Source organism: Aristolochia californica, unplaced genomic scaffold (genome assembly GCF_029961685.1).
Source record: "Aristolochia californica isolate CCGP_79_NKW_82.1479 unplaced genomic scaffold, dmAriCali1.0.hap1 SCAF_7, whole genome shotgun sequence".
NCBI lineage: Eukaryota > Viridiplantae > Streptophyta > Magnoliopsida > Piperales > Aristolochiaceae > Aristolochia > Aristolochia californica.
The window spans coordinates 2,699,081-2,767,216 of record NW_027182268.1 but is presented as its reverse complement, the minus strand read 5'-3'; the positions used below and the strand labels follow the sequence as shown (position 1 = coordinate 2,767,216).

General features: G+C 40.2%; 10 protein-coding genes across 13 annotated transcripts; 2 read left to right on the top strand and 8 right to left on the bottom strand.

Annotated features, from left to right (window-relative positions):
- Positions 1–722: 722 nt before the first annotated feature.
- LOC137937020 (protein PAL OF QUIRKY-like) lies at positions 723–3,244 on the bottom strand. Its single transcript, XM_068782034.1, has 2 exons — positions 2,122–3,244; positions 723–1,724 (listed from the first exon to the last, which is right to left on the bottom strand). The coding sequence occupies exons 1-2, from the start codon at positions 3,168–3,170 to the stop codon at positions 995–997; spliced, it is 1,779 nt and encodes a 592-aa protein (XP_068638135.1). The 5' UTR covers positions 3,171–3,244; the 3' UTR covers positions 723–994.
- Positions 3,245–3,824: 580 nt separating this feature from the next.
- Positions 3,825–8,007, bottom strand: LOC137935990 (lipid phosphate phosphatase 2-like). Of its 3 annotated transcripts, none has more exons than XM_068780459.1 (8): positions 7,694–8,007; positions 5,823–6,044; positions 5,640–5,727; positions 5,430–5,512; positions 5,239–5,332; positions 4,560–4,748; positions 4,412–4,471; positions 3,825–4,263 (listed from the first exon to the last, which is right to left on the bottom strand). In XM_068780459.1, the coding sequence occupies exons 2-8, from the start codon at positions 6,036–6,038 to the stop codon at positions 4,055–4,057; spliced, it is 939 nt and encodes a 312-aa protein (XP_068636560.1). In that variant the 5' UTR covers positions 6,039–6,044; positions 7,694–8,007; the 3' UTR covers positions 3,825–4,054. The 3 variants fall into 3 exon arrangements, with proteins under 3 accessions (XP_068636560.1, XP_068636558.1, XP_068636559.1); XM_068780457.1 differs by having other exon boundaries at positions 5,430–5,539; positions 7,694–8,006; XM_068780458.1 differs by lacking the exon at positions 7,694–8,007 and adding an exon at positions 7,253–7,644 and having other exon boundaries at positions 5,430–5,539.
- Positions 8,008–8,803: 796 nt separating this feature from the next.
- Positions 8,804–15,253, bottom strand: LOC137936441 (uncharacterized). Its single transcript, XM_068781111.1, has 5 exons — positions 15,051–15,253; positions 14,103–14,942; positions 13,762–13,870; positions 11,870–12,005; positions 8,804–9,077 (listed from the first exon to the last, which is right to left on the bottom strand). Exons 1-5 carry the CDS (start codon positions 15,131–15,133, stop codon positions 8,959–8,961), a joined length of 1,287 nt encoding a protein of 428 aa, XP_068637212.1. The 5' UTR covers positions 15,134–15,253; the 3' UTR covers positions 8,804–8,958.
- A 1,617-nt stretch (positions 15,254–16,870) lies between these two features.
- On the bottom strand, positions 16,871–18,188 carry LOC137936205 (uncharacterized). The gene is made up of 4 exons (XM_068780773.1): positions 17,987–18,188; positions 17,490–17,768; positions 17,116–17,357; positions 16,871–16,981 (listed from the first exon to the last, which is right to left on the bottom strand). The coding sequence occupies exons 1-4, from the start codon at positions 18,186–18,188 to the stop codon at positions 16,871–16,873; spliced, it is 834 nt and encodes a 277-aa protein (XP_068636874.1).
- A 5,398-nt stretch (positions 18,189–23,586) lies between these two features.
- On the bottom strand, positions 23,587–24,870 carry LOC137936725 (AP2/ERF and B3 domain-containing transcription factor RAV1-like). The gene has a single exon (XM_068781578.1). The coding sequence runs from the start codon at positions 24,767–24,769 to the stop codon at positions 23,723–23,725; it is 1,047 nt and encodes a 348-aa protein (XP_068637679.1). The 5' UTR covers positions 24,770–24,870; the 3' UTR covers positions 23,587–23,722.
- Positions 24,871–30,046: 5,176 nt separating this feature from the next.
- LOC137936521 (large ribosomal subunit protein uL24y-like) lies at positions 30,047–30,734 on the bottom strand. The gene has a single exon (XM_068781245.1). The coding sequence runs from the start codon at positions 30,668–30,670 to the stop codon at positions 30,218–30,220; it is 453 nt and encodes a 150-aa protein (XP_068637346.1). The 5' UTR covers positions 30,671–30,734; the 3' UTR covers positions 30,047–30,217.
- Positions 30,735–38,417: 7,683 nt separating this feature from the next.
- LOC137936962 (transcription factor AS1-like) lies at positions 38,418–40,749 on the bottom strand. Its single transcript, XM_068781948.1, has one exon. It carries the CDS (start codon positions 39,714–39,716, stop codon positions 38,616–38,618), a length of 1,101 nt encoding a protein of 366 aa, XP_068638049.1. The 5' UTR covers positions 39,717–40,749; the 3' UTR covers positions 38,418–38,615.
- Positions 40,750–41,754: 1,005 nt separating this feature from the next.
- LOC137936706 (DNA topoisomerase 6 subunit B) lies at positions 41,755–47,812 on the top strand. Its single transcript, XM_068781543.1, has 19 exons — positions 41,755–42,008; positions 42,122–42,174; positions 42,379–42,476; positions 42,587–42,692; positions 43,001–43,135; positions 43,277–43,328; positions 43,567–43,631; positions 44,931–45,037; positions 45,117–45,219; positions 45,391–45,476; positions 45,565–45,761; positions 45,924–46,039; positions 46,124–46,209; positions 46,355–46,427; positions 46,664–46,755; positions 46,834–46,972; positions 47,071–47,165; positions 47,279–47,453; positions 47,561–47,812. Exons 1-19 carry the CDS (start codon positions 41,909–41,911, stop codon positions 47,705–47,707), a joined length of 2,025 nt encoding a protein of 674 aa, XP_068637644.1. The 5' UTR covers positions 41,755–41,908; the 3' UTR covers positions 47,708–47,812.
- Positions 47,813–48,066: 254 nt separating this feature from the next.
- On the bottom strand, positions 48,067–59,172 carry LOC137937702 (uncharacterized). The gene is made up of 9 exons (XM_068782824.1): positions 58,605–59,172; positions 57,999–58,139; positions 57,369–57,746; positions 52,263–52,367; positions 51,549–51,689; positions 51,208–51,411; positions 50,994–51,086; positions 50,314–50,425; positions 48,067–48,632 (listed from the first exon to the last, which is right to left on the bottom strand). The coding sequence occupies exons 1-9, from the start codon at positions 59,079–59,081 to the stop codon at positions 48,589–48,591; spliced, it is 1,695 nt and encodes a 564-aa protein (XP_068638925.1). The 5' UTR covers positions 59,082–59,172; the 3' UTR covers positions 48,067–48,588.
- A 3,003-nt stretch (positions 59,173–62,175) lies between these two features.
- On the top strand, positions 62,176–66,073 carry LOC137937701 (FT-interacting protein 3-like). 2 transcript variants are annotated; one of them, XM_068782822.1, is made up of 2 exons: positions 62,176–62,390; positions 62,813–66,073. In XM_068782822.1, exon 2 carries the CDS (start codon positions 63,477–63,479, stop codon positions 65,796–65,798), a length of 2,322 nt encoding a protein of 773 aa, XP_068638923.1. In that variant the 5' UTR covers positions 62,176–62,390; positions 62,813–63,476; the 3' UTR covers positions 65,799–66,073. The 2 variants fall into 2 exon arrangements, with proteins under 2 accessions (XP_068638923.1, XP_068638924.1); XM_068782823.1 differs by lacking the exon at positions 62,176–62,390 and adding an exon at positions 62,435–62,531.
- The last annotated feature ends 2,063 nt before the right edge of the window (positions 66,074–68,136 follow it).

The window sequence follows — 68,136 nt, the reverse complement described above, 5'->3', positions numbered from 1 at the left end:
GTATTTTTCTATTTCAAGCAAAAAGCAGAGTCGATAAGAGTTACCCTCAACGCAAAAGTCCGCGTTTTCCACCATCCCCACTTCCCACTTCCTCCGCACTGTCTGGCATCGTAAATGGGACAGTCCGATGAAAAAAAAAAAAAAAACAAAGCCGAGACTCACCAGAACATTGTCCGCACATTGGATGCCAACGTCGCCATATTCGTATCCAAATTCTAGCCATTAGCCGACCCCCCTAGATAATAACAAAATCTTAAACAATTGAGACGCATTCTCCCCGAGCCTCAAACAGTAATGTCTATTCTGAAAAAGACATCCAGGTTAATATCCATTCACCCATTCACCAACGTCGGGACGACGACGATGAGTTTCTAATGCATTCTAATGGAGGATGCACACGATACGCGACGCACTAATTGGTTCATTCATCAGGAGAAAACTTAATGGTATTGATTTCTCAACTATCAATCCAACGCTGCAACTCTTCTGAAAATTGTGGGAAAATGGAGCTTCCCAGCCATCATTCAGAGTCCTGACGATATCAACAAACAGGAAGCACGCTTGAAGTCCTGGAAAGCATTTATATAAAGAGAACTTTCACATCAGAATTGCTTCATGTACAATAGGAGGAACCCCTTGTGGTCATGAATAGGCAAAATAACACAACAGAGACATTTGACTAGAATTTACAAAACAGAAACAGATAAGAACAACACAGACAATTTTTACACAAACAAGGTAATTTTTCCTGTATGGTTGTTATTCATTATATCAATAGATATCACACGACATATTATCATCACAGATAGAACTATAAAATGTAAGCAGCCAACCATCCTCCCCCACTGAGAAGATAGATGACTATGACAAGAACATGAAGAAGAAACAAACCAATACCAAAAACGAAGACAACAACTGAACTTCCATGTAACACTAATTATCCAATCCCAAAATTTTTGCACTTGCAGAGACGGCACCCGCTCAAAGTAGTTATTTAAGTTCTGGTCTGCTTGGCATCTGTTGCAGGGGGCATTGGAGCCTCGGTCACAGTTTGGTACTGAGACGCCATGGCTGTGCCCGTCGGTTGAGTATAGTAGATCTGGTTGTGGACAGGGTCCACATATTCATAGGTGAAATTGGCCGAAGATTGATGGTAGCCCATATACTGATGCTGTGGGTCTGGCATATGGATGAGTTGAGGTTGTGCTGGAGCTGCCGTTCTGTACATTTCGTGTTTCTGAGGAGGGGCAGCCCTTCCTGGATAGATAGGCTGCGATGGATCTTTGTAAGTTTGGGGAATAAGTGGTTGATTAGGAGATGGGGCTGGCTTGGGAGGTGGGACTGAAGGAGGATTTTGCCGCATGGGGACGAAGTACATTGGATACTGGGTATCAGATTGCTGATGCTGTTGTGGATGTTGGACTGCATGCATTTGGTAGTATGAAGACAGAGGAACTGGATTGGGAGCAGCATGATGGACATAGTGGCCGCCCATATGGACCAATTGAGGCTGCTGGTGGTCCATTGGCATTGAAAAAATCATACCTGAGTCTTGAACTTGAACAGGGATCCGGTAATTTGGATCCGTCAACTCCCGATTGGGATCAGGAACAGGAGCCATAGTTGCAGGAGACGAACTCCGTTCACGAACAGGAACGGGTGGTACCTGGTCTTGATAAACCACGGTTCTTTGACCTCGAGAGACGGCATTGCCAAGATTGTCTCTGCTACCAAAGAAAAAACTAATGTTCAGCATAGAAGAAGCAAACAATCAGGGATTACAATGCCATAAAGCTCGCCGTGAAATCAGCCCATAATAAGTGACGAGGTTTCTGCATATGAAAAAATTTGCACATAGCAGTGATAGAAATCAAGTTCTGTGAACTATCCAGTAACGAAATAGAGAATCAGAAATTCGGCAAGGAAGAATCACCTTTCCAGCAGTGTGAAAAAAAATCAAAACTTAAATCGAAATTGAACATGTAAACAACAGCACAAAGAAAGAAAAAAAAAATGTACTTAACGCGAAGTCGAGCGGAAGAGGCAAATATATCCAGAAAATACCAAAGTAATTTGTCGCAAGAAATAGAAAAAGAGGGCCGCATCGTATATTTGGTTCACCTGATAATGGCATCGGGCGGCGCCGAGTCCAGACTAGTGGCTTTTTGTGGTAGAGGAACTTGAGGTGGTTTGCGAACCCCTCCCGGATCGGATCTCTCATCTTCTGATAAAACCCTGTTAGGGTTTTCACCAACACCAGGGGGCGACATCACTCCAGCTGCCCCGACCGCCGTTGTCATAATTGTCGCAGGGTTGGGCGGATTCCCGACGAGACCCCCTTCTTTGAAACCCTCTTCTATCTTCATATGCGAGAACTGCTCCTCCAAGCCACCAACTCGACTGTCTGCGTGCACCCTGATCGGCGGCAGATTCGACAGACTTGGGGCTGATGACGTCGAGCCAAACGAGGAAGCAGTCTCTAACATGGGGGAATCAGGCACCGATTGTATGTCCTGCTTCAGGGGCTTGTGGGACGAAGAATCGTTATTGGGTTCGTTCTCCGTACCTGGAACAGGACCCAAATCATCGAGACCGAGGAGACAGTTTACCGAATTGGAATCGGCAGAGAGGCCGGAAGGTAAGATATTCGCTCCGTTTAGTGCGTCGACGAACCAGGTCTCCGATTTGGAATCGTCGAGCAGCGAGCCGATGGAGGAGGCAGACTCATGCTTGGTGGGAAAGAGAAAGAGGCGGACCCGGGAGGGTTTAATGGAGGTGGAGGTGCGGTCGTACTCTTCTATCATGTTGTCGAGATCCTCGTCGGTGGTGACGGAAATCAGAGAGTCGAGATCTTCGTTTGGGAGCTGGTACTTGAGGGTGAAAGATCGGCCATCGAGGAGTGTACGAGAGAGTTTGGCGGACAGGTCAGCGAGGGAGGAGTGGCGATCGACGACGACAATTCGAGTGTCACCGCCGAGGTAGCAGAGTGACTTATCATGAGGCCGGGGGACGATGTGACCGCCATAGCTGCACATCAGTCGCAGCTTGGCGGAGCCTCCGCCACCCAAGAGAGGCAGCGGTTCGTCCCATGAATCGGTGTTGCGTGAGCGAGGAGATGAATCGACCGAGTCGGGGTACCCGTGATGGGACCCTGGAGGAGTGGGTTCCATCGCCGGAACCAGCGACGCCTGGACGACTCGACGATGGAGGGTGAGGGAGGAGAAGAAAAACGAAAGGGCTTGAAGACGGCTGCGCTGCCTCGCTTATGTACTTGTCCTCAACTGCAACGCTGCATTTTTCACATTTTTCCGTGTTTTCTCCGACTTGCCTTAAATGCTAGGAGATTTTTTTTAAACGAGAAGGATGTGAGACGAATTCAATTTTCACCTACCCTCAACTCTATAGCAGCTTCTAATGTCCCTCTCATATTATAGAAATCCTTCAGATAGTTTGCGCCAAACGCCACGTTGCTTGAGAAGCGGAGGATTGTAAGAGAAACGAGAGTGAGGAAATCTGCAGACAAATTGCTGTCAATGGTTAGGTTTTGCAAAATGATCTACTCGCGATTTTATTGGCCAGCTCAGTGGGACCCAATTCTCTACCCAACTTGGTATTAAATATTTGCATAGGTTGAGCTCTCTCCTTCACTTTATATTATAATATATGATGAATAATGAAGAAATTACAAGTTATGCCATCACAGAGTAATTCATCTTTCATCAGAGATTCCAAACTCGGTAAAGATATCTACTAGCTAATTTTTGGATCAAATGTATACATAGATATGACACTAGCTTGTAACTCTTTTTCGAACAAAATAGCAATCACTTTCAATATGACACTAGCTTGTCTAGGGATGTTATAATCCATATCAACCCAGTAGAGTTTTTCACGGTTTTAAAAGACAAATGAATTGTAAATCAAAATACAGATCAATCCTTTTGAACAAGAGCTGCATAAGTGGCTCGTCTCTAGCAAATCATGACAGAAACTGTGCATATTTACAGGTAGGAGCAAGTGGTACAGTGAAGGGATGTTTGCTGTTGAGAAATATTTATCGCCTCCCAGGTTCTAAATCACCCAATGCTAATGCTAAGGAAGCACCATGTGATGCTGATGCCCCAATATGATTGCTTTCTTCGTCTTCTTGGTATGTTGATTCCACCTCTGTTTCTGACACATTGAGTGGATTTGTGAAGTTACTTGGCTGTGCATTGGATCTTCCCTCTTCCAAAACCTGGAAATATGCATAGGGTCCCCAACCTTTTGCAAAAGCCGAAGAAAATAATAGAAAATTAATAAACTCTTTCAAGAAGATGATTTTGGAGGTGAGATCAGAATCCCACAAAGAAAAGGTACCAAAACATTGAAAAACAAAACCAAAAAAAAACACAATAGATGACCAGCTTACAATTAGTATGATAAGGGGCTGGAAAGAATTGAAGATAACAAAAGCAAGCCACCACAGTGCCTGCAAGCGTTATAATGTAAAAGGTAAAATAAAGATGCAATAAATCCTCAAAAGGCATATCCACAAATGAGACCATAAAGTCACAAACCTAAAAGACCTCCAGCAAAAACATCCTGCCAGTGATGCCAATAATCATCTACTCGAGATACCCCTACAAGAGATGCAATAAGCAGTGGAAGAAAGACAATGCATAGTTTTGCGACATGCCCACGGCGATCAAAGGCCCTTATCTTGCCTGATAAATACAATGCAAGAAAAGCAAGACCAGCAAAGCACCCTGCGTAATAAAGAACATTCCTCAGACATTTAGTTTACATTATCAGAGGAAAAGAAAATACTATTCTTCTAAGCAAGTGTCAAAACTGATGTGGCTTTGTAGGGGAGAGGCACTGCATCTTCCCCTGACCTTGTTTAGGGAAGGAAGGGAAGAGGCGGACCCTCCCTTCACCTTGTTTCCAGTCAAGTCCTAAGGGAATGAATGGATCAGATGACTAGAGGGTACATGGACTGGTCCAATTGATATGGCTGGTTTGTTCATTCCCGTGGTTGAATCAAACAAGCCAGCCGAGTCATCCAGTTTTTGAGCATTCAAAACCAGAGAATGGTCCTTTACTGACCTGTCCAGTTCTGACAACATTGATTCCCTGTTCTAGAATCCACTTACACAACACTCTGCACATTTGTCTGCGCAGCTTATAGAAACTAGGTCCCACCAACCAAAAGTTTAAGACTACAGATAGATGATTATTAAGTATAATGCTTCTTACATGAAGTATGTCCACTGGGAAAACTCTTGTGCCCTTCTTTTATGACACTCTCATCTCCATGACAGATGACATTGCCTGTGACATTATGATACACCTACGCAGAACAAAAAAAATTATAATTAGGAAAGCATGAGATAACACTTCACAATTAAAAGGGAGAAACTGGAGAACATGGTTCATAAAGAACATACAGCCTTTCCATCTGGAAAACAACGCCAAAAGAAATCCGGTCGAGGACGACCAACTGCATCCTTGATTGAATCCGTTATAACTCCTGTTATCAGTGTTGAAAACAAAAGGCCTGCTCATACAGTCAGATCAGCTAGGCAAGCAGAGAAAAAATTGCAAATAACAGTATAGCCACTTCTTTTAGTTTCAAGATAGATATGAATGAATATTACCAAGTATGGCATGGTGAAGGTCATATACATCACTTCTATAGACATAGAAAGCTATGAAAACAGCAAATGGCAACAGTAGTGCGATCATCTGGTCAAAAGAAAAACAAGCCAGAAGAGGTGACATGTTTTAGCAATACATAAAGAGGTGCTCATAGCTTCATATATAGTTCATAAGGAACTTACAGGCACAGCCCAAAATGGCACAGTGTTGCCTTTAAGAGGGTACTTAAGATCAGGCATCATATCCACCCCAACAAAACGATAAAATGGGTGGATAACATTCAAAATGACTATTATCACTCCAAGCAACAAAAGAATGATCCAGTCATGCATGTGGGTCTTTGCCACCTTAACTCCATGTGATCTTATAGTATGAGCACCCAGTTGAACCTCCCTCATATTGCCCTGCGATCAAACAAATTCTATCACGAAATAACATATAGAACATGTATCTGACACATCAGCAACCAATAACAAAAGGTGTAGTGCATCAAAGGGGCAGAGAATGTGAATCATCTTATGCATGGGGCATGAAAAGTTTGGTAATTGAACACCAAACTATGAATACGACATTTCTTTAAAAGACAAACATCCTACATAAAACCAAGATATTTCTCTTAGCCAAGTTTGGATCTGGCAAGTAGATTGCAAAGTCAATCTCCCTTTTTCTTTACTATCACAAGATTTGAGACTCGTCTTCTATGAAAGTAGCAGCAACTCCATGAAAGGACCTCTTGTGAAAAACTGATTAATTTGAACCAAAACTTCGATTTGTTTGATTTGCTCTACTGAATATGAGTGAGAGAGGCTCAACTAGATCCTTGAGTGAAAAACTGATTAATTTGAACCAAAACTACAATTTGTTTGACTTGCTGCTAACTGCATATGAGTGAGAGAGGCTCAACTGTCACTGCTTGTATTACTGCATTAACTTAATAAAGAGCCAGACTCCAAAAGGTACACTAGCTCAAAAAAGCAAAACAGCAATGAACAGACAACTGAAGCTTCGTAGTATTCAAATGAACACTATTTCAAATTGGTGTAGTAATTATTCACACACAGATGACATATATCTACACTCAAGAAGCACCTGCCCACAGTCAGCAAGAAGAAATTTGACATTTCAAAAATATTTTTTCCCATAAATAAAATAAAATGAGTAAATAAATAAAACTGTCCTGACACTAGTCAGCCATATTTGAGATAAGTGCAGCATAAAATCAAAGATAAATACAAAGTTCCTTACATATAGCCATTAAAAAGTACCAGCAAAAGAAATTACACGTACTAACATGAACCAAGAAGAAAAGAACCTCCTCTGTATTTAATTCACAGTTAAAAAATGGAAAGCATATGTCAGAAATCTTTTCAAAGAATAATCTATCATATTGAACCAGACAAGAACTTGTTCAAGATCAGAAAAGATTGGGACCCTCTTTGGGAACTGGAAACTGGAAACTCTACCTCGACAATTTAGTTACACATGCGAAGTCACTAATCCGCATTCAATCAACAACGGCCGACTTGTCAAGTAATTTTTTTAACAATAAGGAAATTTTCTTCCCCACGCAACATCGATTCAGTGCAGATAACTAAGAGAGATAAGACATTACATCCTTTCAGCGTTTAAGGTCCTGGCTATATGAGGCAAAATTCTCCAAACGTCACGAATAAAAGAAGAAATCGTCAAACAGAAATTGCCAAACCACACCCTCTCTATAGCAGCGACGCCATACTCTTTCAAGACCTCCCTGGTTCATTACCGTGGATACGAACGATTACCAAAACAAGTAATCCCCTAAAAGAACCGATTTTAAGTTCTCTACAAACATAGTCAAGCTACAAACAAAGTGACTACTCCAGAAGAGATTCCCTAAATTGGCAAGTAAAGAATAGAAGCAAAGTCGAGGGAATTTTGGTCAAGGAAAAAGTAATAGTAGAATAAGAAGGTACATCTGAAGACTTCCAAAACAAGGGGGGAGAAAGCCATAGTAAATTAGGATAAGAAATGGTAGAAAGAAAGAGAAAAGCGAAAGTGAGTATGAGAGCTCAACCTGTTACGCTGACGGCGGTGGGAATCTAGCGAAGAAAGTGAAAAAGCACGAAAGGAGAGCCGGAACCCTCTTCTTCTCCTGGTAAGAGAAATAGAGAACCCAACCTTGAAATGATTAGCGCCGGGCGGTCGTTGCAGTAACCGCTGAAATGGCGGGATTTCAGTGCCCAGTATCGGATTGGCGAGAAAACAGGACAGGAAAGTAAGTCGGAAACTGCTTGGGTAAAGATAAAATCGAGCTGGATTCGCAATTGAAATCAGTAATGGAATCAGTAATGGAGTCACATCCTTTGTCCTTTATCTTTGAAGTTTGAAGTTTGAAGTTTGAACTATGCCAGCACAGGACCAGTCCGAAGCTTTTCTTCCCTTAAATTCCATTTACATACACTGACAAATGAAACTAATCGTTTTCAAAATAACGTAACCACGGGCCCCAATTCCAGAAAGAAGCCTTCCGCTTTCCTTCCTTGGCCCGCGCTGCCGCGATTTACAGACGACGGACGGGACGGCCGTCACCGTTAGAATCAGATCCGATGATGCCATCAATGGCATGGGCTGGGCGGGAGGTCAAATGATGTTAATGCCTGCCAATCCTTGCTAAATGAAGCAATCAATGCATCAATTATATATTATAGTTATCGAATTCCCGAAGGCTGATTTGATTTTTTTCACAGAATTGTGTGAAAACAAAACCAGTTCCTAAAAAAAACAGTCCAAATAAATGAGGGGGAGACAGCGTTATCCGTCAACCCACTATCAGCCTCATAGTTATTTAATCCATACCTTCTCTCTCTGTCTTTTCACCATCCTCCAATCTACGCCGTTTTTTTCTATCCTCTTTTCTCGTTTGGAATTCTACATTTGCTTTTGCAATAATAGTCTGACAGCAGGACTGCATTTATTGTCGTCTCTTTTAGTGTCGATGACTTCAAAGCGTGGGCCAAAATTTTAAATGGCACAATCGACGCATCCGAAAGCTGTTTTACCATTTAATTTTAGTTCCCACTTTTTGGACCGTGGGGCGTTTCAGTTTTCGCTTAATGACCGGTTTCAGATTCAAGATAATCCACGAATCTGATGGAGCAACAGCAGCAGCGAAGCAGAGACAAAGAACAACAAAAGGAGAATATAACAAATTGTCTTCCACAGTTACTACATCATGTCATATGAGCTCTCCATAGTTTATAAGTTTCCTTCTCTACCCTATCTATGATCCTACAAGCCCCGGTGATCAATTTAAGGCTTAAAGTGAAGTGCACAGTACCTCTAAGGCTTTTCCTTTGTCTGGACAAGAGAAAGAATACTACGCGCAATATGTGATGCTGCATCAGGCCGTGCAGCCTTCAGAGCTCTCTCACTCAGCTCGCCCATACGACCCTCTTCACCTGGAAAACAAGAAAAACAGCGAAATAAACTGATCAACTTTCTTTTGCTCGCTTTTATATTCCACATTGAGAAATAATTCTGATGGTCAGCTTTTAACTGTCTGACCCAGTGTTTTGTTTGGTCAGACTTGTCCTAAGCATGCTGAATCAAATAAGTTTCTGGTGGTGATTATAGTGTTCAATTTGAAATCTTGAGATGACTATGTAGAAACCAATACTTAATTTTTTAGGGAGATGGAACTAAGGAAACCACTTGAATGAGTAAAAGCAGGGCAGGTATTATGTTTTCACTTATTCAAGTGATTTCCTTGTTTCTTCTCCCTAAATAACAAAGAATTGGTTTCTGCATAGTCATCCCAAGATTTCAAGCTGAACACTATAATCACCACAGCCCACACCAGAAACTACAGTTCTAGAACATAACCTCTTCCTACTCATCAAGGCAATGAATAAAACCTGAAATCCCTTCCATTTGAGAAACAGAGGCATTGTTCATGACAAGCTACTTCTCGATAAAGTCTCATGGGCATGTTCAAGACGAACAAACAAAAGAAAGCAGAGTGCATGTTGTGTTTGTCTCAACCATCCAGAAGTACTAATAACAACCAATTGTGTTAAAAAAATCACACACACACACACACTAATAACAACTAATACACATGCACTACAGCCTTAAAAAATGCTTGAATAGGACAAACATTTGCCACCTATCTGATCTTCCAAATATTTTGAGATATCATATAAGGATTACTATGCGGTAAAAGCATAATTCTGCTCTTAAATTTTAATACGTGTGCAAAAAATACATATTTATCACATATTTGAATTTGTAAGTGTTGGACAACAAGTATGGAAGAGTTTCACATGACTCTCACAACAAGAAGTCTTACATAACCAGAATTATTATGGAATGAGGTCTCATAGAAGAGTTTCAGTTTATAGGTGTTTTAATTATGTTAGTCTTCTATTTATGTTCAATTGTTCAATTGTTCTAGGACTTATCTTTCAATATTTAACTTTGGGTGTAACTAGGTTAAGGATAGTTTAATTGTAATTGGATTCTACTTGTTTCTTCTATTATAAATAGAACTCATGCACTCAAATTACAATAAGTTAGTGCTCTTTCACATAAATTCAACACAGTATCAAAACGAATTTTGTGAGTTGACTCGGTCAACCTACAAAAGATAATGTGATCATTTTCTGACCTATCATTTCAAATAGTTTAAGTTCATATTCTATCTTTTTTATTTCTGTTCTATCCCAGTACTCATTGTTTTCTTGCCAATCGCATCCGAGTTTTTTAGCTAAATTTGTTTTCTAATCAGAGAGTTTTGGTCGACTTAATCACTCCATGATGTACTTATTCAAGATATGTAATATCTTGCATCAATGTTGTTTTCAAGTTTTGTGTTTTTGTTACTTGGTTGTATATCTTTCGCATAGCTAACTCCAAAAAATTGTAGTCACCTCAAAAAAAATTACTTGGTCAAATTCATTCAATTATTTAATTACCGCCGTTACAATCTCCTTCTTATTAAGATGGTGGTTATTTTCTTTTCCTTTAATTCCCCATTAAATTTTTACTTGGCAGCATTTCTCCTACCATCATTTTTTTTACTTTCGTTTACTCCCCTTTTTGACCTACTCTTTGATGTGTTGCTTTGTATATATATATAGTGTGTGTTTTTGAGTCTAGTGAGATTTTTTTATTGCTACCCTTGGGTTTTTATCACCGTTTAATGAGTGATAAGCATTACCCACTTTAGTGATTATTATCACTATTTTTGTTCAAAATTCTTTGAGGTTAGTTTTGACTTATGTTTTTATCACCCATTTTTTCTTTTTGAGAATTTGTGTCCGGTTTCATACTTATCCTTAAGAAACCTTGATGGAGGAGGTCACTGCAACTATTTTATTTGTTTCAAGTTGGGATCATTGCCATTACCTCCCAAGTTGAGGGAGAGAATAGAAGGAGAAGTATGGGGATGCGATAGGAAGTTGAGTGCTGCAATGGTTGTGCCTCCTTCCGAAATCCACTTTTGAGAAGTAGTATAATCTACGATAAAAAATTCTATATGTTGTGGTAATTTTTATGTGACCAAAATATTCGAGAAATAGGGAACACAAAGATAAAGTTTTGCATCTATGAATAATTGTATTTATGAAATTTGTTTTTTCACTAAAAGAAAATTGAAGACCTAAAATCTTTTTCATTACAAGCTGAAGTTATAAACTTGAGCTTGAGAGGGAGTGTAAAAGAGCAGGTATGGAAGTTTCACATGACTCTCACAACAAAAAATCTTACAAAGTCAGAATTATTATGGAAGGAGGTCTCATACAAGAGTTTCAATTTAGAGGTGTTTTAGTTATGTTAATCTTTTATTTATGTTCAATTGTTCAATTGTTCTAAGACTTATCTTTCAGTATTTAATTTTGGGTGTAACTTGGATAAAGGTAATTTAATTGTAATGGGATTTTACTTGTTTCTTCTATTATAAATAGAGGCTCATGTACTCAAATTACAATAAGTTAGTGAAGTTTTTTCTCTTTTTTAGAAATTCAACAGCAAGATTGGTATTTCGTATTAGCAGAATAATATCTTTAGCTAGGGCAAACAACACCAACAATGAATTTTTTATTCCAATATTTTTCTTTATCTAGCATAGTTCAGACATCAGCAATGAGCACTAATTTTTCCAGACTTACACAAAAGTTTCATTTTAATAAATCTGCCATGTCATAGTCTTAAAAAGCCAAAAAATTATAAAAAAAAGGAAGATTATGCATACCCAAGATCTCATCTATAGCCTCTCCAAGAGTTGTTGAATCAAGTTCATCTTCAGGTAATACTTTTGAACCTGCTAAGCTGGCCATTGCAAAGGCATTCTTTGTTTGATGATCTTCTGCAACGTTAGAAGATGGTACCTGTGTCATGATTCACAAAGTGGCCTTTACACATCAGCTATTCGAAATGTGAAGATGAGAATAACATCTTGATGAAAGTATTAATTTTAAATGGAGATATCTCTAAAATTAACCATACTTTCTCCATTCAAGAGGATACCAAAATAGGAAATTAATTCAATCTCATTCTGCAACAAGGTCCTCACTAAGTCAAGAAAATTGTGTTTTTCGAAATCCCAAAAACCAACGTGGATGGGTGCTCTTACCCAGGCAACTTTACATGCAATTCATCACATATTAATGAACCATTTATTTGATCCAATACTAAATCTACTACACAATCTCCCACCAGCTATGGAAAATTATAATTGTGATGGCTTAGTGAAAAAGTGTCTCAACATGCTCCTGGAAGATCACCATTTTAATGAAATTTTTAATTGGTTCCTCCTCTACAGTGATTTGAAATCACTCCATACCAGCTCAAAATCTCAATCTGAAGTACATGAGGAAAGCTGGAGGCAATGAGGTAAATTAAGGCCTACAACTCAACCCTAAGGACGAGTTGAGTAAAACCCAGTAACTTAAATCAATAGAGAAAATAATATTGGATACACCTAACTATGCTGGACTTATTGTGCAAATTCCTTTTCCCAAATATATGCTTATATGTATAGATCTGTATGTAAGTCCATGGTCAATTCAATGGGTAGAAAGAAGTTGCTCATCAGTTGTATAAAGTATTGTACTAAGAGTTGCTGCTCCCTTGGCATTTCTCTAAAACCTCTTCATTTTTTTTCTCATCAATGGTTTTTAATTTGTAAATACTAGTTTTCTTTTCTCATCAATGGTTTTTAATTTGTAAATACTGGGTTTTTTTTTCTCATCAATGGTTTTAAATTTGTAAATACTGGGTTTACCTATAACCCCAGTAACTAAGTTATGAGACTAACATTCCTCCAGTAACACACTTCTCTGCATTTTCTACTGAATAGTAATGATCCAAAGATCAAAGCATATAAGAAAATGTCATCAAAGAAGTGAACGCTCATTTCATTAAAACATCATGTCAAACAATTACAATTCTCCACATTGCTTCTGCTGAGAATTTAGTCTTTCACTGAAGCCTATAGTGTCAAGTTCTGGGAAAAAGGGTCCTTACTGCTGCTCTACCAGTCCATAAGGCAAGATATAGCTACTTAAGAATATCAGGTGTCACTGCAAAGCATATTCAGAACTATGGTTGGGCTAGTACATAGAAAAAATGGATTGGCAAGATACACAAAAAGTAAAAGTTAATTCTGTGATGATTGATTTACTCTGAAGAATGTGTTATCTTATATTGGCGCAACTTTATGACATATACAGAGTCAATTAATCTTTTATTTAAATCTAAGTCTGCGATTGAGAATGATAGCAAGCCCCCTTTGTTTCATTCAAACTTCCTCAAAATAAAGTGAATTTGCTTTTGCTGAGTATGATGGTACCCTTACGCTAAGTAGCTGACTTTACCCATTAAAGCTTACAGAGAGAAAGCAAGAATTTTCCAGGTGCAGCAAATTCCCCTCTAACTACCATGAGGATTGCATTTTTTAACCAAATCCTAGAGAACGTGAATTCCCAAACAACTTTCCTATGCACCCGTGGGCCCATGGTGACATACTTGAGAACTTTTTTCTCTAAGAAGAAGCTTCACCATCTACTCAGATTAGGGAAAACCAAATAAAATATGAAGCAATTTAAAATGCTCAAGACATAATATCCCGAATACAGAGGCTACCAAAATTGAAGGTTTCCCAGTGGCCAGAATCTCCGAGCATGTTGATGCACCTGCGCTGGACACAACAATGTCTGCAGCAGCATATGCCAAGTCCATTGAATTCAAGTACCTTTGAAATTTCAGGAGAAAAAGTTAGTACGATGTAGGAGAACATGATGTCACCAGTAAGACGCAGAAATAACTAGTAAAACGAGGAGTTGCAAGGTGCCATTAACAACTAGAGGTATGAGATATTAGATGATTGGTTGCGACCTATGCATTGAAACCTACAATCCACTTCACCAATATCCAATGTGGCAACACATTAGAGCACAAAGGAAAAATCTGAAGAAGAAACCTACGGAGTCAAAAGCATCCGCAGATGATTCTTTACAAGGCTCTCCATCTCATTATACCCTTCGGCTCCCGTTTGCCATATAATAAACCTGTTCTTATGCTTCATCAACATGTGATAATACATATTTAAAAGAGTAATATTAATCGTATTTGATCCCAGCGACCCTCCGAGAACAAGTACCACTTGGGCTCCAGAGGCCGAATCCCCACCAATCCTTGGAAAATAATGCAGTCTAGCAGCTGCCTTTGAAATGTACTGTCGCAGCGAAGCCCTAACAGGATTTCCACTAAGCACACACTTTCCTCCTGGAAAATAGTCCAAACAAGACTCAAACGCCACGAAAACCGCATCAGAGAACTTCCCGAGAATCTTATTGGCAATTCCAGGTACAGAGTTTTGTTCCTGAATCACAATTTTGCCGCCACGTAGAACTTGCGCTAGGCAGATCGGTAAGGAGACGTACCCCCCAGTTCCTACCACAACTTGAGGATTGAATTTTCGCAGCTGATCCAAGCTTTGAGCAACCGATTGAAGGACAAAGAACGGAAGGAGTAAATTTCGCGGTGAGAGCCACGGCCGTGCCAATGGCATGGCAGGAACCAAAGAGAAGTCAAATCCAGCGGACGGGACAATGGTGCGTTCAAATCCTCTGTCAGAGCCGATGAAGAGGACTTTAACATTAGGATCCATACTCTTGACCTCATCAGCAATTGCAATGGCTGGATAGATGTGACCTCCGGTCCCGCCAGCGGCGAAGACGATGCGCAAATCATTGATGACAGCGGTAGGGGGGAGATTCTCGTGGGTGCGATCAATGGCCAAACAGGAGGAGACTTTTAAATGGCTGCAACGACAAAGTGGAAAGACATGGACTCAGAATCGGGAGAAAATGAAAACATATTAAGCGGTTTAAGCTAAGATATGCAGTACAGAAGAGAGAGAAAATACCTGCCTTGGCTTGGTGCAGACGTTGAAATTACGGGAAACCGATTTCCAGAAAGGATAGGGCGGATGATGGAGAGTAGAAAATGCCATTGAAGAAGGTAGCGATGTCGAGGAAATGCATTTGAAGTGGGAGTTGGGCAGCCGCCCTTCGTACCGAGTGCAGAGTCGGCAGACTCTGCAGTGAGAACGAGACGGTCGAAGAGGGACAATTAGTGTTCTTATTTATGGATAGGACAACTATTTTTGGCTTCTCCGTGGGTTAAACGCCTCGTATAAATACTTGGTCACAACAATGCTTCAGATTACTCAAACACTTGGAAATTCATTTTAAGACATGGTGAACAAATCTTTTGCCAATTTCACCCAATCTAGAAATAATACTTTCAGTCAATTCCACAACAAGAAGTAACCATCATCCACTGCCTCATCAAATGGGATTTGGTGTCAAATTTGTCATAAACCCAATTACATTATTAATACATGCTAGCATTAGTTCAATCAAAACTACCAAGTTGAAAATATTCCAAGTACTTTAGCAGTTCTCACCATCTCCTATCCGAAAGAAGATTCACACTAGTCTCTTGATACTAGTGCTACAAAACATATAACAAACAATTCAAGTATGTTCTTAAACCTATCTCCTTATGAAGGATAAAAAAAAAGTACAAGTCGGAGATAGTAATGTTCTTTGTATTGAAGGAAAAAAGACAAGTTCAACTACCATCCTTTATTGATTCCTTTTACCTTAATAATGTCCTTTTAGTTCCACAAATAATAAAAAAATCTCATTTCAGTTTCATATGTTTATAAACGAATAATTTTTTTATGGAGTTTCATCCAAATTGTTTTCATGTGAAGGACAAATAGAATAGAATAATTCAGGTCAGTGGGACAATGTCTCATGGTCTATACCTTTTTCCTTAAAAAAAAAAAAAATTGCAGTCACAAAATAATCACGATCTATGTTGTGACATAAAAGACTTGGTCATCCATCTTGTACTTTGATTTCATCCTTAGTTAGACAAAAACTACTCCCTAATTTAAGTTCTTTTTTAGACACTTGTGTTAGTTGTCGAATGAAAAAACAAACTAAATTGACTTTTGATCATATTGAACACAAAGCTACTAAGCCACTTTAAGTGGTTCAATCTGATTTGTGGGGACCTTCACCATTAATTTCTAAATTTGATTCAAATATTATATTATTTTTATTGAAGATTACAATAGATTTGTGTGGATGTATCCTCTAAAGACTAAGAATGAAGTCTTTTGAATATTTGTTAAACTTCAAAATATGGTGGAAAATCAATTTTCTTGCAAGATCAAGGTATTTCATTCAGATGGAGAAGTTGATTACATAAACTCTTTTTTTTAGAGATGTTTTGATTCAATATGGAATTCTTCATCATCTCTCTTATCATTATACTGCAGAACAAAATGGAATAGCTGGAAAAAATAACATAGATACATAGTTGAAAGGGGATTAACATTGTTATATGAAAGTAATGTTTCAAACTATTTTTTGGGTGAAGCTTTTCAAAGTGCAATATATTTGATTAATCGACTTCTTATTGCTCCCTTACAAGGTAAAGCTCCTTGGTATGATGGTATGCAAGATGAGTGCAATGCTCTTCAACGAAACAATACATGGGAAGGTCTAGGCACATTTGCTTTAAAATTTTAACCTGCAAATTTGTTCAACAAACTGACGAGGCTCTGAAAACGGCAATCTCTCCTTCTAGTTCGTCACTTATTTGTATCATTTTTCATGTTTCAGAAGGAAAAAACAGTCGTGGGTTTAATTTCTCAGTCACTTCCGTTTCGATTTTAGCGACGAACTCCAGAAGAGACAACCCAGAACCTGCACTTACCGGTGTCCACGTCCTTGTCCTCCTTCTCATCCTTCCGCGCTTTCTCTTCTTTTACTTTCTCCTGAACCTAGAAGGAAATAAAGAATCACATTACCCGTTCAAATTGCCAATCGCTGGCTACTGTGGATGACTTCAGACTAGAGAGTTTCCATTTTCTTATTCCACTGTTAGAATACGAAGTAAAATGCGAAGAGGACTCACCTCAGTTCCCTTCCCTATGCGTTTCTGATCATTAAAGTTGCGCGAACCCACTGAATCGCAGCTTGGTATCCAGCTCTCCTTGATGGGAGTTGTCGTGTCTGGACTGCTATCGCTACTGCTCGAACTACGTTCTGACAGAGTGCTCTGAATGCCCACATGTCGAGTTGACATTCCTTTTCCCCTTGTCTCTGCTTCCTCTTTCTCTGCAATCAAAGAGGAAAACGCTCGCCATAAAAGATAGGCTTCATGTCAGAATTAATGTTAACAGTTAGCAGTTGTTAGAAGATCGAACAGTAGGGAATTTGGTTGGAACTACTTGGGGCAGTGAACTGAAGAAGTTTTAATTTATTTGTAAAAATTGAAGCGTTGTGGACCTGATGTAGGAGAAAGTTCGCCCAAGTTAGGCCTCATCTGTACTAGGCGAGCATTAGAGAAAACAACATGGCCAGAATTTGTAATCTTGCTTGGAGCAGTGTATGAGCTGCCACTGAGTGTTTTAGCGAACAAGCACTCCACTGGAACCTCTCCTGCAAGTGGATTACAGATATACTTCTCTGCTTCATTCCATTTGGGGTTCAAAGCGCTCCCGTCAGAACCCAGACTTCTGCAAGAGTATAGATAATCCCATCCTTTCCCGGACCTTGCCTGCAGAGCTATTGAATCAAACTCAAACATCAAACAGTTCCTTGGTTAATTGTTTCAAAACACTTTCCGAGACATGAAAACGCTCATTCTCACTTACTTCTGAGAGCTGCAGTGAAGACGTACACATCGAGTGCTTGTTAACGTAAAATATCAGAATCTGACTCAAAAAACCCATTTGATAGATTTCCTAATTTCATGCGTTGGGTGAACAAAAAGGTGTACGTACCTCTTGGGGTGTAACCTGGAGAAGAAGCCGTGCTGGAGATGTTAGCCGAAAATCTAAAAGATCTTGTTTCTTCTCTATAGCTGTCTAGATTAGAAGCTGAGAATCTTCTGGATCTGCCAATACATGCATTGGGGTTTCCCTCGCGCAAGCTGAAACCTGTGTCCTCTCGCCGCCGTGGCTGTATGCTGGGAAGAGAAGACATTAGAAGCGCAGATTTGAGAAGAGGTATCGAGTACTTTCAGTTTTTAAAAGTTTTTGTTAACAGATGGAGTCAGGTGGTATCTCTCAGTTCTTACCGTCTGATCTTGGGTTGTCTTTTACTTTAATTTATTATCTGTTAGACATGATGGGTATCCAGGTCGATGATCCAGTTGGGCACCTAGGGTTGTTTTCAATCCTTGGCAGAAGCCGAAAAGAAAGGACAAGATGAACGAAGGAGCTCTCTCACTTTTCTGAGGATTAAGAACGAAAAAGTGAACCTTGGCTCTTGCTTCGGAGAGATAAAGATGGGGTGGGGGGGACCTTACAGTCGTGACTGTCGTTTTTGCATGGTCTTTCCAGGCATCTGTGATTTTTTAGCTCCCGGGTAATCCCACATGACATACTTTTTAGTGCGGATTCTGTCTTTCATATCTGAGGTTAGAGGAGAAAAAGAGAGAAAATAGACGAGATGAACAAAGAAAAAGAAAAAAAGGTTGGATTTTCTGGAACTAAAATGGGACCTCTTGGCTTTAGTCACAAACTTTAATAGCATTCATGTTGAAAATAGGAGGTAAAATGTGTTGGTTTTCTATCATTTAAGGGTGGCAAATGTGAAAACTTCTACTACCCTCTTCCAAGATGCATATCTACTATTTCATAAGTCATACAAATGTAAAAAGTCATTTCTCTCAATCAAGATCCTTCAAAAGATAAAGAAATACCACAAGATCCTCTCAATCAAGATCATTAGTTTTGAGAAAGACAAGTATAACTTGGACTTTTGAAGTATTTTTAAGTTTACAAATATCAATCCAAGTACAGCCTGAAATTTTTTTATCAGGTGATCCAAAGTCTATGGTCTGTAAATTGAAGAAATCCATCTATGGTCTCAATCAGGCTTCTCGTCAATGGATGTTAAAACTGCGTTTCTCAATGGAGACATTGATGAGACAATTTATATGGTACAACCTAAAAAAACTCTTAAGGATATGGTAAGGAGTATGATCAGTCATTCCTCTTTGCCAGAGTCACTTTGGAGAGAAGCTTTAAAGACCGCCTTATACATCCTTAATAGGGTACCGAGCAAAGCAGTTGCCAAAACCCCCTATGAGTTTTGGACATGCAAGAAGCCTAGCATTAGGCACTTGCACATTTGGGGTTGTCCATCTGAGGCGTGGCCTTATAGGCTACATGAAAGAAAACTGGACTCAAGGACGGTTAGCTGTTATTTCGTTGGTTACGCTGAACGCTCTCGGGGTTATAAGTTTTATGATCCCACATCAAGATTCTTCTTTAAAACCTGAAATGCGAGATTCCTTGAGGATATTGAGTTTGAAGGGGAAGAAAACATAAGGAATGTTGTCTTTGAAGAAGAATCTGTTATTGACAATGATCAGGTCTCCATACCTATTGTTGTTCAGGCACTAGAGGACAATGTTTAGGCTCCTATTTCTGACTTTGTTCCAGATCAAGACAACAATAAGATTTTTCCTCTTGCACCACCTTTAGAACAAACTCAACAACCTCAAGAAATGTCATTAAGGAGATCCACTAGGGAGAGGAGAAATACGATTCTAGATGATTATATCATATTTCTCCAAGAACATGAGGATGGTGCTGGATTGATAGAAGATGACCCGATTAACTTATGTCAAGCCTTACGCAGTTCTAACTCTCAAAAGTGGATTGATGCCATGAAGGATGAGATGAAGTCTATGAATGATAATGACGTTTGGGATCTCATCGAGATGCCTAAAGGTGCAAAGCCCATTGGTTGTAAATAGATATTTAAAACCAAGAAGGATACAAAGGGTAATGCCGAGAGAAATAAGGCATGTCTAGTCGCTAAAGGCTTTACTCAAAGGGAAGGTATAGACTATAAAGAGACTATCTCTCCGGTATCTTTGAAAGACTCTTTTAGAACAATAAAGGCACTAGTGGCTCATTTAGATCTAGAGCTACATCAGATAGATGTTAAAACTGTGTTTCTCAATGGAGACATTGATGAGACACATTATGGTTATGATCCCCAATACACTAAATCACACACAATTTCCTTTCTCCCCATCCGGAAGAGAGATAAAGGTCTCATTGAGGAATAAGGCGATTTAGTTGAGGAAGACCACAACACCAATCATCCGTTCATATCGTTCGTCTTTCTGTTGCGGAATCACTATGACGAACGATATGAACGGATGATTGGTGTTGTGGTCTTTTTTAACCGAATCGCCTTATTCCTCAATGGGACCTTCGTCTCTCTTCCGAATGGGGAGAAAGAAACTGTGTGATTTAGTATCTTGGGGACCATAACTATAATATGTCTCCTTATATAGGGTTCCCATAATTTCCTATGGTATCTACCCAATTAGCTCATATTCATGGTCCATATCCATGACCCATATTCCTTAATGAGCTTAACAAAATTAGACCACTTAATTTCAGCCTATTCCATTAAATAGAAAATATAATTGAATAATAAATATGCTACCCAAATTAGAATAGAAAATATGAATTTTCTAACAAATCTTTGTTGACAAAAGTCAAATTTCTTATAATGAGATTAACTATGCAAGAGGTTTAAATCATAATGCTTGATCTTTAAAAAATGGATCTAAAGCTGCTTCACTATTCTTTGCAAACGAAAAGAATTTTTAATTGATACCGTTCGGAGATCTCTCATCCATCCGCCTCAATTCAGGTACTAGTCGCAGGAAGCCGCGAGTCAGTCCACCTTTGACCATCAGTGGAGATGCCGAAACCACGTCTCTCCTCCCGATTTTTCACTACCTGTATCTTCCCCTCTTCTTCTTTCTTCAATTCTTCTCCACTTCAACCAAGTTGCCCTTACAGTGGGTTCCACGCGTTCCATAATCACCTCATATTTCCACAAGTTGACTCAGGAGGGGTTGCGATCACCTGGGTCCCTCATCTACTGCTGGAATTCATCGTTTTTCATGCTAGTAACCTTTGACCAGAGCAAAAAGTCGGAAGCTGCTCTATCGCAGTAGCTTCCACACCCGTAACTCTGCAGTCTGCAGTAGAGGGAGGCTTGCAGTCAGCCATTATGAAACTGGAGCTTCGTCAAAGAGTTGAGTTTAATAGGAGAGAGATTAGAAAAGTAAAAGAAGTAAAGAACCATCTGTAGAGTGTCATAAGTCTTGGCCTTGAAAACTCCAACTCGAAGATACTGTTGAGATCTGATTGGCATCTTTAAAGCTTCTGTCCATCCACAAGAGCTGGTCGCCGGTGACTATGACTTGAATCATGCCTTGAAGTTGAATAAACTCCATGTTTGATCCAACTTTGGGTAATTTATCCTAAGAATCTCTCTTCTTTTTCTTCCTTTGTGTTTTTTTTCATTACTTTGACTGCATGGAATTGTCGTAAGAACTCAAGAAGGGGGAGTGAATTGCGGGTTGCTTGGTCAATGAACCGGCTGCCATCTAGAAGACAGGTTATCAGCAGGCTGTCAATTTATGGACTTTCAGGCCTTGGAAGGTTAGTGGAAGGTAAGTCCAGTTAGCATTGAATGGTGATTGCAATTCCGAGCAATATAGAATTGCTTCGTATAAAACACTTTCTGGACTTTCGGGGCTTGCTCAGAAGTTAGTGGAAACTAAGTCCAGTTAGCACAAGAACGACTTCTTCTTCTTCTTCCTCTTCCTAAGCCCAAAAATAGCATATTTAATATTAACGAGTTTTAAAACCAGTGAAAACTCTTTTCCACTTTGTACCAGAAATCATAAATAGATCATGTTTTAAAAAACCAAAACCAAAACAGAAACCCAGCGCTGACCCGCATTTGCTAGTGGTGGAACTGGTTTGGTTTCTCAGTCGCTGTTTCTGGATTCTATTTCCTTCATTACAGATGGACTAAGGTTGGTCCTAAGTCGGTATGTTAGCTCTCCTGTGCTCTATTTTTTGACGCAAAACAGCACTTAAGAGGATAAGCTAAAATGTCCAAGGTTTATCGACATGATGATTGATGAAGGACTAAAGCAGAGACTTTTGAGGGTAGGTTTTCTGTGTTCTAGAAAGAGGAAGAAACCGAAAAGTCGGCCTCACCACTGTATCGACTGATTACATACTTTTCTTCCACTTTTCTTCCACAGCAACCCCCAATGGCTTTTTATAGCCAAAGCATAATTTTCTTCCTGTTTTCTTTGAATCCTCAATAGCAAGAAAAATCTCTGAAGCCTGGACATATCCCAGAATGTTTGAATTCTTTCTCCCTGACTTTTCTTACTGTCGGAAGTAGATATCAAAGCTTAAAGGAGAACCAAACCAAACCAAACCAAACCCCCAACTCTGAAGCCTGGACATATCCCAGAATGTTTGAATTCTTTCTCCCTGACTTTTCTTACTGTCGGAAGTAGATATCAAAGCTTAAAGGAGAACCAAACCAAACCAAACCAAACCCCCAACTTCTCGCTGTTTTCTCACTTCGTCACCGTCTCTACTACCAAACTAGGAAGTTAGACAACACAGGAGATATCCATAGCCTCTCCTTGTTGCAGAATCACGGCAAAATGGTTCGCCGGAAGATAAGAAAATTATATGCCACAGTGATAACTTTCCCCATGTGCTCCGTACGGCTCCATTTCTATAACCCCTTTGTTCTCGTCATTTTCACTCACTTCCCACCATTTTATGATTAAACAAACAAAAAGATGAGATCTCTACCGGATAAGCACAATCATTGGACAAACAAAATGGGTCTCTGATCATCTATGTGGATGTATTCTTTTGCATATACAAGATATTCGTACGTTAAATTGCAAAATTAAAAATTGGATTCCATCGATCACAGCAGTAGTTGCAGAGGACGGACGAATCCATAGTTTGAAAAATATGCCAGCTGTGGCGCCGACGTCTGAAATGCTGCTGAGGTCCCACTTAATCGCCCCAAGAGATGTAGGCGGCTCTTCCATGTTGGATCATACTTATCTCCGTTTTTTTGGCTTAAGATGACCATGAAAGCAGTGACCAGAACGAAGAGCTGGAAAAAAATAAAAAATCCGAAAGATATTTATTTATGGCTTCCGGAGATCATGATGAGAGAATTTGAAACAAATAATGAATATGAGAGAAGGACGGCAGAGCACAGGAGAAGTTTCCAAGAAACTTTCTTTGAGCAAGAGGTAGCCGAGCAGAAGCAGTTTTTAAAGTTTCTCACCAGTCTGCAGTCATGGTGGAATGAAAATGCAACCACCATTGCCATTTCGAGCAAAGTAACTGTTTAGTTTCAGGGAATTGAAGGGCAGTGAACGTTACAAAAGGAAAGCAAAGAAAGAGAAGCAGCGGCAAAATAAAAAATAAAAAAATGGTGGGGAGAGGATAACTGAAGCAGGCAAAAAGATTGCAAATTGATGATATTTTTGCTAAAGTGATTTCCTTTCTTCCGCTTAGTTTCAACCCTTTGGGCTGTCATATCTTTATAATATACACAGCATCTTCGCAAGTTGACTTACTCTATTTCATTTTCTCCTATTTTTACAAAGAAAACAAAGGGAAAAAAAAAATGGGGAAGAACTGTTACAAGGCTCTTACACATTGCTTCTTACAGTGTGGAAGGAACTCCATCTCTATCGGCCTCTTGACATTATAGGCACTAGGTTCAACAGCATTTACAGCTGGGATTTTAAAGATATTAACACCAAAGAGGCGAAACACCTGGACAGGCGGCTGTTGGACCACGTAGGATGCCTGGTTCCTGGGCTTCCAGTCGATGTAAAGTTGCTTATCTGCGCCGATCGATCGGGAAAACATGACAACATCTCCGGCCATGAGATTCTTTTCTTTGACGAATCGGCTCCAACCCTTTGTGAGGACATAGCTTTGGCTGCTATTCCAGTAAGAGTAGCGGAATCTCCAGACCTTGCCGCTTCCGTCTTCGAAATTCAAGAGTACGCCTTTGCACGCGTTCCCGATTTGAAGGGGGAAGTGTTTCTCGGCGTGTTGCTTGGGAATGACGAGGCGGTTGAGTTTGCCGACATCGCTGGGTGTGACCGCCTTATCAAAGAGTGGCTCACGCTGTCTCCCTCCATTGGCGCCGGAATCAGAAGCGCCTCCACCCGAGTGGTTCTTTTTCCCCATGTGACCCATGCTCCGACGGCTCTGCTGGAGCTCATCGAGATACGTGTGTTTTCGGAGCATGTCCACAATTTCAGCTTTGGAGTGAGAGTTCAAGAAATGAGTTTCGACCTCGTCTTCCGTTTCCGACAAGGGCTTGAAGTTGGTGACCGCGTCCCGACCGCGGAATCTCTGAGCAGCGACGTCGTAGGCCCGGGCGGCCTCTGCCTCTTCGTTGAAGGTTCCGAGCCACACGCGCTGGTGCTTCTCGTAGATTTGAGCGCCCCATCGACCGTTAGGCTGCGGGACAACCCCCTTGTATTGAGACGACGGTAACTTCCTCGACTCGGCCTCCACACCTCCCTCCGAATCGAGCACCACGCTGGCTCCGCTCCCCACCCGTTGGAGCCCATCGAAAGATTTCTTCTCCCGCAAACTCACCGTCGGTGACACAGCTGGAGACACAGTAGACGAGTTACTGCAACTCTCCTCGATAAAACTACTATCCATTTGACGGCCCTCGTAAGGAAGTCCCGGATGAAACGAAACAGGAAATTAAAAAAGAGTGTTCAGGGAAGAGAATCGCAGAGAGAGAGAGAGAGGAGAGACGGGTTGGGTTCTCTTTAGGAATCGGTGGATAGGAGAGGTGGGTGGGAATATATAGAGGGAGCTCCATTAATTTGGAAATTTGGCGTAATTGTTCGAGTCAAACTCTATTATGTGATGGTAGGAAGATTCATGGGTAATGTGATTATGCGTGTATGGGGGTGGGGCCCAGTAAGGGCAAGTTGATGGAATTCCCATGACAATAGACCGTGGCTGTGTAAGTTCATCCCCCCCCCCCCCCCCCCCCCCTCTAGCTTTGTAGCTATGGCCCCCTCTTATTATTATGATCCCGATAAACTTGAAGAGTGATCCATTGGCGGGCCCACCTTGTAAGTTACCATTGGCGATAATAAAAAGAATGGATAGGGTCGGACATGCTCATCCAACGTGATATTCCGTGGGTTGCTCACGTGTCCTCTCCTCATTCGCCCCTCCTCTTTTTTTGTCTTATTAGTGGCTTTTGGGTTGGTTTCCCGTCTTTCCTTTCGTGCAACTCGGTCGACGTGACCCCTTTTTTTTTACTATTTCTTACATAATCTTTATGTGGGGCCATGAGTGGTACGAAATGCGGGACCCACATTAAATTGTGCGACGTGACACAATGGCATCCATAAGATGTTATTAATTAACTAATACTTTTACAAGATCTCGCAATCGTCCTCCCCGCTAGTAACATGATTATTTAAGGCCTAAAAAGGGGGATAAAGCCCGCGTGCCTCGTTGGATTAGACTGGGTTAATTTTTGGACGAGTTATCTCCTCATCACTCGAGTTGGGAGTGACTTGGGGATGCCATCCCTCTTTTAACTTTTCATCATCCTGATAGATCCAACCATCTCTGGTGGGTCTGACATCACACGAATTAAATTACGCCAGGGCATGGACTCACACACTCGCTGGACATGGTCCGGTGGTAGAGACCATAATTTCTAGGTGTTGCCTTGTTCAGATTTGAGACTTGGGTGTAACATCTGTGTCACCACGATCATATCCAATCTTTAAGGGTTGCTCCAGATATGACAGTGGGTTCCGTAACGCATATTTTTTAATTAACACATTTTTTGGGGTAAAGTGGGGAGAGGACAAAAGGAATGGTCCAAAATGCAACATCAGGACAATCCTTTGGAGTAAACTCTGTTCAACCAATATCTTAAAAATAATAATTTTATTATTTTAGAGTTATTATTTGAGACAATTTTGAATAAGATTTATGAACCAGATTTAAAAACCCACTTGGCTTGTATTTCGGGTCAAACCACGTGATTGTATTTTTATTATCGGGATCTTAAAAGGTGATTGAAATAGAGATAAACTCAAATTATAGGGGTGAAGTGGTCCCAAGGGGGGAGGGGGTTGCCGACATGGACGGAGACGACAAGTGGTGGATGATTTCCAAGTTGTACTACGAGGAGTGAGGACAACATCCATCCGTTTTCTGCCCTCATGACATCATCTTTATTTCTTTTGTTGCCGATAAGCTCTCGTCCGCCTAACTTTCTAATTTTGTCACGCACTTGCTTTAAAGAGAAAACGGACCATCACCTGAGATCATCCGCTTCGCCTCCGCCGCCCACCCTCCTTGCTTCATTAATAATTCCTCCCCCTCCGGTGGACTTGTAACAAGTTTTTCGAGGTCAACCAAGTCAATAATGTCTAATCATTTCATCATCCAGCCACCCATATTCTTCATTCTTCGTTTCATCGCAGTGAAAGTCTACCAGGGAATAAAGATTAAAGCCTTTCCACCGGAGTTTCATGTGGCCAGCGGCGTTGCTTCGCCTCCACAATTCCGGTCAAAACAACATAGAACAAGTTGGAGGTGGGTGACAAGTATAATCAATCAAAGGGTCCTTGTCTGGTTTTGTTTGAAAATAGAAGATAATGGCCTGGGGTTGACAGAGACTGTTCACATTGGTGGCTTCCTTCCATAATTGAAGAGATTCTTCTTCTTCGAGGAGTCTTGCTCGCTCCTGATTAGACTCTGGCGAGGCAAGTGGGTCCTTAATGAGTTGGCCTGATCCTGTGGTAGAGTTCATGGTTTCGCAACCATACCTGGTTTTGCTTCCTTACCTACTACTGGAACGAAATAATTGACTCGACTTGGTTCATGCATTGATATGGACTCTCCTAGCCATTTTGTAGTTTCTGTGATGTGAGCCTGGCATGAATCGCGTAGAGCAGATAATGCTGGTTTCCTCAAATCACAAATTCGCAAGTATTTATCTGTGGACATCTCATACCAGGTCATCGTCACTACAGTCATTCACTACCACAACCTGTGCGATGGAATTCCTCCTTCACTGCCATGGGGACCAGAGAGAGGATTGAGTCTCCGTGTCTGTATCATTTCTGCTGCTCATCACGCACCAATTTGGACTTTTTTTAAATAATCAAAAACAGTTGGTACAAGAGACAACACCCGGTTCCCGTGAGAAGTTTCGGTTAGTTGATCCAGCATCATCGTTTGTTAAAGAAAGACGCTGTATGGATGGATTCATCTCAGGACGCACTCTTCTTCTTTTCTTTGTAAAAATTTTTCACATTCTCTCCTTCATTTATTGCAGAAACTGTAATACAGTACTCCCACTAGGAAGTCATATTCGAGATGATCTTGACAATCAGAGGTGTTTGTGTTATCATTTATCAAACGCTTCAAGTACAATACTTGCCTTTCCAGAAAAAAAATTTAACAAAAAAGGGAAAAAGAGTTCCAGATTCGCCTGTAAAGGGAATTCATTTGAGCTCCGGGTGATGGGAATGTGAAAGGAATTCATCATTCACCCCGTTAAGTTACTTTTTTCAATGAGAAGAAGCTTTCTGGAATTCAAGCACGATATTGTGGGTAGAGATGAGAAGGGATAAGCAATCATGGAAAAAGTTATCCGTCAAAACGAAGTGGATAGTGATATCCACCAGAAGAGAAAGAGACAGTCAAGCAAAGACACTTCTTAGAGGTTTTCGATTCCATGACTGGTTTACATCCACTCAGATGTGCTCCCACACTATACTTTTTCCTTTCTCTTTAGTCTCTGTACTACTACAGTAAAGCTTTGGCTGTGTGAACGAAGAAGCAAGCGCAGTAGCTAGTATTAGAGTTGTAAGATCGCAGAGCAACTGCAGCTTAAGAACAAATTCCAAGATACTGTGGCTTTTTAAGATGTTTGAAAAGGATAGAGGATTAGGAAGATAAGAGGCTGGACCTTTAGACTGCGAATTACAGCGACGGACGAGGCATCTGATCCATTCTGTACAAGTTTGGTAACCTCTGGATAGATCCGATTTTGACAAAGCTATGATCGGAGAATTTCTACATCTAAATTCCAATGAAGCCCCATTCACACCTTCTGCTTTGGATATGATTTTGCTCTAATCGATCAAATGTGTGGATCTTGGATAAATACTGGGATCATTGCTCCTGTGCAGTCACTTCAGTGAGCTCATGGTGAGAGCAGGTATCCTTCCTTATCTCTCTATCATGATCTGTTTCTACCCTTTACAGACTCTGCTTTGGTTGATTCCATTAGGGTCTTGAGTATTTGAGATTGCGACTCAAAGTTGAGGGTTTATAAGACTTGGATGGAGGTGAAACTTGGTAATAGAGACTAGAGGGGATTAAAAGGGTTTAGGGAGACTAACAGAGTAATAATTTAGATAAGGTAGTGACTAGGAAATGAGATTGTCAATCTCCTAGCTTAACCTTAATTATTCTATTCTATAACTCATGGAAGACACATTGTGATTGAGGTAGACTAGACCAGACTCGATGGAAGGCTTTAGGTTTATTTTAATACACTTATAAGAGTTGGATATCGTGTAGATTGTTAAGCAAGCTTCTTCCTCTGGATGCTTTTAGACTCTTTGGACAGATCTGCGCTTCTATTGAGTTGGCACCACCTTTTAGATCCTTCTTGGACATTTGTGTCCTTACTTGATTGGCATCTTCTTCGATTATTTTGTCCCTGAACAAGCTGGTTCTTTTGCACCTCGAGATCTATTCCACTTTTATGGGCCAGTTCCTAATAATTCAAATGACTCGATTTCCTTAGACAGAGAGAGAGGAACTCTATACTATTATCATTCACTGAGGAGTTCAATCTAGACTAGTTATTTATAGGAAATGGAAAGTTAATCTCGATTGAGAAGCCGCAAGACCATAGATTTGAGGAATGAAAACAAAAGAAGACTTTGGGCTTGACTTGATCACCCAACTTTTGTGCCTGATTGAACCATATCATTTCAGTGGGATGGGAGTCTGACTCTGTTGTTTGGAAATGGACATCCTGTGGGCATTTTTCAGTGGTCTCTTGCTATGCTAGGCTTACCAATAGGGACTCTCCCCAATATTCATAACGCTGCTCTTGAGCTGAAGACACCTGCTCCCCTTAAAAGTTCTTTTTCCCAGGTGCAGCAGTCTTCGTCCTCTGCCCCAATTGGCCATACCAGCCCCTCACCCTGGCCCCAACTTCTAGATGGATTGGTTCCTTGCTTCCTGTACATGGTACAACATAAAGCAGAGAGAGTAGCACCTGGATGCCAATTAGAAAGGTACCTAGAAACACAGTAATAAGTCGAAGAAAGATGACCTGATAAACACATGCAAACCTTTCCACTTCATTAACAGAATTCACATTTCTCCATATCTGAAGTTCAGGTCCTATATTAATTTGTGTTGATGAAAACTAACAATTATAACTAAGAATTCACAAGATTTACTAAGGTGAAGGAATGGTATCCTCAACAAACATTGGATATACTGACGCAGAAACCATTTTGATCTAAAATTCCCACCACAGCTATATCAACCCTGCACATTCAATTGATTCTTCACAATATGACTTGCTTTCAGAAGAGAAATAGCGAGAAGAAGTAATCAAATCAGATTCATAACAAGAAATCTCTAGACATAATTCCAACTCGTGTTCCATTCTTCAACTCAAAAGACCCACGGCGAAAGTTAAGAACAGTGACAAGAACAATTAAGAGTTGGGTTTCTTTTTAGATGCTTCAAACATCTAGTGAACAAATCCAATAAAGAAACTTTAAAATACAGGTACAATTTTTACCTACCTTAAAGCAAGTGCATTTCAAGGCTCTCTAGTAAAGAAGACCACTGCTCACAACAGAAGCTAAGGACCATGAACGCATCATTGTAAGAAGTATAAGACAATTCGACATTGCCACATTTAGTAACCTAATTTGCCCGTGAAATTATACTATTCCTCACCGTCAGGAGGATCACATAAATAACAGAAACCGCATTTAAACAGAACCACAGTTTGTAATCAACTCTGTAATTCAAAATAATAGTAAAAAAGGGGGGAAACCCAACATTTCCTACTGATTAATGTTTTCTCTAATCAATCTCCTGCAGGGAGGGTGCAGCAGCAGCAACTTCCTCCGCTGAGAACTTGCCCTTGCCTTTGTCAGAAGCCCGACCCTTGGCCTTCCGCTCAATAAGCGCCTTCCGATCCTTGTCAAGCTTGAGCTTGGTTATTATGACATTCGAAGGGTGCACGCCGACGTTGACGGTAGAACCATTTACTTTCTCGCGGGTTATCCTCTCGACGTGGATGACCCACCTCTTACGGTAAACCTGGACAACCTTTCCTTCACGCCCTTTGAAGGTTCCGCGCACCACCTGGACTTCGTCGTCCTTGCGCACGGGCATAGATCTGACGTTGTACTTGTTGCGGAGGTCAGCAGAGAGGGGTGCGCTCATCAGGATCCGGCGGACGCTGGACGGGGCCGTGAAGTGAGCCTTCCGGCACTTACGGCGGGAGCTGGTGACCCTCGGGTTCTTCTTCATGGCTGCTGCTCTTCTACCTTCTTTTCTCACGAGCGAGCTCCAGGTTAGGGTTTTGAAGAGGCTGCAATTTTATGTGTGGTTCGACGGAGAAGAAGTTAGGAATCAGAGTCGATTGACCAAATTACCCTTAGGAGCTTCGATTAACCAAATTACTGCTTACTGAGGATAGAAAAAGCCCTTGCTTCTATCTCTTGTATCTTATTTGTTTTGCAAAGACTCCCATAAAATTCTTAGCAGTCTGAATATCAGTAACTTAGAAAGAATGTCAAAAGAGAGGGTAGCTCTTAAGCACAAAGACATCACACCAAGAGTGATGGAGATGCACCAGGTGGAGATATGTAACAAACAAGATAGACCTGCACTACACTAGGTGTGACAATAAACCAACCATTTCATTATCTAGAAACCCAATATCTGTTAGGGCCTAGTAAGATGATCCACATGAAATAGCTAGCGGCCGCTCAGGAACCGACGCCGATGTTCACGTCCAATCTCCCTCCCGTAAATGCGGGTGAGGGGATCCGAACGCCGAACCAGACGCTCAGCTTTAATACCATTTGTTAGGGTTTTTTGAGTTTTGGAGAGACGACAACCGGAGAGAAAAACCAAAGAAACAGAGCAGGAGTTCAAATTTTTTATTATTCTACAGTAACCCTAGGTTACAGGAAGTTAAATACTTCAAACATAAAATTACAGAAAAAGTTTAAACAAGACCAGTATTTATAATCCTGTCCCAAATGAAATCGGAACCCAACAAAACTCATCCTCCCGATTCATGAGGTAGAACCCTCAACCAAACCTGCTTTGTCACGACAAGTGTCAAGCTTCAAAGGAGGTAAGGACTTTGTCAACATGTCGGAGTCATTCTCACTCGTGTAAACTTTCTCCAACATCAATTCTTTCTTTTCAAACACATCACGTATCCAATGATGACGTAGATCAATGTGCTTTGATCTCGAATGAAATGTGGGATTCTTGCTCAAATGGATTGCACTTTGACTATCACAAAGTAACACATACCTCTCTTGTCGAATATCCAATTCTTGAAAGAACTTCTTCATCCACAATAGTTCTTTATATGCTTCGATGATTGTAATGTATTCAGCTTCGGTTGTGGAGAGTGCAACGTATTTATGTAGTTTCGATTGCCATGAGACAACACCATTCGCAAAACAAACCAAATAATCGGATGTTGACTTCCTCGAGTCAACATCTCCAGCCTAATTGGCATCCATATATGCCTCCAGAACTAGTTTGCTAGCCCCATAACAGAAACAATAACCCGTAGTACCATGAATGTACCCAAGAATCCATTTCACAGTATCCCAATGAGCTTTTCCAGGGTTGGAGAGATAACGACTTACCACTCCAACAACATGAGCAATATCCTGCCTTGAACACACCATTGCATACATCAATGAACCGACCACAGATGCATACGGCACCTTCTTCATTTCTTCTTTCTCCTTTTCATCATTTGGACAATCATCAAGTGTCAACTTGAGATGACTACCAAGTGGAGAAGAACCTAGTTTACATTTGCTCATATTGAATCGTTCAAACACCTTTCCCAAATACCTTTCTTGTGACAACCAAAGTTTGCACCTTTCCCGATCTCTAGTGATTCTCATACCAAGAATTTGCTTTGCAGGACCTAAATCCTTCATTGCAAACTCATTCCCAAGCTTTCCTTCAAAGCTCATATCTCCTTTGTATCATTACTGACAATCAACATGTCATCGACATAGAATAAAAGAATAATGAAATTACCACTAGAGTACCTTTTCATGTAGACGCAATTGTCGGAAGTGGTTTTGTTGAAATTGTTGTCACACATAAAGGATTCAAGTCTTTTATACCAGTTTCGCGGTGCTTGTTTCAAGCCATAAAGGTTCCTCCTCAATCTGCACACAATCCTCTTTGCCTTTTTTAGCAAATCCCTCGGGTTGCTCCATATAGAGCTCCTCCTCCAAATCACCATGGAGAAAAACGGTTTTCACATCAAGCTGCTCAATCTCCAGATTCAAACTAGAGGCCAAACTGAGTATAACGCGAATATAGGACATCTTGACCATGGGCGAGAATATCTCCTCAAAATCAACCCTCTTTTTTTTATCAAATTCCTTTACAACTAACCGAGCCTTATACCTCGGCTTTGAATCTGTGCCATCTGATTTCAAACGAAACACCCACTTGTTCCTAAGTACCTTCTTACCCTTAGGCAATTCAACTAACTCAAAGGTACAATTTTTATGCAAGGAATTCATCTCATCTTGCATAGCTTCAAACCACTCACCCTTTTGCTAATGACACATAGCTTCTTCAAAGCTTTCAGGTTCACCACCGTCAGTGAGCAAAACATACTCATGTGGAGAGTATTTTGAAGTAGGCCTTCGTTCACGATTTGATCTTCTCAACTCTTGTAAAGGTGGAACTTGATTTTGTGATTGTTCACCTTGATCTTTAGTTTCGGTATTCTGGTTGCTTTCAACTTCTTGGTTACTAGAGATGGGTGTAAGTCCAACAAGTGACTAGAAGAGGTTTTCACATTTTCAGGATTTCCCAAATTCTCAACAGTTTCTTCTTCAAAGAAAACTATATCCCGACTCCTTAACACCTTCTTCTCAATCGGATCTCACAGTCTATAACCAAATTCACCGGTTTTGTAACCCAAGAAAATACACTCCTTTGTCATGCTATCAAGCTTAGCTCTTTCATCTTTAGGAATGTGCACAAATACTCAACAACCAAATACCCACAAATGTCCATAAGACACATCTTTGCCGGTCCAAACCCGCCCGGGAACATCACCATCTAGTGCATGAGAAGGTGAAAGATTAATCAAATGGACAACGGTATTCATCGCTTCACCCCAAAAAGTTTTTGAAAGCTTCGAATGAGAGAGCATATACCTTATTCTCTCACAAATTGTGCGATTCATTCTCTCGCCCACTCCATTCTGTAGCGGGGGTTTTGGCATCGTTCTTTCAAGCTCGTTTCCATTAACCTTGCAGAAGGTTTCAAATGGCCCGAGGTACTCACCACCATTGTCTGATCGAATGCATTTCAATTTCTGACCTGTTTCTCTTTCAACTACAGCAAGGAACTGTTTGAACACTTCCAAAACTTGATTCTTTGTCTTCAAAGCATAAGCCCATATCTTTCTAGAATGATCATCCACGAAAGTAACAAAGTAAAGAGCTCCTCCAAGTGTACTATCACCCATGGAACAGAGATCGGTATGAACCAAATCCAAAACATTTGACTTCTTAGTGGTAGGACTTCTCTTGAAAGCAATTCGATGATGCTTACCTGCCAAACAATGCCTACATGTTGTCAAAGATGTACCATCACTCGGCACACAATCCTTTCTAACAAAAATTTGAAGCATTTTCTCACTCATGTGACCTAACCGCAAATGCCACAAATCAGTTGAGTTACCTTCTACTGCATTCACCTCGCCACATAATTTAACCTGCGTTGTATAAAACGAGTTTGATTTCTCACCCAGGACAACAACAAGAGAGCCTTTGGACAACTTCCACTTCCCGTCACCAAAATGACTACGGTACCCTTCATCATCAAGAACACCAACAAAAATCAGATGAAGCCTCAAATCTGGCACATGCCAAACATTCTTGAGAAGTAACCTGCACCCCACACTGGTCTCCACACACACATCTCCAATGTCGGAGAAGTAGCATACCTCATCATTCCCCATTCTTACCTCGCCAAAATCACCTTGCATGTAAGAAGTGAAGAAGACACATCGAAAAGTGACATGAAATGAAGCTGCTGAGTCTATCACCCAAGTGGAGTCTTGACTTGTGAAATTGACAAAATCGGCATCATAAACAATGATCACTTCACCGTCATATGCAGCGGTAGCGATGTTTTCCTTCTCATTCTCATCAGATCTGGGTCTAGACTGATCCCTCTTAGTTTTTGCCTTCAACTTTTTGCACTCAAACTTCATGTGTCCCGGTTTTTGGGAATAGTAGCAAACAATGCCCTTGCGAGATTTCGATCTCCCTTTCGACTTATCATTGTTGTCATGTCTGTAAGAGTTTTTATGTCTACTCCTTCCACGATTCTCAGTAACAAGAGCAGCTAACTCGTTTGTAATGCCCAACTCTTTACGCCTTAACTCCTCATTGAGCATGCTATCTTTCACCATGGCAAGAGTCACAGTACCATTCGGTGCCGAATTGCTCAATGACACTACAAGAGTCTCCCAACTATCCGGTAAGGAACTCAAAAGAATCAAGGCTTGTAGTTCTTCATCCAAAACCAATTTCATAGTAGCTAGCCGATTCACACAGTCCTGGAACCGACTCAAATGCTCACTTACTGATGAGCCCTTGTGATACTTCAAATGCACAAGTTTTCAAATGAAAAAGGCTTTGTTTTGGGTTGTTTGTCGCTCATACAAACTCTCAAGTTTCTCCCACAACTTTTTGGCATCGGTTTTTGTTGAGACATGATGAAATACTGAATCATCAACCCACTGTCTGATCAAGGCTATAGTTTTGCAGTTGGATAAATTCCAAGCAGCATCAGTTTTATCCCCTGGTTTCACACCCATTACCGATTCATAGGCATCCTTACAGAACAGGAAATCTTCCATTCTGGACTTCCAAATGGAATAATTAGACGAAGACAACTTAATCATCGTACCTTGATTTTGATTTCCCTCATCTATTCCAGCAATTTATTGATAAATTCATAACACAAAAAATTACTAGAACGAAATTACCGGAACAACATTGTTGGACTGAGCGCACGACAAACTCCTCTCCTCCTTCTGTCGGCAATAGCGACGGCGTTGCAAGTTACTGCAGCGGCAACAGAGAACAAAAAAATCCCACGGACTCTCTGCTCTCTCTTTGCTGCAACGGCTCCAGACAGGAGAGAGGGTTTCCGTCAGGAGAGCTTGTACGGAACGGTGTTCCGTAGGTTAGCTGGCCGGCGAGTCATATTGCGGCGACGACCTGGGGCCGATACGCAACGAAGAACTAAGACCCGACGTTTATGACAACGCCGCCGTCAAACTTCGGGGTGGAGATGCTCCACCCGACGCCGAAAATGGATTGGGAGTCTCCCTGCGTTGTTGCCGAACGGGAACTTTTCTCTGCAGTCGTCGCCGAACTGGTTATTCCAGCTCTGATACCAAATGTTGGCGTTTTCTGAGTTTCGGAGAGACGATGGCCAGAGAGAAAAACCAGAGAAACAGAGTGGGGGTTCAAAATTTTTTATTATTCCACAGTAAACCTAGGTTACAGGAAGTTAAATACTTCAAACATAAAATTACAGAAAAGGTCTAAACAAGACCAGTATTTACAATCCTGTCCCGAATGATATCGAGACCCAACAATGTCTCCCATCAAACACATTGACATTTTACTACATCATAGATCTAGTAGAGAAAGAACTCTATGCTTGATAAAGTAGAGTGGAGGACAAGTGGAATCATGGGCAAAGTGGGAATATGGGCATATCTCATATTCTTGTAGTTACAGTTAGGGGTGGCACCAAGCCAAACCGGTTCGCAAACTGTTCTATATTGGCTCCAAAAAAGTTCGACTCAATTCAATTTTTATTTGATCTCAGCTCAAGCTTAAACTTGAAATAAGGCTCGTTAAATATAACAAGTCAAGTTCAATATTTTTCAAGTTCGGTTTGTTAGCTCATAAGCCGACTCGTTAGTATGGATTTTTTTACAAAAATACCCTTTACTCTAATCGATTTCATCAATTCCCTCTTCAGTTGGTTAATAATTGTTTTTATTTACCTCAAACCTCAAAGACGATCGATCGTTCAGCCTTTTTGGATCCCTAAATATTTAATATTATTGTTTGCCAATAGAAAAATACTATTGATGGAGGTATTTACTCTTTCTTTTTAGTTCTATTAAATTGGTTATTATACATTAGTATGCTCTATTGTAAAGTCTTAGACTCATTTGTGATAGTTTGCGGTTAAATGGTATTAAGTTGATCACAATATTTTTTTATTTTTTTTTATAGTTTTAAATTTTGGTTGGAGCTCAATCTCAAACTCTTTGGGTTCGAGATCAATTCCAATTTTAGGCTCTGAGTTCTAAGTATTCAAATCAAGCTAAGCTCTAGTATACGGAGGTTCTATCTTGGCTCCACCTACCCCTAAAAAATGGAGTTTTAGCTATGATATATTCTTCTCCAATATATGGGTTTAGTTTCTTATAATAGGAAATCCACAGAGAGATTTTCCTCAGGTGAGTCTACTTCCTTCTTCTCTCTTTATGCATGTGAGTTCAGTCAAGGTTCCGTCCCTGCACTGTCCAGGCTACAAAATTGAACCTTTGATTTCCATTTTCAGTTTTAAGGGATCGTTCGAAGTCTGACTCGTGGAGCTACCCAGTCCAAGATTTACCGGTAAGAGGCTGTAGGCGACAGCGGTGAAAGTTACCATTCATGGAGCGACAATGCTATCGTATCTCTCTCCTCTTCAAGTCGTCAGGGTTGCGAATTCTAAGAGGGATGGATCTAGGATCTTAGACCATCCTCGCGTTTAAGAGCAGGAATGCAGTTTCCTCCCTGAGACAACTGTAAATCTACAGACACGGCTCCGATACCCCTCCCACAACCTCTTACATACAACCTTAGATACAAAAATTTGGCTTTACCTGGAGATTTCAACATATTTATAATGGAGTAAATGCTCTTGTACCAAGAAAGAGGACCTCCGCCTCAGAGATCAGAGGTTTCTGCTTACTTGCTACAAGCCCGGCTCTCTCCCTCGCCAAATCCAAGCAAATGACCACAACAGGAACAGGTCTGGGCAGCAGGATCGCACTGCACTCTGGTTGGGTTCCATGGGACAACGATGGTGGAGGAGAACGGAGAATGTGGGTATCACATTTAGGCGCAGAAGGACAGTACAGATGCAGACACACACGAAGAAATCCACCTCCCTTGAATTACGATTCGTGTCCGCAGAGAGGGGTAAGTAATGATGATTGATGATCACGAGCTGCCCCAGCATCGGCATAACTTCCCTCCTCCATAACGTTTTTTATTTTCTTTTTGGTGTTCTGTCAAAATGTCGCTTATCCGGATCGCCCTTGCTGTTCGTCACCTCCATTGCCGATTTCTGCCATTGCAACGGCAGAAAACCAGATATTAGAGTTTCGCATGTTGGTCGTCCCTGAGCCTCCATCACCGATTTTCCCTGCGAATTTCATTTTTGTACGTCAACGAGATCTCCTCCAGCCTCTTCGGTCTCCACCTCTTATGCCGAATTTCTCTTAATCATAGGTAACTTAGGTAAAATTGATTAATGTTGGTGAGGTTTAACATTATCCATTAATGTAAAAATAATACTAATATCAAGCATTAATATGTTTTTTCTCCTGTCAAACAGTAATTATATACACGACTGATTTAAGTTTATGCCCAAATATTATCATAATATCTAAATAATTAAGGATGTAATATATTTTATATCATAATAATGATTTTAATATATTTTTGGTATTTCTTATATTTTTAAGAATATTGCCCCTAGTAATAATTCACAGAAGCTATCCGGTGAAGGATCTAATTCTGTCCAATCCAGTGCCGGAAAACCATGGGTGGGACTGGTAATCCTTTTCATCTCTCCCAAGTAGCAGTTTTTCTTATTCATCCTTTTTTCTGTTTTCCACTGCTGGAATTCTGAGATTTTAGACCGGACAAAAGAAAATCGACGATGGCACACACAGAAAATGAGAAGTGACAACTGGATTCCCTAGGTGATTCCATTCCTCCATAAGAGTTGCAGCCGCAACAGTAATTAACTAAATCAGTGATGAAATGGCTACTGGTGTTATTCTAATTCTCCAGCATCGTTGCCAGACCTCAGAAAGTAAAACCGGAGAGATTCAAAACAGGTAAAGAGAACGGGAACATTGAGGCGATAGATGGGATCAGCGTAAATCCTTGGGAGCTAAACTGTAATGGTGATGAATCCCCATCTGTTTCACGAATTTGGCGAGCTTCGTGTGCCTCCCAACCCACATCTCCACTATCTTTGCGTCTTTGGCATCCGCATCCCTCTGAATAGCATTCAGCTGCTCCCTGCACTCGCTCTCAATTCGGTCGAGAAACGCCATCTCCTCCTCTCTTAAACTTCTCATCTTCGCTTCCACCTCTTCCATCTTCTCCCTTTTTTTCCGAGCCTTCTCGGACTCCAACTGCTGCTCCAAACGGCTCAACCGCCATGTAGCCTCCTTCTTATGTTGCAGCCAGTTCTGCCTTCCATCCTCGAGCTCCTTGATGTACTGCACCAGGGTGGAGACCTGGTGAATCGGTAAAAACCGGTTCAAAACGATCTCCGGTGATGCCGGGGGCTCCGACGGCGACAAGGACAAGCTCACCGAGGGAGAGACAGTGGAAGAGGCACAAGAGGAGGTGGAGGAGGAAGTGGAGGATAGCCAAGGAGGGAGGGAAGTTGGGACGACTGCTCCGGCAGCGGCGGCGACGTCGGTTGCTGTGGTTCCCAGAGAGAGAATGGGTGGCGCGTCGAGGGAGATGTTAGGCATGATGACAGTGGAGAAAGGATGGTGATGATGCTGTTCCTTGAGCTTGGGCTGCACGTATTTTTCCGCAAAAGTTTCGAGAATGTGGTCGTACTTACTTTGGACGCTCTCCTCGGCGGAGCTGGCCGGTTGGTCCTGTATGTTCAAGACCTTGCGCTTCTCCTTGAGCTGCTTCTCCTTGAAGACCTCCCACCACTTGCCGAGGCGCTTGGCTGTGCGGCCGGGAACTTCAGAGGCGATCTTCTTCCACTTGTTACCGTACTTGGCTTGGAGGGAGATTACAAGGGCTTGCTCCTCTTCGGTCAGAGAGCCCTTTTTGATACCGGGCTTGAGGTAGTTTTTCCAGCGCTCGAGGCAGGATTTAGCGTCTCGATCGAGAGCTTTGCCCATTCGCTGAGCGACAAGGTTCCATTCTTTAGCTCCATACTGCTTCACGTAGGCGCGTAAGAGGGCGTCTTCTTCAGGTTGCCACCTTTGTCTCTCCTTCATCTCCGAAGCAGGCCATCTAAGGCGGCCGGCATTTTTCAGTTCCAGCCCATCGGAAGGATCGGGAGAGACGAATGCAAATCCGAGTCTTTACCCATTCTGTTCTGGCCTGAAACTGGGATAAACAAAAAGACAACTTGTCGTCCACCTCGTGGCTGGTTGCTGGGAAAGGGTTTTTATCCTGCTTCTGCTAAAAGCGTTTTTTACCTAAAAGCAAAGCCTCCTTCACTGGGAAGGGAATTGGGGGATGTCACAGACTCACTCACATTATCAGGGATAGATGAAAGAAGTAGGAAACCCGTCAGTCCTCTTCAGAGTTGTGAAGATAGAAACGACGCTTCTCGGCCAGAAGCCTAAAAAAGGCAGGACCGATCCCGAATTCCGAACAATGGTCCCTAATTTTTCAATAAGAGAACATACTTTGAGAAGCGCGTGAGAAGATTGATCCTTACATCTCTCATGAAATTCTGTGGTGCGGTAAATGCTCATGGAAAGGAAGAAGATGGAATATAATAATAATAATACTAATATAGATATTGATGGGTCTGAGAAAGGAGACAAGGATGAGTTGGGTGGAGAGGGGCAGCGGTAGCGGCAGCGGCAGAGAGAGCAGGAGGGCGTCGTCAGAGGTGGCGAAATGACGGGACGAGAAGGAGAGAGAAGAAAGTGTCGGACTGTTAAGATGAACTGGTGTGGTGAAAATTACAAAAAAGGAAACCCCATACTGACTCTGCAGAGGACCCATCAACGCCTTTCTCGGATCGTATAGTTGCTTCTTTCTCTCTCTTCGGGATACGTGTTGCCGGATCTCCCTCCCCCTTCTCGTCTTCTGTGCTTCCCCGAGAGCTGATCCGCTCAAATCCTATTTCCCATTTCATGCTTTACCTTTCAAGTTTCATCTCTCAGTTCTTTTCTAACGCGAAATCATTGAGAGGGAAAGCGGGTCTTTTCTCGATCTGCTTGTTTCTTTTCCGGGCCTCCTGGGGGGTAAGAGAGAATGGTTAAACCTTCAATTACCTTCGCTCCATTCATGGCTTTTCCTCTATGAAATCGTACGGCCGCCCAGTCTCTCCCTCTCAGACACTCTTAACAAACACAATCGGGGCGTAACTCGCACTGGTAAACTGAGGCTCTCTGGGTCACAGTGTTTCACGTGCCTTCCCTTCGTATCCGCAATGAATGGTTGCTGTTGCTGACTGCTTTTAGGCAAGCATTGTCAGACGTCTCGGTCTTTCTGGTCTTCACTACAACAGTAATCGTTAGTTTACGTTAGTTTTCATTTTTCCTGAACAGCTCCACGGTAGAAGCTCCTCTGCGCGCTACTAGGAGGAAGAGAACATCTGGAAAACAATTACATTTACATCAAGGGTCAAGTCAGGACGGTTGCGCCTTCTCTGCTCTGCATCTGCTCTCTGCTGCACAGCACGAAACGATGTGCCGTAGTAAGACCTCTGAATCAAATCTAGATTGCCCTTATATAGGGACCCCCCTCCCCCCGGGTTTGATGTTTCAGTTTCCTGGATCAACGTCGTTTTTGTGTAGGTTCTCGTGCCCAGCAAATCAACTACCCTTTTCGGCACCCAGATATTTGATCTGATAGGAGAGCTGAGAAGTAAGAATTTTTCTTTTCAATCATACATAGCCCAAATAAGTTCCTTGGTTGGTTTCCCGAAGGGTAAGAATGAAAATTTTCAATTTTAGTAGTTTGTAATTAAATCTAGATTATAATAAAAATATGATATTTAGTGGACATTATTTTAATAGCTTTTTTGTTTATAAAATATTAATGGCCACAACTAGGTTTTAGGTCAGGTCGAGTCATATTTCCCGCAAACCTGATCGATGCTGACCACTAGGGTTGAACCAGTCACACTAGCTTGACCTGAGCGGCCATTCCCACGGCTCACAGGGAGCCAATAGTGAACCAACCCTAGTTGTACATTCAATGATTCGAGCAAATTTGCCGCGCGAAATGTATCACGCATGACTTTAACCCAAGGCGGTGCTCTTCATTTGATATTACAGAGGCAGGAGCAAGGCGATCTGCTGCTCAACACGTCAAGGCAGCCGATCCTTAACAAATCTGCAGACCTCTTCGATCGAGCTGTTCTTACACGCAAGTTTGAAATCATCCTCTCTGCTTTTTGTTCTTCTGGTTTCTTCTCCTTATTTTATCAATTCCAGCCGCATTTAACATGGACACCGGCTACGATGAAAGTTCTACTGAACCTAAGAATGTGAAGAAGGGAAAATCGAAAACGCCGCTTAAGGAGAAGGAAAGCGTATTGAAGCAGAGTGAGTATATTATCTCGACAATCTTTTCGATTTGTGAAACTATGTTTTACTTTCAGCTCTTTATTCTTATTCATTATCATAACTGTTTATCTCTGTTCGATTTATTCCTGCAGAGTCGCCAGCAGAGTTTTTCGCTGAGAATAAGAACATAGCTGGCTTTGACAATGTAATTTTAACCAACACCTCATATGCTTTATCTTTCCTCGATCTGGATTCTGATCGGACTACTTCCAAAGCTCAATAAAATCTTGTTTAGTAAGATAATTCTGCGCCACCTCCTAACACAACTCGAATGTTATTCTGGTGGTCGCCCGCAGTCGTGTTACTTCTGATTTCTTTCTTATTAGGCTAATTTTTTATGATTTTACAGCCTGGAAAATCTTTGTATACTACTGTACGGGAGCTTGTCGAAAATTCACTTGACTCTGCAGAATCCGTCTCGGAGCTTCCTGTCATTGAAATAACAATGTAAGCCCTGACTTAAACGTGTATCATTAACGACAAATAAGCAGTTGGTCTGTTACAATTTATACTCCAAATTTAAATGTCTAACTGTCTGATAAGGACTGTTTATGTAGAGAAGAGATCACCAAGATGAAGTTCAATAGTATGATTGGTCTAGTTGACCGCGAACGTGTCGATGAAGAACTGTATGATGATTATGAAACTGCCAAAGTCCGGGAGGTACCACCTCCGTATTCCATATCTGGTCTTTTCTTTTGTCTTTGTTTGTATCAATATTTATTTTATCCATGAACCAGTACTCCCTTATAAAAGGTAATGCTTGATACTTAGACACTGATGTGGTTTTCTCTAGTTTAATTTTTGGAGCTCCCATTACTCTCATTGATCTTTCTGTTCCAAGCTGTTTAACTTATCTTGTAATGTTATTTTTCAGTCACCTGTCAACCATGGGGAAGAGTTATTATAGCAAGTATTCTTTCAGTTTAAACGTACTTTTTTATCTCCAATTTTATTTCATCTGCTTGTAGAAACGCCTTGCGAAGGAGGCTCGTGAGCAAGAAATTCAATCAAAGAAAGCCCTAGGGAAGAAATTGAAGGAGACCCCAGGTCTTAAGGGCATCAAGGGTCGAGGTGAGGCGTCATTTTACAAAGTAACTTGCAAGGTACAGTTGCATTCCATTCTATCTTTTTGTGGTGAAGGACTGAAGAACCATTTCGGCTTCTTTATGACCAAAGTATTGAAAGAAAATGTGGGTCTTTTATCTAAATATTGACAAATGAAAACTTTTTGTCTTTCTATCCAGGATAATGGAAAAGGAATGCCACATGATGACATCCCAAACATGCTGGGACGAGGTTTGACCCTGAATGAGTTAAATCTGTCTTTGTATTTCTGTCATTTGTGTTTTAATTCTCTTTGTTGTGTAGCTTCATTTCTTTTCCTGTTGGAAGTCAAAACTTGGTAGTTTAGTGAACTACGCACTTTCTAGTAGTATTGGAATGCTGCATTTTATCCTGACCATTTCTAGAACTAATATCCTTGTTGGAAGGTAGCCTGCAATGTGGTCTAAGATGGTTTTTGATGATCATGCAGTTCTATCAGGAACTAAATACGGTTTGAAACAAACCCGTGGAAAATTTGGATTAGGTGCAAAAATGGTGAGTACAATGTCATCTGTCATGGATACATATTACTTGTGCTCATACATGATACTGCTTTTTTACTGCTTAATTTTGCCCCTCTTATGGGATTCATCTTGATTGTTGGTAAAATTGGTTATACTTAACTGAATTTGCAAAAGGATGTCCTTTTGTGAAAAATGTCATAGTTTTTTATTTGTAAGAGCATTGTTTTGTTTTGATAGTCAATAGTTCAGATTTTTTATCAACTGATGCCATGTTAACCAATCCTTCCAGGTAGTTACTGATTTGTTTCTTTTCTCTGTAAACTATCTGAAAGTTTTTCATGTTTATCGTTGAAGTATTTCTAAGCTACTTCCGCATATTGGGATGTTTCATAAATTTCTTTATGAAGGTCTTTGATGAAAAGCTAGACTGTACATAGTATGCACAAGGTTTTTCATTTTTTTCCCCTTTTCATTTTTAAAATTACGCTTTTCAAAGCACATTTCATAAAAGAAATTTGCTTTCAGATATAATATATGTGATATACCATCTATAGTTAATGTCTTAAAGTATGTGAAAGAATCAAATAATTAGCTTTCTCTCAAAGCTACTCATTGGCATCATTGACATCGGAAAATGCTTGCACCAACTGAAATTTCTGTTAGTTAGCTACCAAAGATGCTTCTATTATGATGTAATATTTTGTATAAATTTTTTTTCCTGGAAAAAGATGTCATTTTTATTCTTTTCTGCTTAGGCTATTACTGAACCTGTCCCACCTCTCATTTGTTTGTTTAAATCTTTCTTTGTCTAAATACTCAATTGCTTGCGAACCACATGCTGCCTGAGTTAAAATGTTGTTGAGGGCAATGTAATAATTGTGAAATAGAGAGAATATAAAATGAGAAGAGTGAGAATAAGAGAAAGATCAGAGAAGAAGAGATTTGGAGAGACAATACATGCTGCAGAGTTTTAGTAGATTTGATTTGGGGTTGGGCTTGGGCTTGACCCCTATTCTCTCTAATATATGACTTAAGCAGAAAATACATTAAAGGGACAAAATAATGTATATCCTAATAAACAAAGGCAAAAACTAAGCATAAAGATTTATAGAGTTAAGAGAGAGAAGACCAGAAATGCCACAAATAACCTTTGGTAAAATTACTGAAATGCCCTGCAGATTATATATTCTCACAAATGTAACTAGCTTACAAATTTTACATTATTGTATATGTTTATGATACTTCTTTAGTGATCGACAGATACTCCTTCCTGATGGCAAAGTATGTATAGTATTCATGAAAGTTCTTTGGTTTAATTGGAAATCTCCAGGCATTGATCTGGTCCAAGATGAGTACTGGACTTCCTATAGAAATATCATCATCAATGAGGGGACAGAATTATATTTCATTCTGCAGGCTGGATATCAACATTCACAAGTATGAAATACAGTTTAAAATCATGACATGCTACTCCTCCAGAAGGCACATTTGCCTGATTCTGCTATCTTGTATTCAGAAATATTCCTCATGTTCACATACATGAAAAACGGGACAATAAGGATAGGTGGCATGGAGCTGAAATTCAAGTTATTATTGAGGGGAACTGGTCAACTTATCGTGTAAGTTTTACTGGTCCACGTCAAAGCTTTTATGACAGTATACTTTATTTGGATAATTTAGTCTGCTAGGTGAATCAGTCCACTATTTGCTCAAAGATGAGAAAGATGAGGACAACTCCAGATTTTTTTCTTTGATTAATAAGTCAATGACATAGGTTCTATCACATGCAGTCAAAGATATTACATTACATGCGGCAGATGGCTGTGATTACTCCATATGCTCAAATTCTCTTCAAGTTTGTCTCAGATTTATCAGAGTAAGCCCTGTTGCTTGCTTGTGCATTTGTGACACAGTATTCTTTTCTGTCTCTACTTATATCTTCTTTTGGTTTGGGTTTATTGCAGCAAGAATGTTACTGTACGTTTTGCACGAAGAACTGACGTAATGCCTCCTGTTCCACTTGAAACCAAGCATCATCCTTCGGCCGTTGATTTACTACTCATCAAGCGCCTTATTGCAGAGACTCCAAAGCAGAATCTTCTGCAGTTTCTTCAGCATGAATTTGTGAACATAGGCAAATCTTATGCAGAACGATTAATTGGTATGTGATTGATTTTTACAGGTTGATTCTTATGTTTTTTGACTTTAGAGAAAAGAACTTCAGAAAATTGAGAAGCCATTTTAAGGGGCTGAGAGGCATGTCAAGTCATACAAATATTTTGTCTTGTTCAGTGCATGGTAGCTCACTTATGTTCCTCTACAGGAGAGATGGGACCAGAGTTTAGTCCCAAGTTGGCGGTTAAATCTCTTTCATCTCAACAAATAGTTCGTATCCATCAGCTGTTTCGTCAAGCTAAATTTGATGATCCTAGTGGGGATGTTAGTGAGCATGGATCTCTTTTTATAATTCTTCTTTTTAGTTGGTTTATTTTTGGTAGATCTAATTAATTCTGCTATTCGTAGTGTCTAAGTCCTGCCGGGGAATATAATCTTCGATTGGGAATCATAAAGGAGCTGCATCCAGACATGGTTGCCACTTATTCGGGCAGGTTGATGTCAAGTTTTTCATGTCTTAAGACAGACCTTTGTGCATGAGAATTTACCTGTATGGTCCTGTTGAAGCTTATTTAATTTTCTTTAAAAAGAAAGATGCTGGGTACTTGATATCGTTTCTTATATGGTTTTGGAATGCAGTCCTATGGTTTTTGAAGGGCATCCTTTTGTTGTTGAAGCTGGTATTAGCTTAGGAGGCAAAGATGTTAAGCAAGTAAGTTCATTTCTAGTTGGTATTGATCTTATTCATTGACTAGTAAACGTTCTGAAGCTTCTTTGAATGTATTTGAACTAAAACTTTTTTACGCTCTATTCCAAATATTTTTGTTTTTTCTCAATGAAAAAGGAAAAAAATCCTTTTCCTATTTATGATGTTCTGCTTGGTCCATTCTTTCCCATGCTTGCATGTTTTGCAATCTCAATTACATGATTTATGCATTTGTTTTCTAGGGGCTAAACATTTTTCGCTTTGCAAACCGTATACCACTTCTCTTTGAACAAGGTGCAGATGTTGTTACCAGGACAGCCCTAAAAAGGATCAAGTAAACCTTTTTTCTCTTTGCCTTCAATTTACTAGTTTGGAATGACCTAGATGCATGTGACATTTCGTTCTATTTCAGCTGGAATAGTTACAAGATCAATCAGATTCAAGATAAAATAGGTGTTTTTGTGAGTATAGTCAGCACCAAAATACCTTTCAAAGGAACTGGGAAAGAATATATTGGAGATGATATAAGTGAAATAGCATCAGCAGTCAAGGTGGGATTACTCATCCCAGTATATCTCAGGACCTCCTTGTAACCTTATGAGTAGCTATTGATAATTTGCTTTTCTGTTTGTTCTAAATAATTTGCCAGTCTGCAATTCAACAATGTTGTATCCAGCTGAAATCCAAAATTGTAAAGAAAATTCAAGCTCGTGAGCATCAAGAGAGAAAGCGAATTTTCACTGGGTAAACTTGGTCATTTGAACCTTTTTTTTTTTTTTTACAACTCTCTGAAGTCAGGGTCACAATATCATTTTACTAGTGGTGCAGAAGATAAACAGGATTTCTGTTGCTGGCAGGTATATACCAGATGTCGCAAGGGCGTTCTATGAAGGCCTCAGTGAGACAGCACAAGGTTGGGAGAAGAAAAGGAAACATTTCGAGGAGGATGAGGCTGACATACTCAAAAAGATATCAAATAAGGAGATCACACAAGCTACAATAAGGGAGAAACTCATCCAGCATGTTGAACAGGTAATATTTGCTCGACTTGGCCAAATCCCGTTGAAACTCAGATTTACCTGTAATTATAATTTATGCTTATTTGATAAATTGATTTCTATTTGGACGAAAACATTCAGGTAGATTATGAGATGGCCCTGGAGTATGCTGTGCAGAGCGGTGTGAGTGAGGAGCCTCGAGAATCTATTTTCATTCCAGCATTAGGGGGCTCTTATAACTCTGTGGACTTGCACAGCCCAGTCTGTTTCTTCAGACTTGTCCAATAATCAACTTATTGTTGTCTTAGATTTTTTTTATTTTTTTATCATTTTCCCTGTATTTTAAGATTCTGAAGGTAAAATTCAGAATATTTACATGAAATAACTCTATATTACTTAATCCCATAAGAGCATTATACCCAAAGAAAACGCTCAACAAGACTGTTCCCCATAGAAAGCTTTTAAAAAGAAAAAATTAATATAAATAAAATACTTTTCCCATGCAGGCACAAACATACCCTTAATGTAGAAACCAAATACATGAAAATAAAGAGTCCCGCTTCGGCTTAACTGGCAAGAATGCTTTTATCATTCCCTTGCTGTTTTAAATATAAAACTTTATCGCCCAGTTCACGAACCTGCCGCGACGACACCAAAAGATTGGCAGAATATGATGCCATCTCAGGCAGTAATCAGAGTTTATCAGAATCTTGAAATGAGCCTCCAGACAGCTCATACACGATTAATCTCATAAGAAAAAATAAATTAAGGAAAAGAAGAAAGAGAATACGTGCCATTAAACTTATTACTCATCAAGTCATCCCCAGGTTCAATGTCAACCATTTCTCAACCTAACTTAAACATAAGAGGATCATATTCCATGTTGAATCAACGAAGAGCCCCTCATTCTAATTTCACAAAGAAAACAACCTAGAGAAACAAAAAGACAGGATGAATTGCCAACATATTCACACTGCCGCTCTATCTGTGGATACAGGCAAACAAGGAGCTTTCGGTACAATACATTGATAGCTCTCTCTACAGCCTGCAGTTCAGGGAAATAAAAACAGGGCAAAGCCCAAAAATGGGATGATAAACCATTAAAAGACATGTTATCCATAATTTACAACCTCGCAAAGTAGAACAATGGGGTGAAGACCAAATCATGCTCAGTCCCCTTGAAGGCAGTAGAGCTGTCGAATATTCCCAGTAGCTGCATACGGTAGACAAAATAAGTTACCATCTTTCCATTTGCATAAGACCATATTGGTGGTTCAAATGTGGCAAAATGTCTGCTCATTGTTATCTCAAATTCTATTGCTAAGTCCAAGAAGATTGCATTTGCATGTTCTTATTTCAATTTTGTTAGTAAGTTAATTTTGGAAGACTTCAGACTTAATGTTGACAGTCACTGTTTTTTATATCAACTAAAGCCATATTCTGAGTTCAGAAAATGCATAAGAGTTGGATGGAATAATGACCATACAACTTCTGGAACTGAATCGAGTATGTAACTGTTTGGTGCTTTCTCACCCTATCTACCATAAGTACTAGCATTTCTATGCATAATGGATCATAGAATCATAAACTTCAATGAGAAGAAAAGCTAAAATGCTTACTACATGCCAATTCTTGCAACATCCTGACCATCACAGAGATATCAACACTTTCAAACAGTGGGCACTTAAAGCAAACTTTCTTATCATTGGGTCATGAGAGCTTAAAGGGGTAGTATTGTAATTTCAGTTTAAGGGTTTCTTTATTATATGCTAGCTTAGTCAGATCACTTAAAGAGTCTTTTTATTTACTTCATATATAGATGGGCTTTTATGGTTTTTAGCCCTTGTCTTGTGCTTAAGAAGAAGAGGGGTTGATCTCTGCCCTAATCCAACAAATTCAAATTACACAGGTTACTTTCCTGCCTCTCCCTTCAACTTCTTTCTTCTTCCAGCAGTAATCCCTTAATTCTATGCTTATGAACTGAGAAATATTTTTGACGGGATAAGATGCTCCAAAGACTTTTGTCTTTTGGCATTGTATTTAAGTTCAAGCATATTATTGCCAAGAGCCTTTCTTTGCCAGCACCTTGCAAATTACCCATGCTTAAGGACAAAGCATTAGCAGGTTCATGTTCAAAAGGAGGAACTCACCATATAAAAGAGTTTGTTCAAAAAGACACTCATGCTTGCGCCTTACAGACATTGCAAGGCAAACTGCTAGTAGGTTCATGTTCAAATAAAAAAGATAACAAGTGCACTTGGACTGAATAGGATCAGAAAAGACTTTCAAGACCCTATAAGATGTGTTTATATTGGAAGAGAAATTAGTTCTAAGTACATGTAGACGAGGGACTACCACCACCAAGTTAAAGCTGCCAAATTTGTCGATTGTTTTGCACACCTTTCTCTGATAATATGTTTAGGTAGGAATCTGCAAAACCTTGAGGATTTGGAGGATAAGGCAACCATATATGTGGACTCCCTTACTCTTGTGAGACTCAAACCTGAGACCTCACACTAGAAAACCCCCATTTGGCTCTTCGGTCATAGGTCCAGTCCACAAAACATGAACATAAAACAAAAATAAACAATCTCACCCTCTACACCAAGAATTAGAGTAAGGTAAATCACATGTGTGTAAATCATTTTCAGTTCCAAAGTTGATCATATAAAGGTTAGTAGGTGGACTGCTTCGGATAATTTGCGATAAGATCTTTTTTTTTCCTAATAATAATACACATTACGTTTCAACCATACTATTTGCGATAAGATCTTTTACACAGCTGACCATCTAAAACAATAATACACATTACGTTTCAACCATACTATTTGCCTCTGAGTGGACTAATTCAGAAAATATAAGAAGTAAATTGAAGTAGTGGAAAGTGATCTTACTGTAAAGCCAGTCTTTAAAGTAGACATGCAGAGCAGATGCTAATTCACGCTTCCTTGAATCCTCAAGTTGCACCTCCCTCAAAGCTTGTTTGAGGTCAATTGAAACATCTTGCTGGACCAGAGACAATTGCAAATCATAGCTCAATAGAATAGCAATGACAATTAAAAAAGTGCAAGGCTGTTGATCACCGCATGTTACTTGTTCTTTTCAAGGAGAATTAATTTATTAAAACAGAGAGCAGAGAATGACGTTATCATGCATCATGGCTCATTGATTAAAGCTACTGAAACATACAGAATCACTTTATTTGGGTGGTGCCTGGTTACATTGACTAAACTGAGAGGAAAGTGTTGCAAGGTTGTACTTAATCCCAAACACAACAATAACCAGTTCAGCAGGTTCCCTGTATTAAGTGTAAAAACTTTAAAGTTGCATGGCGAAAACTGCAAACCCAGAAGCCTGAATCTGTTATCGGGGAACAAGCTGAAAGATATTAAACATAGATAAGCTGTGTAAGCAACCAGCCTTTCACTGCATGTTGCCCAAAGAATGACAAATATTTAGTGTACTATCGCATGTTGGCAAAAGAAGGACATTTTTTGTACCATCCCCAATGACTACTATTATTAACCAGGTCATGAAACAGTTTATAGAAACAGGCCAAAGAATTTTCACCCACATTTTTCCTCTGGACCGTCATATAAGTTTCAGGAAGCAGAAACGGATTACATTTGGTAGACTTAGTTGATTCAGCTCCAAACCAGTTAGGTATCTGCACAATGGTGTATTGTAAAAAGCAAGTCAGGAATAACCGTCTTTAATTTCTAATGCAGACTATCATGGATAGGCATGTATTACAGTGTTCAAAAGACCCTACAAGGAATAAGCTTTACCAGAAAGTTTGTGAACTGATCAGGTTCAACACATGCTGCTGACTCAGCTTGAACATCAGAAACACCAGGCGAATGAGATAATGAATCATGTGGGTCAATCATCCCCAGAACCAGAGGTTTATCCCATTGATTGATCCCAGCATCCACACCAACTTGAGCCATGTGCTCCTCTAACTGTGAGTAAAATGTATTATATGGTGCCACCTGGTGATTAGAAAAAAAAGCTGTCTCTCAGTTTGCACGGCTACAAATCAAAAAGCACTAGCACATGCAAATTATATAATCAAATCAATAATTTGAGTTTCTTCTGTCTGTATAAAAAATTACCAAATTTTTCTCACCTGCAGCTTATGGTTATCCCCAAGAATCAGTGGTCGTTTATTAACACCCAAGAAGAACACACATTCACGACAGTTGGCAATGCAGATATGTTTTGTAGCAGTAATCACCTGTACTCTTTCACAGTGTTCCACTCTTACAGACTGCAGAAGCAAATGGAATTGCAGAGTTGTTCAGATGGACTCAAACTCTGGAAAGTTCTCGAGTCATTCTCTATGACAAACTAAGTGCTAAAATGATGATTTTTTTTTTGAAAGGTACTTTATTTGAGAAAGGTACTTGAACGCTGAAACTAAGGAACTTCCTAAAGCTTAAACAAGTTTGACAAATATCAACTTCACCGAAACAGGTCCAAGTGAATGCATGAAGGCAAGATTAGCAATGCATACAAGTAGCTACACAAAACCTAGTACAACAATAAACAGAAACAGCAGCCCTAGTAGGATGTAAAATGGCACAATTCAAACAGGAGTGAAGTCAGTAAAACTATTAAATTTCACTATCCAAGATAATGTTATGTGATCCAGCAATATTAGATCAGATCCAGTCAATGAGCAAAATGCATGTGTATGAGTGCACTGAAGGGAAGCATTAGAAAAACACTTGGATACCACGAAAACAAGAAGTAAATGAAAACCTAAAATGTTCATAGAAAGTAATATCTTAAGAGTCATGATTTATGTGTCTCCCTTCAATGAATAAGAAAAAAAAATTACCCGACCAATGGCTCCAAGAACAATGGTTGCATCAGAGCATCCATATACAGTAGCATATCTTAGAGGCGCCAGGATATAGATCACTGAATCATGGCAGTTTAAAACCTGTAAAAGTAAAATGATATGACTAGAGAACATCATATAAAGCAACAACACAAATAAAGCTTACAAATATACACAAACATAGTTGCAAGCACTATACACACAACACTCAGAAAGAATGAAGCAATCCAGATTGCCTATCACTTGTTATCTTGGTTCTCTCTTATCTGTAGAAAAACAAGTTATTCAAAATGTGAACTTGGTTTCCAAAGCCTATCCCAAAATGACTAGCCAACTTAAGAAACGTTTTTCCCAACTAATAATCTTAAGATCTTTGTACTCACTAATCTATGTAGGACTATTCCTTAACACTCCCCCTCACGTGTAGGCCCTCTTTTGTGGCTCTACAAGTGGATAATTTGGGTAGAGGCCCACATATGAATACCTGTTTTGATACCATGTGAAGTTGGGTTCTAAGACCTATTCCAAAATGACTAGCCAACTTAGGAAAAGAAATTCCCAACTAATAAGCTTAAGATCTTTGTACTCACTAATCTATGTGGGATTATTCCTTAACACAAAAGATACCTCATCTCAATTGATGAAACCTAGACAATCAATCATAACAGAAGTTTGCCATAGAAGAGCTCCCCAAGCTCTTGTAACACATGGAAGGAGATCTGAAATTTTATGAAACTGTGGACATGATGAAACATTCTAGAATGCACAAGGCCGTGACTGAGGTCTAGAAATTTAGAGCATTTTTTTTTCATTGCCAGTTTGTCAGAGAAGGTGAATCCTCATAGCATCAGAAACAGCCCATGGCTATACAAAGTCAGCAAGTAATACAAAAGCCAGTCAAAGTGTCAATTGGAGAATTACCATCCATAAGGGTTAAGTCATAACTTGGGGAGACAACAAGCCGAGTCGAGCTCAAACTCTAATCACCCAGCTCGAGCTTGAACTCGGGACTATATATGAGCTCGAACTCAGTTCGAGCAAAATTCTCAAGGCTCAAGTTCAGCTCAAGTTTGGAGCTCAGGCTCGGCTAGATGCAGAACCCGTGAAAGGCATTAAATGTGTCATCAAGTTGTTAGCCTTCTGAGAGGAATAAACCAAATTATGATGTTGTACGATCACGCTGCAGTCCTTGAAGAGACATGTGTCAACTTTTTAAGGTTGAAGATAACTCTTCAACACTAATACCAATTTTAACCTGAATGATTGCAATGGAAGAGGATGTGGAGGTGGCCAAAGAGGAAGAGGTCGTGGACTAGGTGGATGAAGAGGCAAAGGCCAAGAGTTTACATCATATACATTATGGCCAAACTGATCACATGCCTGAAAAATGTTGGGACAAACTCAGCGAATCAAGTCATACAGGAAACCAGTGGCCAGATCTTGCTTCTATCAATAAAAATGAACTCCAACTGTTTCAACAATTTATACAAACCTATGGGCTGCAACAATTCACATCTTCTTCGGCCAATGCTACACTTGCTTGCCAAGGATGTTATCTTGTTCTTTAGGCAAGTCTTCCTCTCAATCTTGGATCATTGTTTCAGGTGCAACGACTCACATGCCAGTAAGTCTATTCTTTTCAACTCTCTCCAAAACAGTCCTTCATTTAGTTTTGTCTCATTAGCTGATGGCTCCGAAGTTCTTATTAATCCATCCATGTCACTCTCTTCAGTCTTATATGTTCCTAAATTTCTTACTAATATTCTTTATGTAAGTCAACTCACAAACTTGCTTAGGTGGTCCATACCTTCTTTTCCATCTGTGTTTTCCAGGATTGACCAACGAAGAGGATGATTGGAGGATGGCATGAAAAGAATGGTCTGTATTATCTAACAGAAAGAATTGACCTTAGATAGAAGGCTTCACAAGTAGATCCAAACATATACTTATGGCATCAGAGACTTGATCATTCATCCTATGTCAAACTTCGTCAGCTATTTCTGTCTTTAGAGTCACATGGGTCTCTTGGGTGTGAAGCTTGTGAGCTCAGGAAGCATCATTGTAATATGTTCCCTAATCGGGTCAATAAAAGAAGTTTGAAACCTTTTGTCTTAGTTCATTCTAATACTGTGTCCAATTATCAATACTTTGTTACATTTGATGGTGACTATAGTAGGGTTACTTGGATTTTTCTACTGAAAGAGAGTTTAGAAGTATTGAATGTATTTAAACAATTTTAAGAATACATGAGCATTACATTCCAATCATTTTGTGTTGAAAAAGAAATCATTCATCACACATCATGTTCATGTACTCCTCAACAAAATGGAGTAGCTAAAAGAAAACATCTTTACTTAATTCATGTTGCACATGCCCCACTCTTTCAAATGAAAGTACCTAAAAGATTTTGGGAGGAGCCAATCCTAACTGCATGTTATCTAATCAATCAGATCCCTTTGAGTGCTCTAGATGGTCAGTCCCCTTTATCTCAATCAGATCCTTCATTGTCATTGATTCCTCTGCCTCCTCACATCTTTAGATGTATAGGTTTTGTTCAGTATTTCAAACAGATTAGATAAATTATCCCCACATATAGTGAAGTGTGTGTTCCTCGAATATTTCAGATTCCAAATAGGATACAAATGCTATGATCCAGTCACAAGAAAATGCACATCACCGCAAATGTTACATTCTTTGAGAGATTATCATATTTTTTTTATCAAGTCAAAGCGTCTATAGATGATCTCACATTCCTCTATGTCCATGCAATGCCTATTTTTAGGCGCATACGTCCTGCACTAAACATGAAGAAGCTGAGGTTCCTTGTAAGCCTTTCAAATATACAAAAGAAGGGGAAAAAACAACATTACCACCAGCACAACAGCTTGTGCAAGGTAATACAGATTATGCTCCCACACTTAATGTCCCTCCATTATCGTCCAACTCTTCTGCAGATCTTCCTCAGATCAATTTTCAGATTTAGATATTCTTATCACAAAAGCAAAGGTGTTCAGTCTTGCGCTAAGCGTCCTATTTCTTGTTTCCTTTAAAAATTATCCTCTAATTTTCATAATTTTGTGTCTTCCTTATCCTCCTGCGTTGTTCCTAACACATATGAGAAAGCTAAAGGTGATTGCAAGCGGGTGGATGTAATGGAGGAGAAAATGCGGGCTCTCCAGTCTAGTAGTTTATGGGAGTTGTATCAAGCTCCACCTGGTGTGACACCTTTAGGATGCAGATAGGTATTTAACATAAAGTATAATGCTGATGGCACAGTTGACAAATACAAGCCCAAGTTAGTTGCAAAAAGATATACCCAAACATATGGGATAGACTACTTTGACACTTTCTCAGTAGTGGCTAGGATGACTTCCATTTTGCATTTTGATATCTGTTGTAATTATTGTGCCTAGATTTTATATCAATCAGATATTAAAAATGTGTTTCTTAGTTGTGATCTTCAAGAAGAGGTGTACATGATGCAACCCTTGGGGTTTGTTGCTCGGAGGGTGGAGAGGAAAGTTTGTTGGTTGAAGAAAGCTAACTATGATCTCAAGCAAAGTACAGGAACTTAGTTTAAAAAATTCATTGAAGTTGTGATAGGCTTTTGTTTAAACGCAATCAATCAGATCATTCAGTCTTTGTGAGCAAGAGGCAATCAGGTGTTGTAATATTGATTGCTTATGCAGATGACTTAGTCATCTCTGGGAATGACATAGCTGGAATGGAAGAAACCAAAGTGTCATTCAAATAACACTTTTAGACCAAAGATCTGAGTAAACTAAAATATTTTTTGGGGATTGAAGTGGTTCACAACAAAGAGGGTATTGTATTGTCTCAAAGAAAATATATTACTGATTTGTTGATGCAAACAGGATTGTAAGGAGCAAAACCGATTGAAACTCCAATGGATATGAGCACTGATTTACATGATGAAGGAAATCCAAAGTTAAAAGACAAAACTCAGTCCCACAAGTTGGTTGCAAAATTACTATATACTATTGTTACTTGTCCAGATATAACCTATGTTGTTAGAGTTATCAGTTAGTTTATGGAGGAACCAAGAAAAGTTCATTACGAAACATTGGTTTGAAACTTAAAATATCTTAAAGGGCTCCTGGGAAGAGTTTAAGTTTTCGTTCACATAGGCAGAAGTTGGATGTAGTTGGCTATTCTAATGATAGCTAAGCCAATTCTAGGTTGGGCAGAAGATTCACAACAAAATTCATACGTTTGTAGGTGGCAACTTGGTGATTTAGAAGAGCAAGAAATAAATAATGGTGGACAGATCTAGTACTAAAGCAAAGTATAGAACAATGGCCCACACTACTTGTGGATCGATGTTGGTTAAAGGACTTACAACTAAGTTCAAGTTTGTACTCAACGAGCCCATGGAAATGTTCTGCGACAATTAAGCAGGAATCTTCATTGCAAGTAACTTTGTCTTCCATGAGAACCAAAAACATAGAGATTGACTGCCATTTTATAAGAGAAGCGGAGTTGTTTGAAAGTTTCTACCCCTTATGTAAGGTCTTCTGAACAACTGGGAGATGTCTTCACCAAATCTTTACCTAGAAAGGTGTTCCTTTTGCCATGTACAAAGTTAGGCTGATTAGACATATATGCTTTAGCTTGAGGGAGGGTAATGAGTGACGAAAAGTTAAGAAAGGGCAGTCTTGTAATTTTTTATTTAATTAGTTCAGCATTCTGTTTTATGTGTTAAATAGGGGTAGTTTAGGTAGATGACTTGAAGTGGTCTCATTGTCTTTATGTGACGAAGGGTATTTATGACTTTTACCATTACAGTATTTCAGATGGATGGGGTAGATTAATACCCTAATGCAGCAATTAAAAGAAACCGACACAGGTTGATTTCCTACTTCTCTCTCTCAACTTGTCTTCTTCAAGGTGTAAAATCTCAAGTCTACACCACCAAAAAACACCTTCATCAGAAAAGGAATCTTAAACTAAAAATACCAATGGTATTGCAGGCAGTAGCACCAACATGAATATGACATGATACCTGAAGTCAACCACTTTCGACAATATAAGCAATTAAGGCATCATTCAACACAACAGAAGGGTGCAATGATGAGTTCTCACCTTAACAGAGGACCCTTTAATTTCAGAGGCATTCTTTGTAACAAAAGTCTTTGAGATTCCCTCCACAAATGTAGTCTGGCTCCTAATTTGGCTCTTTGGCTGACCAATGGAAGCATCGGCCATGGTCACATCCACATCAGATCCATCAACAGGGCCATTGTCTTTTGTTGCTGTTTTCTCCACAGTTTGCTCCAAAGAGACAGAAATATTTTGTAGGATCCATTCATGTATTTGTGTAGCAGGAACAGGAACTGCTGGCATGTCTGGATCTGAATTTGCAAAAAAGGATGCAGCTTGACCCAGAGGAATTCTTTCAGATCCCTTTTCACCAAACTGGATGAGAACTCCTAGATGCTCAAACCTTTCTAGAGTCAAAACCTACAGAGAGCCCAAAGCTTCAGGGACTCAAATAACCCCAAGGAAAAACCTTTCATGATGTAAATAAATAAACACAAAAAGTGGGACTCGAGAATGTATTAGGCTTAAATATAGGCATGTACAATAAAAAATAACACAAGAAACCAAAAGAACAAAATCGAGCTTGCTGAGCTAATATCAAAATGAAAGAGAAAAATATCAGCTATTCACCATTTAAACCAAGAGATAATGGGGGAAAAAAGAAACACAAACCAGAGATTCCTCATCCTCACTTTCTGCAGGTTCTGCCAGTAAAGCAAGTATGTTACCCAGGTGTTTCTGTAAATAGGACAACTGATGAGCCTCTTCATCAGCTTGAGATGGCATAAACCGACGGCTATTGCTTCGCACAAGCTGCAGACCAACACTATAATCATTTTCGTATTTACTACAAGCATGTGACAAGCTAGCTCTCATATTATGGAACCATATGATTATCGACCCCGAATCTCTCTGTCCACTCATTATCATATCAAAATCAAAGTTTAATAGGAGGAATGTAACAAAAATTAGACATTTTTCTTTGGAGAACAGAGAGAAGCAAAAGAATAACCACTAGTTTACAACAGCTGTATTAAGGTAATTCTTTTCCGTATCAACAACCTCTGATGTTATCCGGTTCCATTTTACGATTTTTTGGAGATGTTATCGGTAATGCATTTCTAAAGCAACACCCACCCTCTTTTTAATCTCAAAAAATTATTCAACCGCTTGGACCACATTATGGATCGTTTCAACAATAATACAACTACTCGAGCCAAATTAGTTCTAAACAACAGAAAATAAAACAAAGACACACAAACCAAAATACCATAATACCTGTAAAGGCGAGAGCGCGGAAAGATATCCATCAAAGGCGGAAGTGGAAGGCCAAACATCAGCGACGGCAACAGCGTCCTTGTGCGACCGGGGGAGAAGTCTCTTATAAGACTGAATGTAAAGAAATAAAATCAGATCATTAATATCAGCACCAACGGCATCGATATCCTCGGGACCGGCAGTAACAAGGGGATCGGTATCAGACGGAAGAACAGCGGCCAAGGTGTCAAGGACGAGGCGCGCGTTCTCGAGAGAAATCTGAAGGGTATCAGAAATGGTAGGCGAGTCAATGCGAGGGGAAGATGGGGAATTTTTTATGAGTTTCTCTTTGAGTGTGGCCAGGGTGGCTGTCCCATCGGGGAAGATGAGCTTAGAGATGGGAATAAGGCCATACTCGAAAGGCTCGCGCCTCGCACGGAGGAAAACGGGTTCCCTCCGGGAGGAAGAGGAGGTCGAGGTTTCGATTCCGTCGTCCATTACGAGCAGAGGGAGAAAAGGAGACACTGATCGGACTTGGGAGAAGAATGGACGGAAAGGGAGATAAAGAAAAGTGGATCTCGGAAAAAAGGTCACGGAGCAGGAACAGAAACTGGAACTCGAACTGGACCTACCTTTCCTAAAAGAAGAAGGTCCAGATTTTTGAGACTTCGTGGGCCGATTTCAAAGGTTTCTGTTTCCGCACGCGATCGATGGTTCGGCCTTTAGGCCTTTACTATCATTTATTTGTTGACTGCTTAAAGAAGCTTTTGGACAGCGATTACTATCAAATGTGATACTTGTCGACTTCCCCAATAAAAATAAAGCACAAAGGAAGTCTATATGGCCTTCAATTTATTGCAGGTCATCAATGTGAAAATATTTTTAAAATTATAATATTTTTATTATATTTTTTTATTTTCTTTAACTTGACATCTAATAATACCCTTCTATAAAATTGTAAGAAAATTATTTTATTTCATTTTTATTAGTATATTTTAATAAAATACAAAAAAATATTTTTTTTTGCGAGTAAATTTTTTAAAGAAAATAAATCGGATGTTGCATTGGTGAGGAAAATACCTAAAAAGAATGACATTTTTTAAGAATGCTATATTTCATGAACATTTACCGTGGAGGTGTTTGTTTGGATGTGCTTACATGATGGAGCTCAAAATTTGTTAATCTTTAAAACTGCTATGGACTTTAGAAAAGTTTCTGTTCGTTTGTGTGATATTGATTATGAGTATGTTAATTGCCCTTGTGATGATAAACGGGAGCTTATTAGTCACATAATTAAATGCTTGGAAATATCTTACAATACTACTCTTCGCCTTTTTAATTAAATTATGTAACAATAAATTGGTATTTTAATGATGTTTATATTGCATATGTTAAGTTACAGGAGTGGATAAACAGTTAGTATCATTATATTAAAGAAATGACTAAATTTTTTAAATATTGAGAGTAGTGTAATGGTATAGTTTGGGTTAAGTATTTATGTATTCAACTCCTAACAGGTCGATTTTTTGGATAATATTGGTTAGGTGCACAACATCTGGTATCAGAGCAAGAGTTACGTCCTGACTTCGAGTCCCCGCAGCGTTGGAGGTGTCGTCTCCTTGATTTGGCAAACCCCAATCCTGGGATGAAGGGATAGTGGGACCTATCGCTACGACTAGTGAGCCGTTGTGGTCGCGGTTCAAGTGGGGCGGGGTGTGATGTTATGGTCTGGGTTAAGTACTTATGTCTTCTGCTCCTAACAGGCCGATCTTTTGGATAATATTAACAAGCCAAAGAGCGGTGATATTGTAGAGTCTCACATTTGAAATGTTTGATTTTTTGTTATCTATATTATGAATAGTTTCAATTTTAGACGATCCACTTAGGCAATAAAAAGGATTCCCTAACTCCATATTCCTAGGTCTTTTTGAACGATTGAAGTACTCTAAAAACTTGCATCACTAGTGATGATTGGACTTCATCTTCAAACTCTACAAAAGGCAATACCTGATTTTCTTCAATTATTTTTACTTGCTGAATCTTGGACTTTGTTGGAATAGCATTTTAAGCATAAAATTGGTACTTTGATGAGGCAACTTTACAGGATTTCTACAAACCCCATTTTTTTACTTCACTTTTCATCTTAATTTTCTCCACATTTCACCTGAGGTTCAACAATTCTTTACTTTGGGTTTTGGGATCACATGCAATTGCTGGAGAGATCTCACGTGGATTCTTGTAGGTAGATGGTTTAATAACCGCTGCCTTGGTCATTAATGGAGACGAGGTCGGATGTTGGTAGAAGTGCCTTGATTCCTCTGGATAGGTCACGAGAGGGAAGATGAAGCTCATCGGTTCGAGAGATCTTCTTAAATCCAACTTTCGGAAAGGTAATTTGTTATCTTTTGAACTTTTGTTCTTATCTTGTTCTACGACCGAGTCACTGTTCTTCCATCCAGAAAAAGAGTACTCACACAGAGATACGATCAAGACGGAAGCCAGAAAAGGAAAAGCTGTTAAATTTTCAGGAAAAAGCAGAAAGGAAGCAAGCGAGATTCGGGAAGGAAGAAAAAGAGGACGAGTTACCTAACCAACAACCTCTAAACGCCAGAGAGCCAGAACATTGCCTACAGAACAAAACCTACGCACTTTCTTCGTCGTCTTCATTATTTGTTGCCTCTGCTCTCTTTATTCGCCAATCCCGTCTATTTCCAGAAGAAAAAAAAACATAAGATCCCGATCGAAGAAATGGGCAAATTCATCCGTAAACAAAAAACGGCCGCAACCATTGTCTATGAAGCGAAATAATTGACAATTGATAACTACAATGTATAAATTTTCAAAAGAACGTAGGCGGTTGAAATCTCCATTCTCTACAGGTTTATCAATCGAAACTAGTGCGTGCTTTTCACTCAGGCGGCCACTCTCCCCTCACCGGTGTGCAGCAGAACTTCCCATAACTATTTACCGCATCGCCCATGAAAGCGAAGAGAGCGAGCCTCCGACAGTGGCCAATGCCTAGAACAATAAACGCAAGATGCGTTCCTAAGAAGAAGCGAGCGTGAGAACCTGGATTCCTGCATCAGAGTAGACTCAAAAGAGAGAGTGGCAGAGATAGATGGGGCACGGTTGCTCTTTTTCTAGCGCCGACAAAAAATACAGCTGGATCCCGCCCTCACCTCTCCCTGGCGGCCACAGAGGCTAACCACCATTCTCACCCTGCAGCAGCGCGCATAATCACAATTATCGTGCGAGACAATTTAATGAAATTTTCATTCTTACAACTCGTGGATCGCGTTTCTTTATATTTCTCCCATCTCGCTCAGACGTCTCAGGTGGTCCTTTCCTGTTTTTTGTCTTATAACTCAGGAGCGGAGTCGGCCGAAAGGTCATTAACGCGAGAAAAATTCAAAATATCACGAAACACGATTGATGCCTGTGAGATAGTTGTCACGGGCCACGCGGCCGGATTTCCTCGAGTTTTCTTATTTTTTAAATTAAGACAACCGGTTTCCACACGTGCGAGGCCCGACCACTGTCTTCCGACTTGTGCCTCGGGTTCTCTGTAAAAGAGAAAAGGTGTATCCCCCTCTGCATCTCTGCATCTTCTGGTTTCAGATCTCGAAGCGCTTCTCTTTTCCTTTTCCTTATTTGTATATTTTCATTTTTCCTCCGGATTCAACCTCTCGGGAGGGGAAAAACTGGCGAAGAAACAAGAAAAAACCGAGTAAGGCAATACTCCGTTGCTTCATCTTCAGGACCTGGATCAAAGATCTAGGCTTTCCGTAGTACTTTCGCTGCTTCCAGGTTCGGATTTTACGGCCTTCAAAGTTGTTGGTATAAGTTTGCTTTTCACTTCAATGCTTGGGAGTTCCTGCCATTTTCCCTCTGCTATAGCATTCTTGTGCTTCCGAAGCCTTTGAAACTGTGGAAAGATTTTGGAAGTCGGTAAATTTGTTAATCAAGCTTCTACCTATGGCGTGATTATGTTGCGTTCTTGACTCACCGTGGCTACTCTGAAACTTCTAAACGGACTCTTTCATGCTTTTAAACGCTGTGGAAGTTGTTTTAAAATTCTTTCACTTTCTATTTTGTTGTTGTGTATGTCTTTGAAAGCCAGAAAAACGTCTTCAGTTTCTTATGAACTACAAAAAGTTTCAGGATTCTTGATTTATTTGCTTATGGTTTGGAAGATTTTTCTAACCAGTGCCGTTTGCCGTTTCTTTCAGATACTTGTTCGTGTTCGTATCGAGGACTCTCGGTGAAAGCTGCGTTCCCTGTCTTCTCTCGTCCAGAGAAGATCGTGGAAACTTTATTGTTTACTCGTTCTTTGTGCTTTTTGGTTGAAGGAAGTTCTTAGCCTGAACTACCATTTGATGCCGGGAAATTCTTTTTTCTCTTCCTACTTGTTTTCGTTGATTCTCACAACACTTGTGTTCCATCGACCGAGAAGTTCCCGAGAGTTACTTTCCTCTTGATGGAATAAAATATTTAGTCATTTACGATTCAAGTTCTTTGCTGGCATTTAATTTCGCTTCTCGAGTGTTGGTGGTTCAAGGTTCGAGTGAAGTGGCTTTCTATTCATCACCGTGCTCTAGGATCTTCTAAACCTTCTGATGTCTCTTGATCCGCCATCATGTGTGTGAAGTGTTACCTTACTTCCTACTTCCGCGGTACCTTGACTGTTTTTATCCCTCCGCTCATCGGGGAGTCCATATATTCCCTGGTTTGAAATTCCAACGGTTCTCTAAATCGTGATTCGGAACTCAGGGGATAGACGATTTCCTGTTTTTAGGTTTTTGAAGCTTTTCAACATCACAATTCAATTGCTCCATCAATTTCCCCTTGTCCAACTGTCTCAACACATCCCTCACCATTTAGCTTCTAAGAAAAATGCAGCGTCCTCTTCCACCGGAGGAGTACCGTTTGAAAGAGACCTCACCCCACCTTGGTGGTGGTGGAGTCGCTGGAGACAAGCTTACCAGCACATATGACCTTGTTGAGCAGATGCATTACCTTTATGTGCGTGTGGTAAAAGCCAGGGACCTCCCTGCGAAAGACTTGACTGGAAGCTGTGATCCCTTTGTAGAAGTAAAGCTTGGTAATTACAAAGGCACTACCCGATATTTTGAAAAGAAGACTAATCCTGAGTGGAATCAGGTCTTTGCCTTCTCTAAGGACAGACTCCAGTCGTCCATGATTGAAGTCATGGTGAAGGATAAGGACTTGGTGAAGGATGATATTATAGGTCGTGTGATCTTTGATCTGAATGAAGTGCCAAAACGGGTGCCTCCTGACAGCCCTCTAGCCCCCCAGTGGTATAGATTGGAAGACAGAAAAGGAGATAAGGTTAAAGGAGAGCTGATGTTGGCTGTTTGGATGGGCACCCAGGCTGATGAAGCATTTCCGGAAGCATGGCATGCAGATGCTGCAGCAGTTCACGGTGAAGGTCTTGCTAATATCCGATCAAAGGTATATCTCTCCCCAAAGCTTTGGTATGTAAGAGTTAATGTTATTGAAGCTCAGGACTTGCAACCTAGTGATAAAGGAAGATATCCAGAAGTTTTTGTCAAGGGCATCCTTGGGAATCAAGCCTTACGAACTAGAATTTCTCCTAGTAGAAATACGAATCCCATGTGGAATGAGGATTTCATGTTTGTGGTTGCTGAACCATTTGAAGAGCATTTGATATTGAGTGTGGAGGATAGGGTCGGACCAAACAAAGATGAAGTTTTGGGTAAATGTGTGATTCCCCTGCAGAATGTGGAGAGGAGGTTGGATTATAAGCCTGTGAATACAAGGTGGTACAATCTTGAGAAGCATATTGTTGTGGAAGGAGAGAAGAAGAAGGATACCAAGTTTGCAAGCAGAATTCATTTGAGGATCTGTTTGGATGGTGGATACCATGTGTTGGATGAGTCAACCCACTATAGTAGTGATCTTCGGCCTACTGCAAAGCAGCTGTGGAAGCCCAGTATTGGGGTTCTGGAATTAGGTATTTTGAATGCACAGGGACTGTTGCCGATGAAGACGAAAGATGGGCGGGGCACCACAGATGCCTACTGTGTTGCCAAATATGGGCAGAAATGGGTCCGGACGAGGACAATCATTGATAACTTCATGCCTAAGTGGAATGAGCAATACACTTGGGAGGTTTTTGATCCATGTACTGTTATCACAATTGGGGTGTTTGATAATTGCCATTTACAGGGCGACAAGGCATCAGGGGCAAAGGATGCCAGGATCGGAAAGGTGAGGATTCGACTTTCAACACTTGAAGCTGATAGGGTCTATACCCACTCATATCCGCTTTTGGTTTTGCATCCGTCTGGGGTTAAGAAAATGGGGGAGCTCCAGCTGGCTGTGAGGTTTACATGTTCATCTTTGGTTAATATGATGCATATATATTCGCAGCCATTGCTTCCCAAAATGCATTACCTTCATCCTTTATCTGTTACTCAGCTCGATAGTTTGAGGCACCAGGCAACTCAGATAGTGTCCATGAGGTTGAGCAGAGCAGAGCCACCACTAAGGAAAGAGGTTGTGGATTATATGTTGGATATGGATTCCCATATCTGGAGTATGCGAAGAAGCAAAGCTAATTTTTTCAGAATTATGAGTGTGTTGAGTGGTTTAATTGCAGTAGGGAGATGGTTTGACCAAATTTGCCATTGGAAGAACTCTTTGACGACCATTCTGATTCACATTCTCTTTTTGATTCTGGTTTTGTATCCAGAATTGATTCTACCTACAATTTTTCTCTATCTCTTTTTGATTGGAATCTGGTACTTCCGGTGGAGATCTAGGCAACCTCCTTACATGGATGCGCGACTTTCTCATGCAGAAACTGTTCATCCTGATGAACTAGACGAGGAGTTTGACACTTTCCCAACATCTCGCCCCTCTGACATTGTTAGAATGAGATATGATCGATTGAGGAGTGTAGCTGGGAGGATACAAACTGTTGTTGGTGACTTGGCAACCCAGGGGGAGAGGTTGCAGAATCTGCTAAGCTGGCGGGACCCTAGGGCCACAGCCCTCTTTGTGACATTTTGCTTGATTGCTGCTATTGTTCTATATGTGACACCTTTTAGCGTGGTGGCTCTGCTCACAGGCTTCTATCTTTTGCGGCATCCAAGATTCCGGCACAAACTTCCGTCGGCTCCACTGAATTTCTTTAGAAGGCTGCCTGCCAGAACAGATAGCTTGTTGTGAGGGGTCCGGTTGTGGTTATGCGATGGCTTTGTGGTTTGCCAGTTACAGAAGTTGCATCAAGAGGATGAACCGACGGATTGGTTTCAATATTTTAATTGGCTCAGAGTTTTGGGCAACTTATCTGATGTATAATTTGTTTTCATCTCTGTCTTGGGCAGATTCCTGCTTCCATTTATCCTTGTGTTTCTTTTTTCCTTGTTATGTGATCAATCAATGTAAGTCGATTGTAAATTTTGATTGGAGTCTGGTATTTGAATGATTTACATGATTTTGTAGAGGAAGGGTGGATTCAGTTTTGAAATGGTGCTCAAGAGTGCGAGTTGCTGATGTAGTTCTCTTCATTGTGATCCTTGTGTCTGCTCGACTGCAACTATTCATCTTATTAAAAACGTGGTAGGCGACAAATACATTCCAAATTAGAGCTTTGATTTTTTAATTGTACCCACTTATGTAAGGATAACGACGTTGTTATGTGGAGCAATCGCTTACGATATCTGATTGGGAATTTGGATTAGAATCACAGAGTCGCAGGAAGCACACCAAAACACCAATGAGTATATTGTATTTGGTTTCTTACCAGAAACCAAAAAAGTCTAATCTTGCGGCCAACGTGTCCATGGGATGTATGATTATATATTCAGGGCTTTTAGCTTTCTTCTGACGGAGGCGACAGAAATGTCGATGCATCCTGCACCAATCTCTGGTATGGGTTGTCTCTCTGTTGTACTCCTCTGTCATCTATGATAGAGACAAAAAGATAGAACAGAACATTATTAAAGGATGCGTATGCTCAAGGATAACTCTCCATTAATGTAAATAAGAAAAGATTTTCTTTCTCTATACGGTGTCAGAGCAAGCACGGGTCACACCCACGTCTTCTCCCTGTGATCTATCCTTTTTCTCCTTCATCTAATTGCCGACAATTCGTTTTCCCGTCCCTGAAAACCCAGAGCCGCTTCTTCCTCCTACTCGCTCGCTAGATTCTGTCCGTCATCCCTTTTCTTTCCCCCACCCTCCGCCTGCCACCGGCTGCAGCTGCCGTCTATTTTCGCCACCATCACCGAGGGTCAGCCGTCCCGCAGCTGGAACCATTTCCCCCCCCCCCCCCCGTCATCTCGAAGCACCGCCGTCATCGTCACCGTCGTCCAAGACTGCGCTCCCCCTTCTCCCTCATATGTCTCGACCTTCGATTAATCAAAACCTTCTGATTAATCAACGGAAAGGGTGCCCGCGCGCATGTGCACTTCGAGAAAAACAAGACTGCACGTTCAACTTGATTTACGAATTACAACATATTTATCACGATAGTCTTCCGATTCGTCAATAAAAACTCATTCTTTCGTTGTCATGACGTTTACCCCGGATCCACCTCAAATGTTATTGGTGGTATCGTGCACAATGACACATTGTTCTACAATGTTTATGTTCCGTTATATGCATCCACTATTCTCACTTTTACCCGCTCCTCTCCCAACTCTTCAATGGCAGCATCTTGCAACCCCCATTTCTGCTATTGATTTTACTTATTCCTTATAGTGATATATTGTTAAGTTGTAGAGTTTAATTAACTCTTTATATTTGTTATTAGGGTTTAATTATCATCGGAGAAAGATCTTGAGTTACAGCCCGAGAGAAGTTAGAGAAAAATACGTGATTATGTATAATTTCTCTTTTAAAATATTTCATCTTCATAGTTACAGTGGCGGAAAACAGGATGTACCTATAAAAATCTTCTTGTATTTTTGAGTGTATTTTTTCTTTTGAGATTATTATTATTATTTTTGTTAATTTGAAATTAGGATGTCTAATTTCTAACACATGTTACAAAAATTCAAATTGCCAAACTTTGAAGCCTTTATTAGTAAGTTGTTGCTCTTCAAAAATTGTAAGTGACCTACTATTGTGTTAAAAAAAAAAAAAAGGATTTAATATATACTTTTTCAGAATTTTGGGTTAAATTTGGCCTATTTTTTAAATGACAAAATGTAGTCTTCCTCTCTCTTGGACTGTCTCCTTCACTCCATCAATATCCTAATATATAGAATCCTAAAAGCCAACAAGTCTTTCTCCTCTTCTCAAAGCCTAGGTGGTGAAGTTTTGATATCGGATGTTAGAAAATAAAAGAAAAAAACTAAGAGCCTAAGATAGAGGAAGAGAAGTATATATATATATAGAATCTGGGCACGATTGTGCTCTCCCTATTTTTTTCTCTTATTAAAAAAGTCAAAGCTCATATAACTAGCATCTTGCCGTACAAGGATTCAAACCAGACTGAAACTATTAGTCCTAATTTTAAGGTTACAAGAACTGAAACTTTCTTTAAACATAACCAAAATTC

Excerpts from the sequence above, each read along its gene's own strand:
- LOC137936725 (XM_068781578.1), bottom strand. The coding sequence starts at position 24,769 with ATGGATAGTAGTTTTATCGAGGAGAGTTGCAGTAACTCGTCTACTGTG.
- LOC137935990 (XM_068780457.1), bottom strand. The coding sequence starts at position 6,038 with ATGAGGGAGGTTCAACTGGGTGCTCATACTATAAGATCACATGGAGTT. Across the intron at positions 5,728-5,822 it reads TGCCATTTTGGGCTGTGCCT|ATGATCGCACTACTGTTGCC; the intron begins GTAAGTTCCTTA and ends TCTTTTGACCAG. Across the intron at positions 4,264-4,411 it reads AGCCCCTTATCATACTAATT|GTTGGGGACCCTATGCATAT; the intron begins GTAAGCTGGTCA and ends CTTTTGCAAAAG.
- LOC137937701 (XM_068782822.1), top strand. The coding sequence starts at position 63,477 with ATGCAGCGTCCTCTTCCACCGGAGGAGTACCGTTTGAAAGAGACCTCA.
- LOC137937020 (XM_068782034.1), bottom strand. The coding sequence starts at position 3,170 with ATGGAACCCACTCCTCCAGGGTCCCATCACGGGTACCCCGACTCGGTC. Across the intron at positions 1,725-2,121 it reads CCGCCCGATGCCATTATCAG|AGACAATCTTGGCAATGCCG; the intron begins GTGAACCAAATA and ends CTTTGGTAGCAG.
- LOC137936706 (XM_068781543.1), top strand. The coding sequence starts at position 41,909 with ATGGACACCGGCTACGATGAAAGTTCTACTGAACCTAAGAATGTGAAG. Across the intron at positions 42,009-42,121 it reads GGAAAGCGTATTGAAGCAGA|AGTCGCCAGCAGAGTTTTTC; the intron begins GTGAGTATATTA and ends TTATTCCTGCAG. Across the intron at positions 45,220-45,390 it reads GGAACTGGTCAACTTATCGT|TCAAAGATATTACATTACAT; the intron begins GTAAGTTTTACT and ends TATCACATGCAG.
- LOC137936205 (XM_068780773.1), bottom strand. The coding sequence starts at position 18,188 with ATGTCTTCTCTTCCCAGCATACAGCCACGGCGGCGAGAGGACACAGGT. Across the intron at positions 17,358-17,489 it reads CGAACTTTCTCCTACATCAG|CCTATCTTTTATGGCGAGCG; the intron begins GTCCACAACGCT and ends TCTGACATGAAG. Across the intron at positions 16,982-17,115 it reads GCATAGGGAAGGGAACTGAG|GTTCAGGAGAAAGTAAAAGA; the intron begins GTGAGTCCTCTT and ends ATTTCCTTCTAG.
- LOC137936521 (XM_068781245.1), bottom strand. The coding sequence starts at position 30,670 with ATGAAGAAGAACCCGAGGGTCACCAGCTCCCGCCGTAAGTGCCGGAAG.
- LOC137936962 (XM_068781948.1), bottom strand. The coding sequence starts at position 39,716 with ATGAAGGAGAGACAAAGGTGGCAACCTGAAGAAGACGCCCTCTTACGC.
- LOC137936441 (XM_068781111.1), bottom strand. The coding sequence starts at position 15,133 with ATGGCATTTTCTACTCTCCATCATCCGCCCTATCCTTTCTGGAAATCG. Across the intron at positions 13,871-14,102 it reads CTGCGGATGCTTTTGACTCC|GTACTTGAATTCAATGGACT; the intron begins GTAGGTTTCTTC and ends GAAATTTCAAAG. Across the intron at positions 9,078-11,869 it reads GGCTATAGATGAGATCTTGG|GTGAAGAGGGTCGTATGGGC; the intron begins GTATGCATAATC and ends CTTGTTTTCCAG.
- LOC137937702 (XM_068782824.1), bottom strand. The coding sequence starts at position 59,081 with ATGGACGACGGAATCGAAACCTCGACCTCCTCTTCCTCCCGGAGGGAA. Across the intron at positions 52,368-57,368 it reads TTAAAGGGTCCTCTGTTAAG|GTTTTAAACTGCCATGATTC; the intron begins GTGAGAACTCAT and ends TTACTTTTACAG. Across the intron at positions 51,690-52,262 it reads TTCTTGGAGCCATTGGTCGG|TCTGTAAGAGTGGAACACTG; the intron begins GTAATTTTTTTT and ends TTGCTTCTGCAG.